Source organism: Carcharhinus amblyrhynchos, chromosome 4, assembly GCF_965287045.1.
Source record: "Carcharhinus amblyrhynchos chromosome 4, sCarAmb.v2.hapA, whole genome shotgun sequence".
In the NCBI taxonomy this organism is placed as follows: Eukaryota; Metazoa; Chordata; class Chondrichthyes; order Carcharhiniformes; family Carcharhinidae; genus Carcharhinus; species Carcharhinus amblyrhynchos.
Window position 1 is genome coordinate 86,737,143 of NC_137327.1, and position 58,113 is coordinate 86,795,255.

Genomic DNA, 58,113 nt, shown 5'->3' on the forward strand with positions numbered 1-58,113 from the left:
AGACAAGAAGGGCCAAAAGGCCTGTTTCTGAGCTGTAAATTTTCTATGGTTTCTGTGGTTTCTAAGGTGAGAAATGTTCATGCAGGTTACATGATCCCAGCAAGGGATGAACCAAAACAAGATCACAGGTTCATGCCAGCATGTGAAACTGTTCAGTTTTCAGTGTCCAAAGTACCAATTTCTGAGAGAGAAATAGGACCTTCTTTAAAACCTAACCCTACAGCAAAACCCATGAAACAATCAGGAAGACATTGTAAGCTAGTTTCTAAATTTGATTTGTTGATTTCATTCAAGAAGAAAAAAATACCAAAAATACTTCTCCAAAAAGGGAAAACAATTGTAATATGTTTCTAGATTATGCTGATGATATAAGGATGTAATGACGTAATAAACACTCCCTTACACTGACCATCCTTAGTGCCCATCTTCTCTCCTAGTGCCATATACCTTACAGTAAAAATTCTGGTGAGGCTGATAAATGGCCAGGAAGGGAATCATACAGAGGCAGATGGCTGTGGTACTAAGTGAATACTTGTGCATCTGTTAGAAGTTGGAATAGATAAAAATAGACAGAACATGTACTTAAATAGTTAGCAGCACTCATCACCTAATCCTGGTAGGATACATCTGAGACAGCTGAAGGAAGAGAGAGTGAAGGCATTAGCCACAATATTTCAGGTCTCCTTAGATTTGAGGGTGAAAACAGGTGTGCTGGGCTATACAAAATCATGAAGGGTGTTGATAAGGAGTAAATTGTTTTGAACAGCAGGGATCAATAACCCTCAAAGGACACAGTGGCAAAATAATGAGAGGCAAGATGAGGAACATGTTTTAAAGCGGTGGGTTTGTTATGAGTGGAAATGCACTGCCTGAAAGGGCGTGGAAGCAGATTCAATAATAACTTCCAAAAGCAATTTGGATAAATATTGAAGAGAAAGGATTTACAGGACCATGGGGAAAGGGTGGATTTTTCAAAGAGCTGGCACAGACGTGATGTGCTGAATAGTGTCCTTTTCATGCTTCTAACAGGAAAATGTGTAGGAGAAGGCCATTCAGCCCATACAGCCTGCACTGACAACAATTCCACCCAGGCCCTATCCCTGTAACCCCACACATTACCTTACTAATATCCCTAACACTAAGGAGCAATTTAACATGCTCAATCAACCTATCCCGCACATTTTTGGATGGTGGGAGGAAATCAGAACACCAGGAGAAAATTCACGCAGACACGGGGTGAATGAGCAAACTCCACACATTCACCAAGCCGGGATTCGAACCCAGATCCCTGGCACCGTGAGGCGCAGTGTTAACCATTGTGCCACCCTAAAATGTTAATTCATTCCTGGACCTTTATGTCCTGGTTACTTTATATGCTGGATTAAGTTTTTATTCATAGAAAGTATATACTTGCTCATGGAGGCTAATTATATCTAAAAAGCTGTGGAGAGTGTCCGACTTGTAACAATTGTTATACACATACTACACCTTAAAACACCTGTTGTAATTTCCTTGGGGACTGCTTGTAGGACCAACCCTCATTTAACTGAAATAACTCTAGAGTGCACAGCTGAGTCAGAGGTGAAGAAGGGAGTGGTCGGGCACTAATTATTTTCTTCTATGTTCGTTTTAAGTGAGTCATATTTGGTTTCCTGATTTAAAAAAATGGTTCCAGGTGCCACTTGTCACAGTTTCAATTAAACCTGGGTAAGGCTTCGCTTTGTAATAATCAAGATGTGAGTCACTCAGATACTGGTTGGGCGGAATCTATTGTTAAACCTCTACAAAGAACCAAGTCCCTCGGATTTTTAAAAATTCTTCCAACAGATTGTACAAGTCTTCTTTGGTTTTGAAGGGAGCAAGTTCCTTGCCACTAGATTTGAAGTTAATATTTAATATCCATTTATCCCCATTATATTCTCCTACAGGAGTTAATTCCTGTCCCACTCGCATGCATACCAATTGCCTCCATTTCCTCACCAATTTGACCATTCTTCATTTTAAAGTGTGTCAGCAAATGTTGCCTGTCTATTTAACTGTAAGTGGAATTACAAGTCAGCCCGTTCTCAACTGACATCTACCTGTGTGCACGTTACTGCATTCACCTTCGTATCTGTAAGCGTCTATGTGTATTTAGCAGCTTTTTTGAAATACTGTCTAAAATTACCACCAATTGTCAGTGTGAAATATGAATCATAGAATCATAGAATCGCTACAGTGCCGAAGGAGGCCATTCAGCCCATTGAGTCTGCACTGACCACAATCCCACTCAGGCCCTATTCCTGTAACCCCACTTATTTACCTTGCTAATCACCCTGACACTAGGGTCAATTTACCATGGCCAATCAACCTAACCCGCACATCTTTGGAGTGTGGGAGGAAACTGGAGCACCCGGAGGAAACCCACAAAGACACGGGGAGAATGTGCAAATTCCACACAGACAGTGGCTCGAGGCCTGAATTGAACCCGGGTCCCTGGCACTGTGAGGCAGCAGTACTACCCACTGTGCCACCGTGCCGCCCAAAGATGATTGCATGTCATCCCTGGGTGGGATCGAAGCACCATCCGAATGTGCTAGCCAATCGCGCCACAAAGACAACATATGGCTCCATTTAATGTAGTTTTTATATTCATTGGGAACAACTGAATACAATCAACTAATTCTGACAGGACCCCAAAGATATTTGAAGCTTTGGATTGATTGATTGAAATGGGAATGGGAACCATGCTGTTTTCTATAAATGTGGCCTCTCCATAGTATCAGGTGTTTAACCTGCATGACAGGTTAATAAACTAGCTCTTGTCTTGTGCCAACATCTTTTGGTAATTGTCATTTCCCCTTGCTGCAACAAGCAGATATACTGTATCTTATTGTATGTATGATGTGTTCTTCAGAAATAAAGGAAAAAAAAGTTAAAAGCTTTTAATAATGTGGTGAGTGTCCCTTTAAGGATCCATCAGCACAGTAAGGGTCACATGATCTGGGGAGCCAATTGGGGAGCAGGGTGGGGGATCATTTTGGTGGGCTCCGGTCTCCATCCGGACCCTTCTCGGGAACTGACTGGCAGCTGTGAGGCTGCAAGCCTCTGCATTATGGTTTCACATAAATAAACACTAAAGTTATTTAACTAACTGGTGAACTGAGATTATTACAAATAAGAATTGTGATATCTCCTTTATAAAATGTTATTTCTGACTGTTCTGTGATTTTTTTGTACAATTCCTACACAACTCTTCAAACTAATACCTTCTGCTGTCTATGATTCTGAATCCTTCTGGGAACTCACTGGTGAATTTTCTTCACGAAAGAGCTCAAATCCTAAAGTGTTCACAAACTGTTCAACATGGAACATAGCTAAACCTGATCTACTTGCCTTAATCAGGTGTCCAGACAAATGCAGCATCTGGCAAGATTCAGTGGCGAGCAAGGAGGGGTGAAATTCGGAAGTGAATTGTATAGTAGGGCAGACACTACGACAACAGGTGAATGGACTCCGCTCACCAATCACCAGGCAGGAGTGTTCCCTTCCTGTTGGGGAACATTTCAGCGGTCACGGGCATTCAGCCTCTGATCTTCGGGTAAGCGTTCTCCAAGGCAGCCTTCATGACATAAGATAATGCAGAATCATTGAGCAGAAACTGATAACCAAGTTCCGCACACATGAGGACGGCCTCAACCAGGATCTTGAGTTCATGTTGCTCTATCTGTAACTCTCACGACTTGCCTGGGTTTGTAAAAGCTCACTAACTGCCCTGGCTGGAGACAATACACACCTCTTTAACCTTTGCTTAACCCTCTCTCCACTCACATTGTCTGTACCTGTAAAGACTTGATTACCTGTTAAGACTTGCATTCCAACCATTATCTTGTTGTTGAGTTTGTGTCTATATAGGCCCTGTTTGTGAGCAAAACTCTTCACTCGCCTGAAGAAGGAGCAGTGCTCTGAAAGCTCCTGCTACTAAATAAACCTGCTGGACTTTAACCTAGTGTTGAGGGACTACTTCCTGTGCTTACCCCAGTTCAATGCCAGCATCTCCACATCAGGGCATGTTAGCATAATGGTTTTCTTACAGAACTAAAGATCTGAAGTTGAAATTACACCATGCAAGTTGAGGAACTTAAATTCAAATAATTAAATTGGTCTAGAATAAAAGACTTGCACCAGTAATGGTGACGGCAAAGTTGCTGCTTTTTTGTGAAAAGCCATCAAATTCACCCGATTCCTTTAGGGAAGGTAATCTTCTCACCAAAATGTGGCTTCAAATGGACAGTAATGTGGTTGACTCTTAACTGGACTTTCAAATGTCCAAACAAACCATTATGAGAAAATCTAATAAGACAAAAAACAGATAGACTACATAACATTGACCTAAGCATTTGATGTAACAAAGGCACAATGCTCCCAACCCTGTGGACCCTGCAGAGTCCTCTCCTTAATAGTCAGCAGGGGTGAAACAATGATCAGGCAGGAGACAAGGCAAGCCCATTGCACTTGGGGAGTGCTGACACCTGCAATGGTAGTTTGTCCATGCTTGGATAGAGTAAAGGATCAGATTAGTCAATAAGATTAAACCAAGGCATTTCCTGATGCAATTTTTCAAAGCCATCTTGGCCTTTTGGCTAAGATGAAGCATTAGATGAAGCCTGGGAGGGAGTACAATGCCTCATCCTGTCACCTTGGATCTTGATTGATCAAGCCCAAGATGGGATGCAATGTCTTGTTTTATCAGCTTAGCTCTTGTTTGCCTCTCATGTGGGGACCATGGTTAGGCTTAATTTGAATTGGCTTTTTTGATTAGAATTAAAGTTTCCAAATTAAAAATGAACTGCGGACTTATGCCAAAATTCAGAGAGTTATTCCAAAGACTAGCCAAGCAACAAGATGCAGTCATCTTCACCAAAGCACTGGAGGAGACTATATGTTTTCACTTTGAAGTCTATCTGTAGTTAGCTTTACCCTCTTTGGTTAGGGTGAGTCAAAGGCTGGTAATGCTTCAGAACTGGCCTTACTTACTCAGTGGAGATTCTATTTACACAAAATAAACAGGTATCCTGCTGCACTTGTGGTGAGGTAATGATGTTTGTGTGGGAGCAACTGTAAGGAACGTCCATATCAATGACTCACAACCTTCCTCATTTGGGGAGTGGTCTTTGGAAGGAATTGATGTAATGGGCTGAATGGTCTTTTCTTATTTCATGTTTTGAGCTCTTCGAGTGGTCTTGCGCCACCCCGATCGGCATAATTCTTCAGCCTAAAAAAAGTTGCTAATCTGTTCCGTAGTGAGTAGATGTATGAAAATGTATGGTAATGAACCATTTGAATAGGAAGGTCCTAGTTTTGATTTCTAATGTACGCTGAGTTCATTAATTTTGGTTGGGGTAGGATTTGCAATGTCATTATTGGACTAAGTCAGGGTTAAGTCTAGGTCAGGGTTTCCAGTCCTGATTGTTATCTGGTTGTTGTTCCCAGAAAGAGTAGATTTTGAGTAAGAACAAGATTGGGCATGACAGTAACACCTTTCTGGGTTAACTAAATATGCCAACTAAATATCTAAGCTCACAGGTGTGAAGGAGAGGGAGGAAGAGTTTAAAAAAGGCTACCTTATCCAGAGATTTTGTGGCGCAATGGATTGTGACCCTGTCTCTGAGCCAGAAGCTCCAGATTTGAATTGCACCCAGGACTTGATGGCTAAGGAAGGTGCATTCATAACATGGCCAAAAGGTTAAGTATCAACCTGCAAAATCCTTCTGACACTACCAATGGCAGGCAGTAAGAGCCAGGAAAGACTCCTGGTCAGCTATTCTTACTTTGGAATGCTGCCCCTCAAGCTGTCAGCCCCTGGCTTCAGGCTTGTGACCTGTTCCATGAAAACCCTCGCTATGGGAACAGATGAAAACTTGCCTTGTGTACCACTTAGTGCGGGAAGAGAAACAACCCTCACCCAAAACGACACTATAGAAACACAGAAACACTGATGAAGTAGGCCATTTGGCCCCTCGAGCCTGCTCCACCATTCATTTTGATCACAGCTGATCATCAAATTCATCAATACCCTGATCCTGCCTTTCCCCCATATCCCTTAATCCCTTTAGCACCAAGAACTATATCTGATTTCCTCTTGAAATCACACAACATTTTGGCCTCAACTACTTTCTGTGGTAGTGAATTCCACAGACTCACCACTCTCTGGGTGAAGAAATTTCTCCTCACCTCAGCCCTAAAGAATTTACCGCTTATGCTCAAACTATGACCGCTACTTCTGGACTCACCCACTATCGAGAACATTCTTTCTGAATCTACCCTGTCTAATCCTGTTAGAATTGTTTAAGTTTCTATGAGATCCCCTCTCACTCTTCTAAACTCCAATGAATACAATCCTAACCGACAAAATCTCTTCTCTTATGACAGACCAGCTGTCCATTATTAATTGAGCTAATTATCATTAGCTCAGTGTTATATAAATGAACTAGATTTGAGTCTATTGTTGGAGAGATGTATACAGATTTGTTGGACAACAGCCAGCCAATAACTTCAGTCAGTGTGAAGTTTAATACTAATGGAAATAAAATCTGGAAACACAGCAAGTGTTCAACCAACACAAACATGACCGGATGTCTACAATTGGGAAAATAAAACACATACACACCCCGGAAAATGAGACGTATGTTTGTCATGCAGATCAAGAATGATAAATGATTGAAACCAACATTTCCAGTGCAAACCGACTGTAGTGCTGATCGAGAAGGACAAGCAACCAGATCGTTCTGCTCCTTGCTATTTTGTGGTTCCAATTAACACAAAAATGTTGAAAGTCAGCTTGCAATTGTTAATGACTTTAATTGGATTTACAGGTAAGTGGAGAAAATAGTTTTATTGTGTGTCTTGATTTGAATAATGGACGGTATGAAATCTGCGCATTTGTGGGCTATGTGTTTGGCTATTTTTCTCATAAGTTACAAAAGATGCTGCTTTCTGCCAAGTAAGTTCGCCATCATGTAAAACATTTCAATGAATTCAAAAGCATCACTCTTCTGAGTTACGCGATTTTCATGATTTCTGATCCTTCATGGTCGCTGATTTTGTACAATTGCTCTGAGACCTTAATTTGATTAGTAAAAATAAAAAATTGAAGGAGCAGCTTGTAATTAAAAATTATAGACAATAAATGTTTATTTATTGTCCTTTAAAATAGAAATGTGCTGTATCTAATTTTTCTTGTTAAATCTCAAGCTGCATGAATATGATCTTAAGGGGACAAAGAGGTGACAACGGTGGCTCATTTTAACAAGAAAGTGCTCGCTCTGCTTTTTGTTCAGAGTGTCTTTTTGTTTTCCCCATGTAATAGGCATTGTGCTCCCTCACTCTACCTAGGACACCTTGAAGGCAATGTTTCTATTTTGATTCAAGCCAAGCTATTTGAAATCAGGCTGTGTTCTGAGTCAATGCTGGATGTTAAACAAAAATGATCGAGATGACCAACTAACACTAAGGCAAATATTACTGCCATGATTATCGTTCAACATTGGTGTTTTCCTGTACCATAAGCCTTGACATTTAAGAGCCTTAATAAAAAGAACAAAAAAATAGGATTTATCAGATAGAGACTGATGCTAGAATAGCTCAGCAGCTAATAAGATCTAAGATTTTTTTTGAGGTGCAGAAGATAGGAGGCAAGGTTAAGGGTTCCCAATCATTTGTTCTAAGAACATAAGAACATAAGAAATAGGAGCAGAAGTAGGCCATCCAGCCCTTCGAGCCTGCCCCGCCATTCAATAAGATCATGGCTGATCTGTCGTGGCTCAGTTCCACATTCCCGCCCTCTCCCCATAACCCTTAATCCCCTCGCTTATCAAAAACCCATCAACCCGCGTCTTAAAAATATTTAGCGAGGCAGCCTCCACCACCTCAATGGGCAGAGAATTCCAGAGATTCACCACCCTTTGAGTGAAGAAGTTCCTCCTCAACTCCATTCTAAACTGCCCCCCCCCGCTTTATCTTGAGGCTGTGCCCCCTAGTCCTACTATCCTTTCTGAGCGGGAAGAGTCTCTCCAACTCTATCCTATCCATCCCATTCATCATCTTATACGTCTCATATGTTCTATATGGGCTTTATAAGGAAGTATCCCTAATCTTTACAAATGTTCCATTGTTTCAATTCTGTCAGTTCAAAAGACTTTTATTTATAAGTTGCTGTTGTAATGATTAAATTTATGAGGAAAAAGATAAGAAATAAGAACATAAGAACATAAGAAATAGGAGCAGGAGTAGGCCATCTAGCCCTTCGAGCCTGCCCCGCCATTCAATAAGATCATGGCTGATCTGTCGTGACTCAGTTCCACATTCCCGCCCTCTCCCCATAACCCTTAATCCCCTCACTTATCAAAAACCCATCAACCCGGGTCTTAAAAATATTTAGCGAGGCAGCCTCCACCACTTCAATGGGCAGAAAATTCCAGAGATTCACCACCCTTTGAGTGAAGAAGTTCCTCCTCAACTCTGTTCTAAACTGCCCCCCCTTTATCTTGAGGCTGTGCCCTCTAGTCCTACTGTCTTTTTTGAGCGGGAAGAGTCTCTCCACCTCTATCCTATCCATCCCATTCATCATCTTATACGTCTCAATGAGATCTCCCCTCATTCTTCTAAACTCTAACGAGTACAAGCCTAGTTTATTCAGCCTCCCCTCATAGCTCAACCCCCTCAACTCTGGTATCAGCCTAGTAAACCTCCTCTGCACTCCCTCCAAGGCCAAAATATCCTTGCGTAAGATAAGACAAATCAATGGCTACTATTAACCTGATTCATGTTGGAGAAGAAACATTCTCTACATTTTAAATTTCTTTTCTTTCTTTATTGTCTTCATGCCCTGGCTGGGAGGGTGCGAGGGAAGTCAATATATATGCACAACTACACTAATGCCGTTAGTGCATTAATGCACTTAGCCATTGCGGGTCAGATCAAGAACAATAACTTACTATTCCTGAACTTCTATCCTTTCATTTGTGGAATACTTCACTTGCCCATCTTTTTCTCTCTATAACATGGTCATACAGAACAATTTGTCATGTGGGAAAATTGCAAGAAACAATTGTTTATGCAAATGTGTGAAGAAGTTTTCATCCGTATATCAGTTTCTTTGATTATTATTATATTTTGTTTTAATTTTATATATTGTTCTAAAGTTGAGGATACACAGGCAGATGGTAAGGAAGATCAGTGCTATGTAATAATACAGAGGGAAATGTTGTATGGTTTGGTAATGTCAGGAGATACATCTGGATTCTGCATGAAGTCTGAGAAGCAGAGAATTTTGGAATTAAAGAGGGGTAAGAGTGGTGCTTTGTGATTCTGAATGGTGTAAGAGTGGGATGCTACGATATGAATGGACAACCTCATGGGTCACATTGACCTCAGTCATAGTATTTTATTAACCTGTACCTAGTTCTGACCCCTTATCACCCTGTGTTCAGTGATCTACACTGGCTTTCTGTTAAGCAATGCCTCCATTTTTAAATTCTCATCCTGGCTTTCAGCTCCATCCATGGACTCATCCTTTCTCTGTCCCTGTAATCTCCTCCAGACCTTCCATTCTGGCTTGTAGAACACCCTCATTTTAATCACTCTATCAATGCTGTATCTTCAGCTGACAAGACTCTAAACTCCAGAATACCCTCCTCAAACCTTTCTGCCTCTTGTCCTCTTTATTTTTCCTTTAGGATGTTTGTGAAAACCTATCACTTTGACAAAGTTTTGTGTCATTTCATACAGTGTCAAAGTTTGTTTGGTAATGTACTTGTGAAACATGTGGGGCATTTTGTTATAAATAAATGCAGGTTGTTACTGAAGAAGGTTTTTCCTAATTTGGGAGATTTGGATGTTGCCATATATTTAAATGCATGACTCACTTTGCATAATTAATGGCAATCATTGCCTAAATGTAGAAAATTGCTCATGTCACTATTTCTGCACTATGAAAAAACCAGACTGCGATATCTGGCGTGATCTGAGGACAGGATTTATATTTGTATTGCTAAACATTAGAAACATGGCATAGTTTTAAGTGGATTTAATGTAATTTTTCTGTGCCTGTAGTTTTACATGCTGCACAAATTTGGTTGTTTGTATGGGGTTGGTTCAGTTCCACCTGTGTTTCTATTGTGCTTAGAGAAGGTTATGGCATGAAGAGTAAATAGACTAGCAGAAGTAACAATGGTTGCTGTGCAACTCGGGGCCTTTTAAGGTAGAAAGTTTTTTTGGATTTTTTGTAGCTGGATATAGATGAAGGACACCAGAGAATGAACAGCTCTTAATTCTGCCAGGAGAAGCTGGATAGGACAAGGGAGCTGCAGAGAGACATTCTTCCTAAGTAACCAGATACAGTTCAGAAAACCACGTAATTGGGATAGAAAGCATGTCTTAAAAAGACTGCAGTTAAGAGAACAGTGACCAAGGTATTGTTCAGAGGAGAATTCAAATGGGAGACAGCTGTAGTCACCAGAGCTAAAGTGGAAAAGCAGACTTCAAAGGTAAATCCAAAAATTGAGGCCATTTTAATAGAGTCTGTGAATCGAGAATTGAAGCAATTATGAACAGTTTGTATAGCAGTTTGAACAAAGAAATTCTAAAGGGAGTTGAAATCCCTAGATACTGGATTCATTTTTGAAAGTGGAGCGAAAACTTTGTTTGTATATAATCATTTGGAAAAGCTGGAATGGATTTCAGAATGCAAACTGCTGATATGTTGTGAAAGACAATTTTAAAGTGTTTTTTTCTGGGAGTGGAATTTGGAAACTCTCATGTGACAATCACCTGGGGCAATTCTGAAGAGAAATCCACAGATATTATTGGAGTGTGCATTTTCACATGAACAGTCTGTGTGATTAAAGGGACTTTGTGCTACTGAGACCATTGTGGTTTAAGATTTGCTTTGCAATCCATATTAACCTTAAAATCTGTGTATATTTGTGAAGCCAAGGTGTGGGTGGTGGGGAGGGGTGGCGGGGGGGGAGTGTGGGGTTTACAGGAGCATTGTATCATAATCCAACCTTTCATGTTTAATTTATTTTCTCTCATTAAAGCTAAGTAATGGTATTATGACTCTGTTCCTCCACATTTTCTAAAAAAAATAAAAGTTATGGTCTTTTGATCCAATTTGAAAAGCACCCATTAATTCCTACTTTTTGTTTCCTCTCTGCCAACCAGTTTTCTATTCATTTCAATACACGTTTCCCAATCCCATGTGCTTTAATCTTGTACGATAATCTCTTATGCAGGACTTTCCAAACGTTTTCTGAAAGTCCAACTATACCACATCGACTGGCTCCTCCTTGTCAGCTCTGCTAGTTACATCTTCAAAGAATTCCAACAGATTTGTCAAGCACCTTCATAAATCCATGCTGACTCTGTCTAATCCTGCCACTGCTTTCTAAATGCTCTGCTATAAAATTCTTGATAATGGATTCTAGAATTTTCCCCACTACCGATGTTAAGCTTGCTGGTCTATAATTCCATGTTTTCTCTCTATCTCCTTGCTAATATTTTGAACATTAGCAAATGTAAGGTATTGCATTTTGGAAGGTCTAATACAAATAGGAAATTTACAGACAGAACCCTTAAGAGTATGAATAAGCAAAGGGATCTGGGTGTACAGGTACACAGGTCCCTGAAAGTGACAATGCAGGTGGAGAAGGTCATCAAGAAGGCGTACGGCATACTTGCCTTCATCGGCCGGGGTACTGAGTTTAAAAATTGGCACGTCATGTTGCAGCTTTATAAAAACTTAGTTAGGTCGCACTTGGAATATAGTGTTCAGTTCTGGTTGCCACACTATCAGAAGGATGTGGAGGCTTTGGAGAGGGTACAGAAAAAATTTACCAGGATGTTGCCTATATTGGAGGGCATTAGATATGAGAAGAGGTTGGAGAAACTTGGTTTATTCTCACTGAAGCAACAGAGGTTGAGGGGAGACCTGATAGAAGTCTACAAGATTATGAGAAGCATGGACAGAGTGGATAGTCAGAAGCTTTTTCCCAGAGTGGAAGAATCAATTACTAGGGGCCACAGGTTTAAGGTGCAAAGGGCAGGATTTAGAGGAGATGTACAGAGCAAATTTTTTACACAGGGAGTAGTGGGTGCCAGGAACTTGTTGCTGGAGGAGGTAGTGCAAGTGGATAGTGACTTTTAAGGGACGTCTTGACGTACATGAATAGGATGGGAATAGAGGGATATGGTCTCTGGAAGGGTAGGGGGTTTTAGTTAAGTTGGGCAGCTTGGTCGGTGTAGGCTTGGAAGGCCGAAGGGCCTGTTCCTGTGCTGTAATTTTCTTTGTTCTTTGTTCTTTACCGTCCAATCTGTTGGGACTGTTCCCAAGTCTTTAGCACCCTGGAAGATGACCACCAATGCATCCACTATTTCTAAAGCCACTTCCTTAAGTACTCTGGGATGCAGATTATCAGGCCCTGGGGATTTATCCACCTTCAATCCCATCAATTTTCCCAGCATCATTTCTCTTCTAATATTGATCTCCTTCCCTCTCACTAAATCTTGCATTCTCCAACATTTCTGGCATCTGATTTGTGTCCTCTTTTGTGAAGTATGTATTCAGTTGCTCAGTCATTTCTTTGTCTACCATTATACATTACCCCATTTCAGTCTGTAGGGGACATACATTTGTCTTCATCAACCTCTTTCTCTTTATGTATCGAAATAAACTCTTTGCAGCACTCATTATATTCCCTGCAAGCTTACTTTCATACTGTATTTTCCCTTTCTCAATCAATCCCTTGGTCCTTTTTTGCTGAATTTGAAACTCCTCCTAATCCTCAGACTTATTAATTTTGTTGGCCAATCTGTATGCTTCTTCCTTGGATTGGATACTCTCTCTAATTTCCTTTGTAAGCCATGGATTGGCCCTCTTATCCATTTTGCTTTTGTGCCAGACAGGAATTAACAGTTGCTGCAATTCCTCCATGTATTCCTTGAAGGTTTGCCACTGCCTATCCACTGTCATCTCTTTAAGTAACTCTGCCCAATCTATTAAGGCCAACTCATAGTTTCCTATATTAAGAATCAGCATCCTTTTTATGAATCAAATACTTCACTCTTCACCTTGATAAAAAATTTTATCATGTTATGGTCATTCATCCCCATGGGGTCTCGTACAACTAGATTGGCAACGATTTCCTTCTCATTACACAGTGCCCAGTCTAAAATGGCCTGCTCTCTAGTTGGTTCCTCCACACATTGGTCAAGAAAACATCCCGTATACACTCCAGGAATTCCTCATCTATGGCATTGTGGCTAACTTGATTGGCCAATCCATGTGCAGATTAAAATCACCCATGATCATCGAAATTCCCTTGTCACATGCATCTCTAATTTCGTGTTTAATGCCATTCCCAACAACACCACAGCAACTTGGGGGTCTATATATGATACCCACTAATGTTTTTTGCCCCTTGGTATTTCTCAACTCTACCCAAAAGGACTCCTGACTGTCGGAGATAATATAGTTTCTCACTATTGTGTTGTCTGGGATTGTAACAAAGTATTGACTTCTTGGACATACAGGAGCAGGAAAAGGAAGCGTGGGAAGAAGTGGCAGCAACAGATATGGAGTAGGATGGAGACATCAGCTTGAAGGGAGGAGGCAGGTTGCAAACTGCCAGAGGGTTGAGAGTGGAGAGGGTATCAGGTAGTAGCTGACACATGGCATGGAGAGAGACAGCAAAGTCTCTTTGGATAAGTTGGATAAGTAGCTGGTCCTTACAGGAATCAGGTAGAGAACGCAGTTTAAACCAGAATTCCAGGGACTGAAGGTACAAATCCTGGAATGAGTTACGTGGAAAGAACAAGCCAAGCAGAAAAGTAATAGTCTGAAACAGCGAATTTTAGCATTACAAACAAATTGGTGTGATGGAAATAATGTGACTGAGATGGTATAATAGGAAATAGCATTACAGAAATAACATGCTGGAAATAGCTTGACGGAGAAAATGTGGCAGTGAAGTGTTTCAGGAAGTCAATGTTACATTTTCAGGGCATATGCAGCTGAAGTTCTACTGAACAAAACTCCAAATGTACTTATACATAACTGAATGCATTTAGAAATAACTAGAGCAGTGATTTTAAGTCAGCAACTGCAACAACATTTGGATCTTGCTGTATCTCTATCCAGAGAACCTACTACTTTTTTTTGTCTGTCTACCTTTCTGGGGGAGGTGAAAGACACAATGTCCTGGAGTGAAACCTCCTCTGGTTGTTACTTGCATTATATTGTGTGGGAAGGTTCACAGGGAGTGGCTTCATATCTGAAATTTGCTAAGGTTACATACATGGTGCACCTTGGTAAAAAAATACTAGTGATTGAGGTTTGCATTGCAAAAGCTGCATATCTGAGGCCAGGCCCACAAGTGCAAATAAGAAGCTCACTCCCAAACACATGAACAAAGATCCAATTACTGAATGCTAAAATGATTCACGTTGCGTAAAAGATGTTTTCAATCTATGGATTAATTACTAAGAAACAGTAGCCACAGCTTCCAAGTGTAGACATTGCGGCACATTATGATGTCAAACATGGAAAGGAAAACTGCTTTTATTACAAGCTGCTCTTCTTCACTCTGCTTTCTGCCGGTGAACACTAGGATCACTTGGTTTGTGTGAAGTAATATCAGTTTCAGAATTTGCATTCCGTCCTGCTGTGTGAAATTTCCAGGAAGAGAGCAGGGGATTTTTTAGACTTGTACTTTAATGCCCTTGAGCAGCTGAGTCAAACATCATGCTATTTTGCAGCAGACCAATCAGACCAATTTTGTGTAAATTACACATGTGTCCAAGATAAAGACAAAAGCAGCATTTCATTACTCTGTCTCTTAAAGGTACGTAGGAATTAGGAGCAGAAGTAGACAAGTTCAGCCTTTTGAGCCTTGCTCTGCTCTTCAATCAGATAATAGCTGATCTCTCCCTGGTCTCAAATCCACTTCCCCACCTGTTCCCCAAATCCTCTTATCCCTTTTATTAATTATAAATATACCTATCTCCTTGAAATCATGTAATGATTCAGACTGAACCGCACCATGGAGCACTGAGTTTCATCTCTGTGAGAAGTAGTTCCTCCTCATCTCAGTTTTAAATCTGCCACCTCTCAACCTATACCTGTGACCTCTTGTTCTAGTTTGCCCCACAACAGGAAAAAAATTGGTCAACATTTACTTTATCAATCTTTTTTAAAATTTTATATACCTCGACCAGATCCGCTCTCATTTTTCTAAACTCCAGCCAGTATAAGCCCAAACGGTTTAAGCTCTCCTCATGTGTCATTCATCTCTGAAATCAATTTGCTGAACCTCCCTTGAGTTGCGTCCAATGCCAACACGTCCTTCCTCAAAGATGGAGACCAAAACTGGGTGCAATACTTCAGATGTAGTCTCACCAGTATCCTATACAATTGCGACAACACTTCTCTGCTTTTATACTCCGGTCCCTTTGCAATAAATGCCAACATCTTATTTGACTTTTTTCTTACATGCTGCACCTGCACACTGACTTTGCTTTTACAGTAACAGACTGTTAAAATGAGAGATTCTGTGTAAGAACTCTCTCCCCTCCTCCAGTTGGTAGAAGTTAAAACATTGAATGACTGAGCTAATGGGAATCAGCTTTTCTTCAGATTTTGGTTGGGTATCTAAGAAGTGTAGAATGTTTAACTCTCCTGATTGGGAAACCTAGAGCTGTAGAAATTTTGCTGTACACTATAGTGTACACAGTATCTCACGTGGTACATTCCCTTTACCTGTATACAGAGACTTTAATTTTAAGATTGACAGAGCCAAGGCTAAATAATTCCTAAATATGCACAGCTTATAATTAAGTCTTGTAACCTTCCCATTTCTTGTTCAACTGGAACAATCTCCTTTAGGGCTATAGGTCCTAGGGTTATTCGTGACCAAATAGAAACAATTCAAATCTTTTATGCTGGGTCTGCCCCTGTAAGTTCTATTAGTGAACCCACTTGTCTGGTCAATCATCAATATTGTTCTTATATTTCAGTTCAGCTATCAGATTATCATTGAGGGGTAACTTCATTCCCAACTTCCATTGAATTGCATAATAGCCAGAATGATTTCAACCTCAAGGAGGTTAGTCACAACTCAGTTGTTAAAAGAAACTGAATTCTGACAACGTAGACAGCAGATTCCAAGAGCTTGTCTTGAGTGACTTGCTTATGAAAGATTTTGTGAAAGGGAAATGGTGTTTGGAATGGTCTAATTTATTAGGGTTCTTTGAGGAAGTTACTGTCAAGGTGGATAAAGGGGAACCTATGGATGTACTTAGATTTCCAGAAGGTATTTGACAAGATGCCACATCAAAGGTTGCTACACAAAGTAAGAGCTTATGGTGTGAGGGATAACATATTAGCATGGACAGAGAATTGTTTAATTAACAAGATACAAAGAGTAGGCATTGAACTAGTAAACCACAGGGCTAGGTGAAAGTTCGGGGGCATGGATTCACATTTCATCATGGTAGCTCGTGGAATTTAAATTGAAACCTAGTCTCAGTGATCACGACCATGAAACTAGCATCGATTGTTGGAAAACCCATTAGTTCATTAATGTCCTTTAGGAAAGGAAATCTGCTATCCTTACCCACTCTAACCTTTCTGTGACTCCAGATTCACAGTGTTTGTCTCTTAATTTTCATCTGAGCTGAGTGACTTGCTGAGCCATTTCATAGGCTACTAGGGATGGGCAACAAATGCTGGCCTTTCCCGAGATGCCCGCATCCCACTTGCATCACATGACAGAATAAGAAAAAGTTGTGTGGGCAATATGTAACCAGTGGAGTGCCGCAGCAATCAGTGCCACTTACAATGAATATCAATGATTTGGATGAAGGGATTAATTGCTAAATTTGCCAATGACATGAAGATAGGTAGAAAAGTAAATTGTGAAGAAGACATCTGAGTCTGAACCATGTTGTAAATAGGTTAAGTGAGTGGGAAAAATTGGCAAATGGACTATAATGTTGAAGATATAAACTTGTCCACTTTGGCAGGAAGAATAGAAAAACAGTACATTATAAATGGTGAGAAATTGCAGCACAGGGATGGCATGGTTAGCACAATGGTTAGCATTGTCACTTCATAGCACCAGGGACCCAGGTTTGATTCTTGGCTTGGGTCAGTGTGGAGTTTGCACGTTCTCCCCGTGTCTATGTGGGCTTCCTCAGGGTACACCAGTTTCCTCCCACATTCTGAAAGATGTGCTGGTTGGGTGCATTGACCCGAACAGGCACCAGACTGTGGCGACTAGGGGAATTTCACAGTAACTTCATTGCATTACACTTCATTAGTGTAAGTCTTGCTTGTGATTAATAAGTAAATTTTACTTTCAACTCAAATGCAGAGGGATCTGAGTGTGTTTATACATGAATCACAAAAAGTCAGTGTGTGGTTACAACAAGTGATTGGGAAGGCAAATGGAATGTTATTAGTTGTGGTATGGGGAATGGAATCTGAAAATAGAGAGATCTTACTACAGTTATCTGGGCCATTGGTGAGCCCACATCTGGAACACAGTGTACATCTCCTTATTTAAGAAAGGACATAACTACATTAGAAGCAGTTCAGAGTAGGTTCACTTGGCTGTTCCCTGGGATTAGAGAGTTAGGTAAGTTGAGTCTGTATCCATTGGAATTTAAAAGAATGAGAGGTGATCTCATTGAAACATTTAGGCCAAAAATTGACACACCCCTGCTGGCGAATTTGGTGCTCATCAAATCTCCGTTCACTGCAGAAGGACCGGAGCAAGGTTGGAGAATTCCGGCCACAAGTTTCTGAGAGGGCTTGACAGAATGGATGCTGTAAGATTGATTCTTCTTGTGGGAGAAACCAAAACTAAGGGGTACAGATTAAAAATCAGGAGTCTCCCATTTAAGAAGGGGATGAAGAGACCACCATTAGTTCAGCCATGATCTTATTGAATGATGGACCAGGCTTGAGGGGCCGAATGGCCTGTTCATCCTCATTTGTACATTTGTATAGTCTGAAGTTGAGTGACAAATCTCAGAATAAAATGTAAAATTGCACTGTCACTATTTTGCTGTTCAAGCACAGACATGCACCATACTCTACTGAATAATAGTCTGACAAAAACTGTTTCTGTGTGAGATTTATTTCAGTACTGTTTCTTTTATTCCTGCTTTGTTGAAGACTAACCATATGCAGCAACACAATTAACTCTTCCACCCTAACTAGTACTCATATAAAATGAACCGCTCAAGATCTTTCACTTCTCCAATGTCACAGCAGCTGATCAATTCACTGTGTTAAGTTTCTTCTTCAGTTCCTGAACATTTGATCAATCTACTGCATAAAATGCTGACCAACTGATCAGTTATCCTTATGAGTTAATTTGTCACTCCTCAGTCTAGCCAATCCAGTATAAATTATACTGTATCATTGTATACATTATACCCCAGCTATCAGTCCCCTGCAATTGGATTGGTGTGTTGTATAAGCTATTCCTCAATTTCCTAGCCCCTGAACAGTTGATCAATATTGCTGTAAATTTGCCTATCTGTCCTAGAACTCTGAACAACTGCAGTTAGCATCTTTGCAAGACTGAAAGCATAAATCAGAGTTGTGTAACACTTGGCATAAAGAGCCTCTCTGAGCCAGCAACTCTGTGTAGCCACAGCTGCTGGGAAATTATTGGATCTTTTCCCTTTTCTTTTCCTCCATTTAAAGTGTTACATTTTTTCTCACCGAAGAACCTGATGACTCTGGCTGATTTCACAGCCAGTTCAGTACTGAGCCACAGACGCCAGGGATGGGATTTTTCGGCCACACTCACCCCAGAGCTGGAAAGTCCCACCTGAGGTCAAGAGACTGTTACATGGTCCATATCCTGCCCACTGTGGTGGGCGGGGCGAGAAAATATAGACCCAGAAGTCCAGGTTTGGTCACTGCCACCAGTACAATAGAGGTATTCAAGTTGACCTCCCAACTCCGTCTTCTAAATAATGTTACCTACATTTTCTGGTCCGTACTGACCAATTGTTGCCATATTTTGTGGTTTCTGACTGTGCAGGATGTCATTACCGTAACAGACACATTGATCTTTATTTTCTGAGTATTAAATTCACAGGGCAGTGGAATATAATGATGTAAGCCAATATTCAGGCAGGTATCTGAATCAGCACACTGCTGTCAATGAAAGCTTTTGCTGTTTCAATGATGGTTCATGTTGATTTTGATTGAAATGATTTATTTGAGCTAAACAAGTGTAGTGCCATGATACACTCATCAAAATCTATGCCCACCTTATCTTGTCTCGAATAATGAACTGCTATGATATCAGTAGGATAAGTTTTTTATAAAGCTCTTTTTAAAAAAAAGCCATTCAATGACAACTTTCCAGTTTCTTAAAAAATGCTGCTTTTTGTCAGAAGCCAATTAAAGTGTCAATCATCCAGATCCTTTGAAGTATTGACAGCATAAACTGCAAGCACTTGAAATCTTTTTATCCTGTGTAAATAAACATTGTGAAATTGACAGCACAGATCAGGAGCTGTCAATCAAATAGTGTTTTCCCTGGGGCCTAGACGTTTGAACAGGTTAATTAGTTACTCTTGTCTGAGAGCTCAGGCGTCCATCAGAGTACTAAAACTATGGGGTTAGTCAAACTAATGCCTATAGGGTTCATTGCTTCAATACAGTGCATATTTGGTGAATGGGCATCTTCTACAGGAATATTTATAATATTTTATGGTTCTATGTGTGAACAATGCATTACAGATTCCCCATCTGTTTTATGTATTATCATACAATCTACATGACATAAATGTGTTAATTTGATTTAGCAGCAAAGATCTCCTGATCATCTCTGAATCTGCTTGTTTCTCAGGACATGTGTTTGCTGTTGAGGTGACGGTGAAGGACAGCCATTTGAATGCATTGGAAGGAGAGAGTGTCACTTTGCAATGTACATACACAACTACGCAGACGAGCTTGTCTAACCTGAACATCCAGTGGACTTTCCTTGGAAGCACCACCAAGAATCGGGTGCAGGTATTCCATTTCATAACATTGTGGTAGAACATTCACAGCCCTGCTATCATCAGTGTAGCCAGATTGGGAGCAATGTAATCTGTGCTCCTAACTCCACTGGATAATCCAGGATCGCAGTAGCGCGGTATTATTTGGAAGCCAGTGTGTCACTTAAATGTCCATGAAAGGAGAAGGAGGAGGACTTTCGGCTAGATGGTCCCAAATATTGAGTCACATAGGAAAGTGGGACCAGGTGTAGATCATTCAGCCCCTCGAGTCTATTCTGATATTCAGTAAGATAATGATTGAGATCTAGATTCACTACAATTTTCTGCCTTTGATCTATATTCCTTGAAGCCCTCATTTAATAATAACGTGCCTAATAACCTGTCTTGAACATTTAGATTGACCCAACACCCACAGATTTCAGGGGGCGACAATTTCAGATTTTCATCCTTATAATTCCTGATTTCACTCCTGAATCGCTCTCTCATTTTAAGATCGTCCCCCATTGTACTCACTCAGCTAAAGGAAATAGACACGCTCGGTGGGATTTTATGGCCTCGCCTATCCTGAAACTGTAAAATCCCACCCAAAGTCAATGGACTTTTCCATTGTTTGCCCCTTGCCCGCTCTGATTCCCATGGCGGTAAAATTCTAGCTTCTGTATCAACTTCAACAATTTTTTTCTATAATTACAATCACATCATTTATAAACTTTCTAAATTCAAAAGCATATTCCATTTTCAATTTTATAATCAGAGGCATGATTCCCAAATCAAGAAAGCTTTGAAAGATTATGACGTGCAATTTCCAGCCTGTTTTTTTCAATAATGAGGGTGGAAGCTATCAGAGCCTGGACATTTGTGTCTTAAGTCCCAAGTTATTGAGCAAGTGAGATCAAGACTAGTACATAGCCATGACCAGTTTGAACCTTTAGCAGTCTCAATCAATTGATCTAAATCCACATAAAGTGGGATCTTTACTAGTATAGCCTGACAAAATGTAAGCTTTTACTTAGTCAGCTATCCAACCAGCACATTTCTACCAAATCCAGCAGACCTCCTGTCCGACTGGTTACAATGTGGATGAGAGCAGCGTGATGCATTGCCCCAGGACGATACACATACTTGATAGACGAGGATTGTGTAGCTGGCATTTCAAGGTAAGTTCTGTCTCTGTGTGATGCACAGACCACAATACGGAACGATGTACATAAACAGCTCTCCATTTTGAATGTCAAGTCCACAAGATGTGCAATTTATGTGTAAAATATGCACAGTTATGATGTTTTCTAAGTCAGCTGACTTACATGCCCATGAGGAGATAAGAACAAAAATATCTTGAAACAATAACCGCAAACAGGTTTCCAATACCGTGGAAAGATGATACTAACTCGAGCTTCACTTTAACTGTGTCACCTGTAAAAATAAACTTCATTTCACAGTCACTGACTTCAGGTTAGGTGTCTACTTTTGCCAAATAAGAACTGGACAGGGAACAGGGAAATGGAAGATGGACAGACTCGTAAGAGACTGAAGGGCAGAGAAAAAAGTTTTATATTTTAAAGGCTGCACTTTTGGGGTCCAGGTTACATTTCAGACATTTCCTATCACTTTGCAAATTAAACATATTACCAATCTAAAAGTTGTAATTCTACAGTTGAGTGCAGAAATCAAATGGCACCAGCCACTATAAATCTGGGTGGAATTTAGTCGCACATTCATCTAAGTCAGTCATGCACAATCCTGCTGTATAACAGAGAGATACCATAAACAAAACAATCTGACTATATGTTCCTCACATCAGAAAAATGTCCTCTTGGCGTAGGTATGCTGAGTGCTTAGAGTAAGAGGGATAGTGGACCTTTCTGAGTGTTTCATAAAAAAGAAACAGGCATTTCTGCTGGTAGCACTGTTAAAGAAAGAAAGAATTGTATTTGTATAGCAACTTCACAACCTCAGGGCATCTCAAAGCACTTCTGTAGTGAAGCATTTTTGAAGTGAAGTCAACTGTCGTAATTGAGGAAATGTGACAGTTAACTTGTGCACATCAAGTTTACACAAACTACAATGTGATAATGACCAGATGATCTATTTTGTGTTGTTGGTGGAGGGATATGTATTGCACAGGAGACTGGGAGCAATTTTCCTGATCTTTACTGGTATATTTAGTATTACAGTTAAGTTTAATGTGTATGGAGGATTTTCTTTTATTTTTCATGTTGATTGTGTTTTGCCAATTTAAATGTGTTGTGTTATAGTTTTAGGAAGAAAATATACTCCTTTTCCAAATGGAATACAGTGCCACTAGGGACAACACCTACTCAATAAAAGTAAAGTTTACAATAAGGAATACCATTGTGACATTTTAAAAAGAAAAACAAAACTACATGTAACACCATATGATCATAAAACACAGGGACAGAAGTATGATGTTCAGCCAGCTATTAAGACTGCTCTGCCACTCAGTGAGATCAACACTGATCTAATAATCCTCAACTCCACTTTCCTGCATTATCGCTGCAACCTTTGATTCCCTTACTGATTAAAAATCTGTCCATTTCAGCCTTGAATACCTTAATGATCCAGCCTACAATGGCTCTCACCAACTTTTACAGATGCACCATAGAAAGCATTCTTTCTGGCTGTATCACTGCTTGTCCACGACTGCAAGAAACTGCAAAGGGTCATGAATAAAGCCCAATCCATCACGCAAACCAGCCTCCCATCTATTGACTCTGTCTATACTTCTTGCCGCCTCAGCAAAGCAGCCAGCATAATTAAGGACCCCAGACACACCGCACATTCTCTTTTCCATGTTCTTCGTCAGGAAAAAGATACAAAAGTCTGAGGCCATGTGCCAACTGACTCAAGAACAGCTTCTTCCCTGCTGCCATTAAATTTTTGAATGGATTTACCTCATATTCAGTTAATCTTTCTCTACACCCTAGCTATGACTGTAACCTTACATTCTATTCTGCACTCTCTCCTTTCCTTCTCTGTGTACAATATGCTTTGTCTGTTTGGTGCTCAAGAAACAATACTTTTCATGTATACTAACAAAAACAACAGTAATAAATCAAATCAAATCAAATCAGCCTTTACAGCCCTCTGCAGTATAGAATTCCACAGATTCACTATCCTCAGAGAGAATAAATGTCTCCTTATCTCTGTCTTAAATGGGCAACCCCTTACTCTAAAAGTATGCTCTCTTGTCCTAGACTCACCCACAATCTTTTAGCATCTGTCCTGTCAAATCCCCTGAAAATCCTGTATGTGTCAATAAAGTTGTCACTCATTCTTATAAACTCCAGTGAGTACAGACCCAACCCAATCAATCTCTCCTCAAAAGGAAACCCCTCCATTCTTGGGCTCAACCTAATGAACCGTCTCTGACTGCCCCTAATGTCAGTATATATTTCCTTAGATAAGGTGAACAAAACTGTTCACAGTATTCCAGGTGTGCCTTGTATAGTTTTAGCAAGACTTCCATATGTTTATATTCCATTCCCTTTGAAATAAAGGCCAACAGTGCATTTCCTTTCCTATTACCTGCTGAACTTGCAAGCTAGCCTTTTGTGATTTATACACAAGAACCCCCAAATCCCTCTGAGCTGCAGTTTTCTGCAATCTTTCTCCATTTAAATAATATTCTGCTCCTTTTTTCTTCCTGTTAAAGTGCATAAATTCACATTTTCCTATATTATATTCCACTTGTTAAGCTTTTGTCCACTCACCACTCAAATCTATATCCTTCTGTAGATTCTTTGTGTGATCCTCACCACTTGTCTTCCTATCTATATTCGTGCCATCCACAAACTTGGCAACTGTACATTCACTTCCCTCATCCAAACCATCAATACATAATTGTAAATAATGGAGACCTCAGCGCTGATTTCTCTGCACCTCACAAGTTATAGGTTGCCATTCTGAAAATGCTCTTCTTATATCAGCTCTCTGTTTTCTATTAATTAACCAATTTTCTATCCATGCTAATATACTACCCTCAACATCTGGGCTCATACCTTACTAAGTAACTTTCTGCGTGGTACCTTGGTGAATGCTTTTTGGAAATCCAAGTATCTTACATCAACTTGTTCCTCTTTATTTATATTGTTGTTACCACTTCAAAGAATTCTAATAAATTGTCAAGCATGATTTCCCCTTCATGAAGCCATGCTGACTCTGCTTGATTATGTTATGTATTTCTAGATGTTCTGCTATTACATCCTTTATAATGGCCTCTGACATGTTCCATACAGATGTCATTCAGCAAAAAGAGAAGAAAAACAGAGAGGGGAAGGTGGAGTGTATGAAATGAAAAAGGGAAAACCTACTTTCAGGGTTCCATGACTCTGAGTAGGACTGTATGTTTGTACTAAGGGGATAAGTGTCACAACCCAAAAAATGGCGACCCCCACATCCTCTCCCCTCGCTGTGATTGACTGCTGTGTCAAACAGAGTTTCATTAACACGCAACAATGTAAATTTACCCACAGTTGCCAAACCTAAATGACCATCATTCCCAAACTTACTCTCATTGAAGTATCAATGAACAGACCTCAATCCTATTAAGTATTGTGTAAATTGGAGCCACCAGCACATACTCTGAACATCATTCAGCAATAATTAATATGTTGAGACATTTGACATCCTTACTTCATCATATTTTAATAAGAATTATATTGCAATCTTGTTGAGGTAGAAATGTTTGCAATTCTATATAATTTTTGACATGTCTGCAATACCTTAAAAAATTACTATGTCACAGTCTTCCCAAATTTCTCCCTGTCCTTTCTGAACTCATTCAATCATGTGAATATATATGAGTCTGTGGCCTGCAAAATATATTTAAATGTGGAGCGAGAATGCCGTAAGGTAGACTACCCAATGTCTATAGACATCTGGAGCAAGACATGATCAGATTTATTCTCTGTCTAGCCTGAACATTCTGAGGTCAAAAACAGAATGCCACTGTCAACGTTCATTTCTTCAACATTACTTTTGTATGAATTGTGAAGTTAAATATAGTGATCTCTTTCACAATGTTGGTATGCAGAGTATTGTGGGAATAGAGGTGCAATACATTAATAATCACAATTGGCCCCTGAAATTAAGGCCATCTCAAATCCTGAGTTGAGTTAAATTGAATACATCTGTCAGCCACAACTGAATTAGAGAAAATTCCATTCTCCATAAACCTGTGGCAACTGGGATTAGATTGAGAGAACCTTGTTTCTCAAGGTGACAGTCAAATTCTAACCAGCTCTATATTGTTGGAAAAGCCAGAGAATAGATTAAATTGTGCCTCCCTGATAGATATAAAATGGGCTTGGTCGATAGTTCAACCCTTAGCTTTCCAGGTTCCTTCAAAAGAGTAAATTATTGTGGTTACTCTTTGATCACTCATGGCAACAAGCAAGCTGTTATGGACTTACTTATTTTGAATGCTCTCTTTATCTCCTTAGGAAGGAGGAGTCACACAAAGTGCCTAGTACAACCAGAATATGCAAATAATAATATCTTTACCCAGAAGAAAGCAAACAGTACTCTTAATAATTCAGATTTAAACAAAGAAATTCACTATCTCACTGCTCTACCTAACAGCCCTTTTATCAAACATTCCACATCACATTTACAAATGGTGAATGCTCGAGGGTGTGTCATGTGCAGTTAACTATAAGACATTTCCCCAGCGACTCAAATTTTACCTTGCGCCTCCCAGTCTGCAGTTCAACTGACTTGTCTTTTCCTCAGTCTGTGACACTTTCCTTACTGTGCCTTTCCACTGAAGTTAACAAAACCATGTGTTGGGATGGAAAGCCTTGACTGATCTCTAATCTCATAAACTCGATATTTTTGGAGTTAATATTAAGACCACCTAAAACACTGACATTAGTTGCAGAGCTGATAAAGCACTTTGATGTAATTCCTGAATGAATGGTTTGAAGGGCCATGTAAAAATGGTTGAAAAATGTTTCGTTTTGGAGAAAGAAATGTATTATTTTCTTCAAAACCATGCTGTAATTGAGTGATATGACATTGTGATAAAATCATGCATGTCCATTGCATCATACATTTGTAAACATAATAAATAAGAGGCAAAATATGCAGATTGGCTATTTTTGTCTGGAGTCCTGCAGAAAGCAAAAAAAGTAAAGTAATTTTATTTATTAGTCACATGTAGTAAGGCTTACATTAACATTGCAATGAAGTTGCTGTGAAATTCCCCTAGTTACCAGACTCCAGCACCTGTTAGGGTCAATGTTCCCAACCAGCACATTTTTCAGACTGTGGGAGGAAACCAGAGCACCCAGAGGAAACTCACACAGACACAGGGAGAAGGTGCAGACTTCTCAGATAGTGACCCAAGCTAGGAATTGAACCCAGGTACCAGGTGCCCTGAGATAGCAGTATTATGCCACTGTGCTGCTTCTTTTCTCTGGGTACATCTTTGTTTCTCCCAATCTCATGAACTGCATGGACATTTCTAACTTGTACATTCTCTCTGAATAAGATTGTATCAAATACATATCCAGCTCACTCCTGATTTCTGTTATTGGCCTCACGTTTCCAACAAATTAAGTCTAAAGGAAACATTCTTTTATTAGCTCTATTTAGGATCATCTGTGCAGGATCTGGATTAAGAGCTTTCTGAATTTCAAAGTGACATTACTGATCACTTGGAGACAAAGGAATTTCCTGTGCTTGCTGATTTTAGTGAGCTCTGTTAAAATGGCCATTGTGTTCGGCTTAGAATTTTGTCCTTAACAATGTCTGTTTGGAATGACTGCCTGTAGCATTCTCTTGCTCAGCTTTAATATTTAGAGTAGCGCAATTGATAAATCCTGTCTTTTGCTTGCCTTTAGCTGCATTTAAAATTTTGCAACTCTCCCAGAGTATTTTTTTAGAGTGAATTTGGACACATGTTAAGGGAGCAACTTGGGGATCAGGTTTTAGGCGGTGGCTTTTTCCAATCTGCACTTCTGACTCTGAAATTTTTAAAGATTTCTCAGGACTTGTAGCCTGGAATTTTAAAAGATTTAGCTCACTCTTGTGAGGTCTGCTGACCCAATACTCTGGGATTTGGAGCTCCTAAGAAAATGCAATGGAATCTTCTGTTGCAAATTTTACATGAATTTTTTTGGGAGAATCCGCCCCATAGAGCTTTCCAGCTCTTCACCACTAGTTCATGGATCTGAGCCAAGACCAAGATAAAGGGTGGAAAATAACTTCTTAACTGTGATGAGTTTATACAATTTTTACCCCTGTAATTGTGGATCCATAGCACAAAACTACCTGCCATTTATTAATTGGTGCAAAATTAACAATTTGATCTAGAGAGCCCACAAGTGGCTGCTTTGAGGATGAAAAGCATCATATGGATTTAGTGGCAATGCCTCAGTTAGAAAGAGGTCATCTTGGTAGACTAGAGAAGAATGAGATGCACTCTTCATTGGTTATGCACCAGGTTTGGAGTGGTTAGTTTACTGTACTCGTAATGGAGAGGCTTAGGCTAATCCTCAATGAATATGAGTCTAAATCCCACCTTGAGAGCAGGAAAATTCCATTTAAAGAAATGCCTCGTGCTCTGTTCTCATCCAGTGATATTTCCATATGTAAACTATCAAATTCACTGCAAGTATCTCTCACTGAGCTGGTGATTACCAGCCATGTAATGTAATGAGTGACACAATAGTGGAATTTCTTAAGGCGCTGCCCCATTTTCAGGATACAACATAACTCATTCCCTCTGCCTTTCCTGCAATGTTTAACTTTTGTTTCTTGTGTGAAGATAAAATGAATCATGTTAAATTTGTTTTTTTTTACTTTTTGGCTTTCCAAATTATTATTAGACCAATATATTTGGTCCGCAAGAAGTTGGTTTTGTTGTAATATGTGCCTGCATACCATTTCATGTCAAGATGTTCAGCAGAGTAAGGGTTAAGGATCAGAAAATTGCACTGTCCACTGTATGACGTATGCAATCACATGGCAAGAGACTGAGAGAACAGTTGAGAAACAGAATTCTGCAAGTAAGCAAACAGCCTGCATGGTGGAGCAGCACTAAGCGTGGCCATTCCATGGAACTGTAAATAGTTAAAGCCTACCAAAAAATGATCCATGTTTAAACATACAAGTCTCAAGATCTCATCAATGAGACATCACAGCAGGGGGACACCATTTTAAGGAACCCACAATATTATGACAGGTTCATTTGCAACATTTTCACTTGCCATGAATGAACCTATTGTGGCTGAAGAGCCTCCAATGTTTCTCTCGATGCTGCTTTAAAGGAGTTCATGATCTGTGTCTTTATTGCTTCTTCCACATGATGGGTTAAAACACAAATGCCTGCTGGTCCACACACTGTTGTCTGATATTCCCACTCATTTTGAGCAATCATTTCCTGCATAAAGAGAGACTTAATTGGTGTTGAACGCATTTGTTGCCTTTCTTTACAATGTTGGTCATCTTTTACTTCTTGGCATAGCAGATTAGCAGTTACACGAGAATTTTGACTTCCTGATGATGTAAAAGAAGATGTGTGGGTGCATAAAATGGAACATGATTTAGATGGATTTAGATAATAGAACAAAATCAGCTCTTAATACCTCGCTTATTGTTACACCTCATGGGGTAGGTCTGGAATGCCGGTGGCTATGTGCACTATTCCCTGTGGTTTTAAGTTGTAGTGTTCTTGCCAAGTGGTTCAATATACCTTGCTATGTTAAAGACACTGTTTAAATGCCTTAGTTTTTGTAAATAGGTGGGGAGGAGGGGGTAATACAATATTGCAACAGCATAGATGTAGAGAGAAAAGTAAAGCCAAAGTGTTTGTGTGTATATCCATGTGAATTGTATCAATTAATTTTAACTAGTTATTGAAAGCAATGAGTAGCTTAATTCCTATACTGAATTAGTATGATTTCAGCCAGAGACATTCTAGGAAATTATTATTGGTCTCAGTACCATTGATGGAAGCTTGAACAAAGAACAGGCCCTTCAGTCCACCAAGCCTTGCTGACACATGCACCTTTCTAAACTAAAGATCGTTTGCTTCACACGGTCCATGTCCCTCTTTTCCCTGCCTATTTATGTATTTGTCAAGATGCTTCTTAAATGTTGCTATTGTATCTGCTTCTACCACCTTCCCTGGCAGCGCATCCCAGGCACTTACCACCCTCCGTGCAAAAAAACTTGCATCTCTTCTCCCCCTTTTATCTTAAACATATGACCCTAGCAATTGACATTTCTACCCTGGGAAAAAGACTCCGACTATCCATTCTATCCATGCCTCTCATAATTTTGTAAACTCCTACCAGGTCACTTCTCAGTCTTTGATGTTCAAGTGAAAACAAACAAAGTTTGTCCAATTTCTCCTCATAGCTAATATCCTCTAAACCAGGCGACATCCTGGTAAATTTTTTCTGTAAGCTGTCCAAAGTTTCCACATCATTTTGGTAGTGTGGCCACTAGAACTGTACACAAAATTCCAGGATTTCAGTTCTTGATTGCTATCTAATTACTGCTTGCATGTGTGTATATGTGGATGTGAAAATTTGTGATCTGTTAAATCAATGTTGTCAGTGCTGAAATGGGGAACATTTTGTGCTGGAAAGAGATGCTCATGGTTTGTAATTGGTATCAAGTCCAAAGTCATTCTGTGCATTATGACTCTGTCTGTTTTCATTTACAGATATATTACTATGAGGTCAAAGAGACGTACACAAACCAAGAGTTCCGAGGCAGATTACTGGCAGCACATAACCCCGGAAATGCATCCATTACCATTGAAAAGCTGCGTCCATCTGACACTGGCAATTATCTGTGTGAAGTTGAGAATCCACCGGATTTCACAGGAACTAACATCAGATCTGTAGTGCTCACAGTGTTAGGTAATGCATAGTCACCTGTATCAACTTTCCAATCATTTTCTTTCTTTCGATTTTCAAGTCTGTGCTCATCAAATGGAAATATTAATGCTGGAGATTGGAATATGTTCCATGTCTTTCATCCAGTGTCAGGTATAGTGTGTGTGTAAATGTTTAGCAAAGCTCATTTACTCTGCCTTAATAAGCCACAATGAACCAATGCAACATCTTTCCCAATTCACTCACCAGTCATCATCTGTTCTGTCTGCACAAGGCTACAGATTAATGCCACATTATGGAATATTTGAGAGATATTGACACTCTCAAAACTCATTTCACATTGGACCTTTAGAATCTGCTGATAGAGACAACTTTTATCATATCTGCCTAGGATGGACTCTGAGTGGCAAAAACAATGTTGTATGCGCTGCACTACCCATTGCAAATGTTATTAGAATTTTAGTGTATCTCCTAAAGCTAAACCTGCAGCTGATGTTGAGGCTAGGCTATGTAAGGGACAGTCAGGAGGAGGGAAGATGGATCTGATTGCAGCTGCAGGCTTAGGGTAGCACATACCTTGGATTGAGGAGGGGGAGATCAATTAGTATCAGAAAATATTGTTTGATGGAGTAATAATTAATCCTCACTTTTCACCTGAGAGCTGCTGCAGACAACTGTAGCACCTCAATGGTCCCCTCAACTAAGATTAGCTTATTCAGCCGAGATTAAAGCTGGCATCTTATGATTTTAAGAACTGAACTCTCAGAGAGGTCTTTTAAGCCAATCTGCCATTTTAATGGTGAGTTATGCTGATTCAAAGACTCACCTAAATGGCTCCATTTGAAGGGAAACACTTACCTCATGGGCCTGTGCAAATTCAGATCCCAAAGGTGAACAGATATATTCATCCATTACTTTTGCCAGGGTGGACTTTTCACGTTCTCCCCGTGTCTGCATGGGTTTCCTCTGGGTGCTGCGATTTCCTCCCACAGTCCGAGAGGCTTGCTGGTTAGGTGCATTGACCATGCTAAATTCTCCCTCAGTGTACCCGAACAGGTGCCAGAGTGTGGCAACTAGAGAATTTTGGCAGTGTTAATGTTATCCTACTTACGACAGTAATACATAGATTAGAAAGAAACACCAACCAATAACTCTAGGGAACTCTTAATTATTGTGTGGTATATTTGTAGGAAAACTTATACTTATTTGCCATTATGAGTTGGTCTCAGTCTAACACAGCTTACAGTTGGCAAAACATGTTTAACATGAGGAACATCTTATCCAAAGAGCTGTTTGTCAATAGAAGAGTCATTGTATTACCATGAAAAAAACATTATTTGCTGCATATTTATGCAGAATATCAAAAAGATCATAACTGGACTATCAAATTAAAATTTTCACAGCCTCCACCCTGCTTGCTAGCTGATGCAGTTGAATGGTGAAATAGGGGAGTCAGGGAGTTAGAAATATGAATTTCCAAAATTCTTTTGCCAACTGTAACATTATGTAATTGTGTAATACTGTTGGGATACCAGATCAGAAATCCAAAGATACATTATGAAGCCAGAATAGACTTCAAGAATGTTTTATTTTGGATTTGTGTGAGGAGTTTAGAAGGATGAGGGGGGATCTTATAGAGACGTATAAGATAATGAAGGGGGTGGATAGGGTAGAGGTAGAGAGATTCTTCCCAGAAAGGACAGCAGGACTAGAGGGCACAGCCTCAAGATAAGGGGGGAGCAGTTTAGAATGGAGTTGAGGGGGAACTTCTTCACTCAAAGGGTGGTGAATCTCTGGAATTCTCTGCCCATTGAAGTGGTGGAGGCTACCTCACTAAATATATTTAAGACACAGGTAGATAGGTTTTTGGTAGGCAATTAAGGGTTATGGGGAGAAAGCGGGAAAGTGGAACTGAGCCACTTCAGATCAGCCATGATCTTTTTGAATGGTGGGGCAGGCTCGAAGGGCTAGATGGCCTACTCCTGCTCCTATTTCTTATGTTCTTATGTTATAAGATGGTTCACTCAGGCTCAATTCTATTGACAAACTTGGAAGTTTTCTCAAAAGAAACTTTATTTAAAAACACAGTTTAATTATAACAAATGAATTAGCTTAACTTTTAACAATTGAACAATACTTAAACATGGCAAGATACAATTCTTAACTGATATCCTATTTCTATGAGTTTCAGTCCAGGAAAATTTCCCTTATAGACTTAAATCTCTCTTTAAAATTAATTGGTAAAACACAGGCATACTTACTTTCTTAGGTTAAGAGTCCTGGAGTTTTCAGAATACCTCCAAAGAAAGGAAGAGAGAGAGAGAGACTGTTTTCTTCTGGCAGCCAAGGCAGCAACTGTCTGTATTTTAAAATGAAACTGGAACTCTTTCTTTCTTAGCTCCTCACATTAATCATGTGACTCTGTCTCAGTCAATCAATCTAATCAAAGCTCCACTCTGAAACCTCAGGGGGAACCTAAGTAAACACAAATGCATTGGTGCTGCTTAAACAAACACTCCACTTCTAAAGTGAGTACATATCTTGTCGTTCCAGCTAATAATATAAAGGTTTTAATAGGCAAACTGGCATCCTACAAAACAGAGCTAAATTTTAAACATATCCCTTACAAGAAACATGATATAAACATCTTTCTTAAAGGCACAGTATTATTGCAAAGTTTGACCGCATTATTTCCATATAGTCAACTGTTGATCCAATATTACATAAAAAGCAATAATCCTCTAGGCTGAAGATTAGCATGCAGTATAATAAAATTTATTGCCACTGTAAAAGAACAAAACCTTACACCTCCCCCATAAAAACTCATATAAAAAGCTTTATAGTTAAAATTGTACAAAAAAGGAAACCTAAAATATTTTTCATCATCTCATTTCAGAATGCAAAAACACACACAAACCATTTAAGTTTTGATTTTGCAAAAGGAAAGCCATCTGAACTGTGTGATCAAATTGCTACTTTGCAAACATTTTCCCGTGTCCAATACTTTCCACTTAGTATGAACAGTCACACAAACAAACTATCAAGCTTTCTGTCAACCAAAACTTGTTGGTTTTGTATGTGTATGTAGGCTGATTGTTAAAGATGCTGTATGGGTTACTAGCCAATGCATGTATCTCATGTGATCATAGTCCATTCCAAACCTATGTTAACTCCTTGTGAACATTACCCCTCTGTACTGAAATTCAAGTATATAAAGACAAAAGGAAGGCCTTAGCTTTCATCCTGCACAACTCCTGATCTCACCATGCTGCATGCTGTATGTCAACTCAGCAGCTTTGTAGCTCAGCGGAGATTCCAAAAAATGAGGTTGGAGTGGGGTGGGCGGGGGGGGATGGAATGTGGAAAAGCTCTAAAGTTGACAAATATTTCCACCAAATGGACTAGACTTGGAAATATTCTACTGTACTAGTAGTCCAGTGGCCCCATGGTAGGAACACAAGTGTGCATTAGAACTTATGGTTAGAGTTTTAATTCCTCTTTCATTGAGTAGTAGATTTGATTTGATTTGATTTGATTTATTATTGTCACATACTGGGACACAGTGAATAGTATTGTTTCTTATGCGCTATATAGACAAAACATATTGTACATAAGGAAGAAGGAAAAGACAGGGTGCAGAATGTTGCGTTGATATAGATCTCTGCTCTGTTGTATGCAAACGTAATGATCTTTTCTCACAGGATAGGGGCATGTAAAGTGTCACAGCCAGGCTGATTCTGAGCAACTCCCAAAAGCAGAATTCAGGGCAACATTAACAGAGATCTGAAAGCACATCACTTCACTGCCCTTCTTTTCAGGTGGGATATGGACAATTGGCATCCTTATCTTGAAGGGTACTAAAGTATTTTGAAGTTTATTAGTGTCACAAGTAGGCTTATATTAAAACTGCAATGAAGTTACTGTGAAAATCCTCTAGTCACTACACTCTGGCACCCGTTCAGGTACATTGAGGAAGAATGTATTATGGCCAATGCACGTAACCAGCACGTGTTTCAGACTTGTGGGAGGAAATCAGAGCACCTGGAGTAAACCCATGTAGACATGGGGAGGATGTGCAAACTCCACACAGACAGAGACCCGATCTGGGAATCAAACCTGGGTCTCTGGTGAGGCAGCAGTGCTAACCACTGTATCACTGTGTTGCCCTGTATGATGATACAGCTGATTTACACTGATGAATGAGTTGATTTTATGATAATCAAATAGCTTTGTGATTACCTTTGTTGATGCCATCGATTTATTTCCAGCTATTTATTTCCAGATTCATTAAAATTGAACTCAAATTCTCAAACTGACATTGTGGGGATTTAACTTTGCACTTACTCTGTATTAATAGTCCAGTCACAGAACCATTAAGCTGCTCTGTGTAATTTGATATCAGAAAGTAAAAGACAGTTAAAAGCATTTGGACTATAATGAAAAGAATTTCATCGATTGATAGCAAAATCCATGTTCCTAACAAGGATTACCTGTTGGGTGGTTGGGGAGGAGTTCAATGTTAGGCTTTAATTTGGCTTTAAACAGTTTGAAGCTTGGACATTCAGCAAGTGAGCATCAACTTGCCAAATTGAGATAATTTCATGATTCCTTTCTTTTATGCCCATCCTTATCAGCCCTGCAAACTGTTGTCATAGAAATAGATTGTTATATAGACAGTCACCAGCAATCTTCTGGATGAACATTAACATACAGCTGATTTAGACTGTTATAAATAGCGTTTTACTCATTCTGTGTTAACATTGTCTGAGTTCCCGCTTGTTGATAATTCCTGGCTCTCAGACCCTGACAACCTAACCTTTGAAGGCCAGGTTTGTATTTCTTATTTAGCAATTTTGAATTATATGGGTGTGGAGTTATGGAAAGAACTGTTTTAGTGCCGTCATCTCACTGGAAGATAAATCCTGTGCCGAAACCTCTAGCAGCTTTAGATCTATATAAATTAGTGGGAACATTAATGCTAAATTTAATAAAGTAGTTTTATTTATTAGTCACGAGTATCTTACTGTGAAAATTCCCTAGTTGCCACGTTCCAGCGCCTGTTCAGGTACACCGAGGGAGAATTTAGCATGGCCAATGCACCTAACCAGCACATCTTTGGACTGTGGGAGGAAAGTGGAACACCTGCAGGAACCCCACGCAAACACGGGAGAACATGCAACTCCATACAGACAGTGACCCAAGCCAGGAATCAAACCCGGGTCTCTGGCACTGTGAGGCAGCAGTGCTAACAACTGTGCCACTGTGCCATCCTGGCCCTTGTAATTTCATGGTTGGCATTCAAGCAGCTTGGAACTTGAAAATACCTGGCTCAGACTGTATTATTTTCCTCCACTCACTGTTCTTTAGATTCTCTCCTTCCCAATTCTATCTTCCTTCTTCCAGTTCCAAACAGACCAACTTGAAAAAAGGCCACCCGATAGCAATAACACACTGGGGGCAGTCTAAGAAAGCTTGCAGTGGGATCTCTGCGCCTCAGTGGGAGAAAGTCCAACCTTCTAGAACTGCTAGCAAATCAGAATATCTGGCAGATCCAGCAGTCCCAGTAGCGCACGAAATCAGTAGAAGATAGCAGATCATGGGAAAAGGATCAATGGCATCTGGACCTGTAAATTCTGCGCTTTTAGGGTGCAAAGGGATGGGGCACCTTGAGGTTGTGGGCGTGTATCTGGGAGTCCAGGCGGAGAGGAACAAAGAGAGGGTGCTACCTCTTGGAGGCTGCTGGGTGGATACCTTCATGTGCACAGGGCATCCCCTGAATGATGTGCCTCCTTTCCTTCCCACATTTTTGGAAAGGTTGCTTATAAAAATGACCTTCTGACTCCCATCCTTACCACTGCTCAGCGTTTTTTGGCAGTGGAGATGGGCAATAATTGGCCACCTAAGGGCCTCACTAGGCCCAAGGGCAGGTGGTTTACCCATAGGGACCAGCCAGCCACCCAGCATGTTTTATATTCTCCTCCCCACCAGCACCCCAGCTATAAACACAACCGGTGGAAGAACCATAATGTCCAGCTGTCTTAAATGCGGCTTTCAATTGCACTGCCCTCAAATACAGCAAATAGTCAAGTAGAGATAAAGTTTATGTCAGGTATTCCAATGGCTGTGACCCAGTTCTCTCTCCATATCTGGAAAGGGCAATGGTCTGAGTGGATACTTATGCGTAGAACAATTCAGAGAAATCATGTCCTCTTCTATTTTTAAAGTTTTCAACTACGCCTTGTTCTTGCAAGTATCATCGGGGAGCAAAAATAATTTTTTAAAAATCCTGAAAAATATTGTTCATTGATAATTATATGTAATTTATGTATACAAATTACCAAGGAGTGATCATTCTTTCATCTTAATCTCTCACAAGTTTATGAATCAGATTCTGTGGTACAATTTCACACTGCACAAGAGATTTGGATAATATGAAATGTTTGTTCATTTTGCTTCAATAATTTTGTTTTAAATGAATTTCAGTTGAAGTCATTTCATTTTTGTTGCAGTTCCACCCTCAAAGCCAAAGTGTGGTATTGTACCACATCCTGTGAAGCCAAATTCGGCAATCTTAACTTGTCATTCTGAGCAGGGCGAACCTGTTCCAACTTATCACTGGGTGGAAATTGTAAACCATGTCTATGAAAATATCTCTGGCCATGCTGGTAAGAATGAAAACCTAATTTTTTAAATATTCAATAACAACTAGGCAAGTCAAATTTCATCTCTTCCAGCTTTTCTCATCTATTTGTCCCACTAATGTATCTCCCTATTCATTTCCTCACCAGTTCCATAGAACATAGAGCAATATACACAGGATACTTTCAATTTTCCTGAAATTCATCTCAATGCTGTACCTAACATGATGCCAAATTAAACTAATCCTTTCTGCCTGTCCTTGGTCCATATCCCTCTATTCCTTGCATATTCAGGTGCTGATTTAAAAAGCCCCTTAAACACCTCTATTGTATTTGCCTTCGTCGCCACTCCTGGCAGTGCATTCCAGACACCTACCACTCTGTGTAAAAAAACTTGCCTCTCACATCTCCTTTGAACTTTCCCACTTCATCTTAAGTGCATGCCCCCTAGTATTAGACATTTCAAATCTGGGAAAAAGAATTTGACTGTCAACACTATCTGTGCCTCTCATAATTTTATAAATTTCCATCAGGTCTTCCCTCTGCCTTCGCTCCAGAAAAAACAACCCTAGTTTGTCTAGCCTCTCCTTATAGCTCCTGCCCTCTAGTCCAGGCAGCTTCCTGGTAAACCTCTTCTGCACCCTCTCCAAAGCCTCCACAATCTTCCTGTAACGTGGCGACCAGAATTGAACGCAGTACTCCAAGTGCAGCCAAACCAAAGTGTTATAAAGCTGCAACATAACATCTTAACTCTTGCACTCAATGCCCCGACCAATAAAGGCAAGTGTGCCATATGCCTTCTTTATCATCCTATCCACTTGTGTGGCTACTTTCAAGGAGTTATAGATTTGAATGCCAAGATTCCTCTGTGTATCAATACTGTGTTCTCAGATAATTTATTTTGTTTAACCTTTCAGATCCAAGGACTGGGCTGTTGACTATTTCAAACATTTCAGAACATGAAAGTGGTTTTTACCAATGCATGGCATCCAATCATTTGGGAAACCAAACATGCACAATCGATCTGTCAACAGTCTGTAAGTTTCCTGTAGCAATTTTGTTAAGCTTGGGCCTTTAAAGAAAATGGGGATGTCAATTATGATGATCTTTGTTAACAGGATTGGAAACAGTTTTCAGTGAATGGAGATGGAGATTAGTAAAAGCAAGACATCTGAAAGTAAACTTATGACAGTAATTTGCTGTCAACCTTTTAATCAGGATTTGAGAATAACATGCAAACCAGAGTCATAACCCATAGGTGAAAAAGTTGCAGAACTGATTTTCCAAACTTTATGCAAACAGCGGCTATTTTGCAGCTGCTGGAGAAAAGAAGGAGGAAGCTTGAACTGGGGAGTAAAGGAAGAGGGATGCTCGATTGAATTGAGGAGATGGGAGGAAAAGGAGAATGAACCAGGAGAGAGGAATACATTCCTGAACAGACTGGAGGAGGAACATTATCTTCAGCAGAGATGAGAGGGAGGGGAGTGGGGAAAAGGAGGAGAATGTCAGGAGAGAAGATGTTCCATTTAACTGGGACCAGCTATAGTGAATATGCAAACTGCTGATTAAGGTATTGGGATAGGAGAATGATTGTTGAAGTAGCTTTCGGGAAGGTGACGGATGGTGTGTTGAACATCTAACTGTCACATTGCTTAAACATCTAGTAATTGTGAAGTATAAAGGTGCGTAATAATAAACAAATACACCATTTTAATATACAAATATAATCCTTTCTGGGACAGCATATCCTTGTACCTCTAATTTCATGCCATGAACTTCTGGATTTTTCTCTTCAAGCTTTCATGTATTTCCTTTTCTTTCCTCCAATACAATTGCAAGGATGTTATGTATCCCGACAGTTTAATTCACAAAGCTTGTCACTACTACTTTTCACTATCGTAAAATTGCAATTTTGAGTTGTCACTTTTTATGAGGCTGTTTTTAAACCTTTCAGCAGTGTTGGCTAGTTTCTAGGTTATGTATGGGTATTATATTTAGCAAATACTATGTGATTACACCTTGTTAAAACTTCAGGCCATAATCATAGCCCCAATATTTATCAAATTCATTCCAGAAATCCAATCCTTCAAAACTAGACATGGCGACATGAATGGAAATTATTCAGTTGTTTACTTACTATATACTTCTACTATGTTTTGGATGAAGAAGTTCTACTGACAATGGTGTTAATGAGAAGTATTGCATTTACAACTGCAATTAATTTGACCTGAACTTACACAATATGGACACGTTAGATTTTTTTAAAAACTTCCTGTGTGCATCTTAGTTTCTTATTTATGCTTCCTAAATTATATGCACAATTTTACAGCAATATACCAGTGAGTATCACTAAAGGGTGATTGGTTATTTAGCATGGTTGCATCAGCACTCTGTCACTGGACTAAATGATTGGATGGTTCAAATGAATTACTGAATGTTCTTTCCCCACATTTTCTCCTTTTTGCTCTAGTTGCTGAGAGTGATCATATCATAGGAGCCATTATTGGGGCAGTTCTGGCAGCGTTGGTCATTGGAATTATTGTCTGGGTAATTGCAAAGAAGGCGAAGAAAAATGCTAAGAAAAATGTGGAAGAAGACACTGAATTTCAGTGAGTGCTACCTTCAATTCTGTATCAGTCTTAATTTTTTGGACTTCATCTGTTAGTTTTTACAGTGCCTGCTGGCATATTTAAGAGTGGGGTGATGCTTGTGAAACAAAATGGGTGGCCATCTGGCCATGTTTCCGTCCACCCCTGGCTAGTCTCCCATATTATTGCGATGGGTGGGGAAGGGTGAGATGCCTGACCCTTGATTTTTCTATTAATTGTCAGTCAAGGGCCTCATTATGCCTCCACCAGGATTTTATATGTGGCAGGAAAAAGTGGAAGCAAGATGGGCAGCCTGGCAGTATTCAATTGCATAGGCTGCTTTTGGGCAGCAAAGTGGGTGCATTTGGGGGAAATGCCTTTTGCCCTTATGAGGCACCCCTCCCAAGATTTCCCCTTTAATGTTTTCCCTCTGCCTCTAAAACCCCTCGCCCCGTTTACTACCACCCACCACCCTCCCCAGCTGGGTTCTCTGAACCAGGCTTGTCTAAAGTGCTGGATTCATCTTTGAGTCCAGGCTCCATGACTCTGCATCCTTGAGGGTTTGATGTAGCCTCAGCAGTGGCTACCGGTCAATCCTGGCACCACTGGGAGTACAATAAGATTGAACAGCAGCTTTCTAGGATGTTGATCTTTCCCAGGCAACTGTCAATTGTTGCAACCTTCGTGAGTTCCATTAAATATGAGGTGTTCATGGATTTCTTTGTCACTATGTTTAGCTGCCTGTGCCATTCTCTCCCTTTCACTAACCCACCCAGCCAAATTTTCTCTAAGCTTCCCCTGGCTTGGCACTGAATTTACATCTTTCTCTTATTTCTCTCCTCATGCCCTTTCTGAGTTCATCTTCTCCTGTTCCCTGAATACGGACCTCATGAAACTGCTCACCGCCCAAATTCCTTTTCTGACCCCCACGTTAGCTGATACTATCGATGGTTACTGTTCCTCTCTTTTTTAAATATGCCATCATCGCCTCTCTCCTCAAATACTCAGCCCTTGAGTCCTCTCCCTCTGCAAACTATCATGCCATATCCAACATTATGTTCCTCTCCAGTCCTTGAACGTGCTGTCACTTCCCAATTCCATGCTATGTTCTCTAGAACTCCATGGGCAGGATTTTCCAGTCACATCTACCCTGAGACTGGAAAAGACCTCCTACTAAACCTTTAAATGGACCATCAAATTTTCTGTCCTGCCTGCAATGGTTCCTGCAGCAGGTGGGTGGGGCTGGAACATTTATCTCCTTGTTTAAATACCTTCAGTCAGGTTTCTGCTCCATTGCAGTAGCAAAATGATTCTTAACAAATTTTATATTCGTGTGACTGTGGCAAACTATCCCTCCTTGTACTTCTTGACATATGTGTAGAATGACCACACCATCCTCCTCCAGCTGCATCAGATTGTATTCTTCTAGTTTCATCCTTATCTATCTAGATGTCTATAAACCAAAGCATCACCTGCAATGGCTTCTCTTCCCTCTCCTGCACCATTACTCTTTGGAGTTCACCACAAGGTTAAACCCTTGGACTTTTCCTAATTATTAGTTAACTGCTGCCTCTCAGCAACATTATCTAAAACCACAATGTCAGGTTTCACAAGCACCTTGCCAATACCCATTTCATGACCACCTTTCTCAACCTCTCCACTCACTGTCTGTAAATTGTCAGACAGCTTGTCTGACATTTAGTACTGAGTGAGCAATGATTTCCTCCAACTAAATATAGGAAAGACTGAAGCTATTGTCTTCAGTGCTCACAACAAAATTTGCTCCCTAACCATTGACTCGTCCCCTTATCCAGCGACAGTTTGGGGCTGAAATAGACCGTTCGTGACTTTCATGTCACATTTTTTCCCAAGTTGACTCCGTATTCAGGGAACAGCACCTGAGGAGACAGAACGACCAAGTTTCCCTCCAAGCTACTCACCATCCTGATTTGAAAGTATATTACTGTTCCTTCACTGTTGCTGGGTCAAAATCCTGGAACTCCTTCCCTAACAACAATGTGTACTTCCATCATGTGGACCACAGCAATTCAACAAGACAGCTCATTACACCTTCTCAAGATCAGTTAGGAATGGGCAATAAATGCTAGCCTATACAGGGAGCCAACGACCTAGAGGTATTATTGCTAGACTATTAATCCAGAAACTCAACTAATATCCTGGGGACCTGGGTTCTACAGCAGATGGTGGAATTTGAATTCAATAATAAAAAAAATCTGGAATTAAGAACCTATCGATGACCAGTGTCGATTGTCAGGAAAAACCCATCTGGTTCACTAATGTCCTTTAGAGAAAAAAAAATCTGCCATTCTTATTTGGTCTGGCCTATATATTACCCCAGAGCCACAGCAATGTGGCTGACTCTCAGCTGCACTTGGGCAACTAGGGATGGCCAACAAATGCTGGCCAGCCAGTGACACGCCTGTCCCACAAATTAAAAAAATATACGGTGACAGCTATATTCTGTAAATATACTTAAAAATCAGTGCTACTTCCATCTCTGTAACATTGCCCAATGCCACCTTACTCCTGCTGCACGCCAACATTCTCTATGTATGTTCATAACTGAACATCACAAACTACTAAAGAACCAGCAGATCACTGTCTCCAATGGCACTGTGCTGTACAAGCAATCAATACCATTAGCTGGGATTTAAATTCAGAAAATCAGAGGGAGAGGAAAAAGGTGATTGTTAATTTGTATTTCTCAATCACATAGAAAGCACGTTATGGCTATAAAGAATGTAATAACTGCTCATTATTTCTCCAAGGGTCAGACAAGAAGACAGGAAGCCATCTACGACATATCTGGCTGTCCCCACAGATGATGCCGCAGCAGCTTCAACAGATGCGAATGATGCTAAGTTGCCAGAGGTAGGCCCGAGCAGCACAGAGGCAACTGAGGCGCATGTACCGCCAACTGAAATTCCACTGTTGAGCAAAAATGCTGTCCCCTCTGGCACTGAAAAAACAGCAAAAGAAGAAAGTGAGGGAGGTGGTTCACAGGACACTTAATTTGCCCTTCTACCAAAACAAGGTGCCATTTGAGCAGTGTCAAAACCTGAAGTGAAACAAATAATCCATGATGTTTTTTAACACACCAACATGTTCTATTACAATACAAGCCTATTATTGGCAATGATTATGTGATAACAAACTAATTTTCCTTTATTGCTGCAACTGCAAGTATTATGTCCAGGCCCAATATCTAAATTCACCATTAAAGTTAGCATTGTGTAAAGCTGCCCCAGGTATAGTTTGTTGTGTGTAACGTCTTAAACAGCTTTTATTTTTTCTACTACTATAACCCTTCCCAAATTAGTAAAATGGTGGCACAGTGATTAGCACTGCTGCTTCTCAGTGCCAGGAATCCGAGTTCAATTCCAGCTTTGTTTTACTGTCTGCATGGGTTTGCTCCAGGTGCTCCAGTTTCCTTCCACAGTCCTAAAATATGCAGGTTAGGTTGATTGGCTATGCTAAAATAAATAATGAGGTCCGTATTCAGGGAACAGGAGAAGATGAACTCAGAAAGGGCATGAGGAGAGAAATAAGAGAAAGATGCAAATTGTGTTTCAGAGAGTTAGGGAGATTAGCAAGGTAAATACGTAGGATTACAGGGAAAGGGTTTGGCTGGGATGCTCTGTTGGTGCAGACTCGATGGGCTGAATAGCTTTCTTCTGTGCTCAGAATTCATGAACCCGTAGCGTTGGCGGGGTGGGGGGGGGGGGGGGGGGGTGCAACAATTAGCCACAGCGTTTTCCAACCAAGAAAGGGAAAATTTAATCCTAATTCCTGCTCCTAATCATTTTCCACACACCCAAATTTGTATGTAAAGAAGAGAATTAGATTTGGCTAAAGTTCCTTGGAGTCAAATCAAGGCAGCAGTTGATCACAGAACAATACCCAGCAAATGTCTTTAGGAGAGAAGGAGAGGAAATTAACAGCCATGGCTTTTGTTGAAACTGTCCAAGTTCAGTTCATATAGGGCACTGACATCCAGCATGGACAGATAACTTTTACCCTGTCAATATGGTCTAGATTCGAATTGCGTCCCAACATGAATTCATACTAACTTGTATTTGTGAATGTTCCTGTTTGACTAAGTACTCTAATCGATAGGGTGCTTCTTAAATAGTTTGTACTGTATTGTGTTATGTATATATAAAGTAAACACCAATGAGGAATGGATTGTTGAAGAACCAGTTTCCGATGCAGTTACAAAGCCTACAATTCCTGGTGCAAGACAAAAGCATATCCTCAGCCAGCTTCCAAATTTATGTCAATCGTTGCTAATGGGAAACTATGAGCTGGGTTTTTAAGGTATGCTCCTAGGGTAAATACAAGTGGTAATTCTGCCCAATAGTTCCTTTAATTGAAAGCTTTTTGACTAACAGCTGAAGTTGATTCCTGAATGTGGAATTTGGCAGCAAATCATTTAAAAGAGAATTAAACTCTTAAAGTAAAGGATTAAGGAATGCAATTAAGGAAGGAACATTAACATTGGATTTGGATAGCTGCAGACTTGACCTAGCACTGCCACAGGTATGATGGCTGGATTGCTTTCCTCCCTCTGTTGAAATCTTTAAGGTTGTGTGTTTTTTTTAATGAAAATTCTTCACTAGTCAAGTTGCTCATCAAATTAATTTTTACATAACTTGCTGCATTTCATACTCATCATTGCTTTAAAAACATTTTCATTTGACTAACTCTCCAAATAGCTACACTCAAACTAAAAAGCTTGACAATCCTATAGACATACTGGCACAGTGATTAGCACTGTCGCCTCACAGCGCCAGGGACCCGGGTTTGATTTTTGATTCAGGTCACTGTCTGTGTGGAGTCTGCACGTTCTCCCCGTGTTTGTGTGGGTTTCCTCTGGGTGCTCCGGTTTCCTCCCACAGTCCGAAAGATGTGCTGGTTAGGTGCGTTGGCCACACTAAATTCTCCTGCAATGTATCCGAACAGGCGCTGGACTGTGGTGACTAGGGGATTTTCACTAACTTCATTGCAGTGTTAATGTAAGCCTACTTGTGACAATAATTTTAAAAGAACTATTATTCCAACTCGTTTCAAAGCCAAATTAATCAAATTTGAAGAAAAGATGCTTATTAACTGGTAATACTGGCTATTTGGTTTAATATCCAGTAATGGTTTTCTTTCATTTCTTAGTATCCTCAGAAAAATTTGAACTTGTAATATTGTAACCAATATAATTTTTCCGAAGTAAGTGAAAGAGAACCTTTCCTCTCTGGATGCCGTACTGAGACGGTTGAGTACTCTTATGTGTCATAACGCTTTCTGGAGAGAGGAATTTTTTTTTTTTGTAGAGAGCGGCAGACCATGGTTACATAGAAATATGAATTTATGATGAATAAATATACTGGAATTTTCCCTGACAACTTTTGGGAATCTATGGTTCTATAGTAATGATGGTGAAACTGAATGTTCGCTGTCATTACTCCACTAACACTGACAGCAACTGCTGGAGTCCACACTTATGTGCAGTAAAGTGAAATCCCAGAAGTCGCTGTCAATGTTTCTACGCCTCCCTGCTGCTGAGACACTATTCTCACTACGTTTTGTACATATTTTTTTTCCATGGTTTAAGGAATCTAGAATGTATACAAAATCATGTGATAATACAAGCCTACTTCTAGGTGATGTGTTCTTGTGATGCAGACTGAAATGTTGTGAAGAAAGTATTTTCCGTTTTCAAAATTTATAATAAGCATCCTATTAAATTAGATGTGTGCCTATATCTTTGCATAATCTTATAAACTCTCTTAAATGATGCACTGATTTCTTGGGGAAAGATCTGAGTATGTCGGCCGCTTTAAGCTGATGATGTTCATTCCCTGGGGGCAGATAGTGCCCCAAGCTATGCAGCCAGTGCAATGCTCAGCAAACCATCAGTGGGCCTAAACAGCAGTATCCCACAATGTTGACTGTCCCTGGGGAATCTTTTGCAAAGCACTGCTTCACGAATGAATTTCTCCCATATGAAGTGATGTTAACATGACGTGATGCAGAGAAGCTGGCTAAAGACATTTAAGAGACAGAGATTGTGTGAGTTAGGTTGATTGGCCATGCTACATTGACCCTAATGTCAGGGGGATTTGCAGGGTAAATATGTGGGCTTATGGGAATAGGGCCTGGTGGGACTGTGGTCAGTGCAGACTTGATGGGTTGAATGGCCTCCTTTTGCACTGTAGGGATTCAATGATTCTATTCTATGATTCTATGAAGGAGTTTATGTGCTGGTGATGGGTTGGTGCGTGATACAACAGGAATGAAATGGAAATAGGAAAAACTGGTATTGTGGAACATAACTAGGTTAATGGCTACATACATAAACAAATAACTGTGGTTCTTTCTGGAAGGATAGAACTGAAAACTGAAGTTACGTTTAACTTATGTTACCCAGTGGTTAGACTAGGAGAACTGTGAAGAATTCTGGTGTCTCTTTAATAAAAAGGTTATGGAGACACTGGACAAGGTATGAAATGATTTACTAGAATGGTTGGTACTAGAGGTGACAGGATACACCTATTATGAAAGGCTAAACACTTTGGGTTTTTTCTATGGAATTGAGTAAAATGATGGCAATGGACAAACACCAAATAGTCTTTCGGATTGTGGAAGTGATTGATAAGATCAACGTAGAGAAGCTGTTTCTACTTGTGGGCAAGACCTGAATGAGATGGCAGAAACATATGATAGTTATCAATAAATCCAGGCAGTCTTGTGTTTCAGAGAGTTGCACCTCTGTCTCAAAGTTCCAGATTCAAGTCTCACTTTAGTTGTTGGCCACAGAAGGATTGTTCATGACACAACCAAACAGGTTAATAATCAACCTTCTATTCTTCCAAAAAACATCCATGGTAGGCTGTAAAAATGGAAGAGATTCCTGGTCAGCATACAAATTTAACATCATAGAAAAACTACAGCACAAACAGGCCCTCTGGCCCACAAGTTGCGCTGATCTTATCTCTACCTACTAGGCTTACCTATAACCCTCAATCCTATTAAATCCCATGTACTCATCCAGAAGTCTCTTGAAAGACCCTAACAAATTTGCCTCCACCACTACCGATGGCAGCCGAATCCACTCACCCACCACCCTCTGAGTGAAAATCGTACCCCTGACATCTCCTCTGTATCTACTCCCCAGCACCCTAAACCTGTGTCCTCTTGTGGCAGCCATTTCAGCCCTGGGGAAAAGCCTCTGAGAATCCACCCGACATACCTCTTAACATCTTATATATCTCTAGCAGGTCCCCTCTCATCCTTCGTCTCTAAGGAGAAAAGACTGCTGAGCTCTCTCAACCCACCCTCATAAGGCATGCTCCCCAATCCAGGCAACATCCTTGTAAATCTCTTCTGCACCCTTTTGATGGCTTCCACAACCTTCCTGTAATGAGGTGACCAGAACTGAGCACAGTACTCCAAGTGGGGTCTGGCCAGGGTCTTATACAGCTGCAGCATTATCTCCTGACTCCTAAGTTGTCTGTCTCCCTGAAACAGCAAGGGATGCCTACAATCCCTTGCAGAGACAGGGCAAAAGGCCAACAGGAATTCAGGAGAAACATTTTTACCCAGCGAGTGGTTAGAATGTGGAACTTGCCACCCCCTGGAGTAGTTGAGGCAAATAGCATAGATGCATTTAAGGGAGAAACTATCAAAACACATGAGGGAAAATAAATAGAAGAATATATTGATGAGATTAGATGAACGTGTAGCATAAACATCGACATGGACCTGTTTGGCCAAATGTTCTGTTTCCATGCTGTAAATATGGTGCAATACTATATCCGAATCCAATAACTTGAAGAAGGGGAATATAATCTGTTACCAAGGGTGCCTTCTAATCTGCCAGCATAGTTTTTCAATATAAGGTTCCTACCTCAAGTACCACTATATCTTCCACCTACCTCACAGAAATTTTGACCATCCCAATGCTGGCGATGGGGCATATGTGTGTTAGCATTCCTGAGGCAATGTGAGAGATAACTGACTGCTTGGGATGGGAACCTACTATGCTGACAGGTCAGCCTGCACCCTTATATTTCTTTTCCCCTCAGGCTGTTGTATTGAGTTTCACTTTGCCAGCTATTGCTGCTTTGTTTCGCATTTACCACATACTTGCACTACTTCAGGCATTCACAAGTTCGCAAGGTCTTTCAAATGTAATTTTTTTTAACGCTTTGGCGTATCATTAATGTTAGCTTCATTGCAACTACTTAAAGGTCCCCTATTTTCCTTTCAAACAGGCTATGCTCTCTCATTTTTATATGCGTATATGTTGAGGTTTTGCTTTTCTCAATATTGTTCAATGGTAATAGAAATGTTCAATTGTAATTTCTCTCTGAAGACTGACCTGCTGATCCAGCATTTTCCATTTCTTATTTCCAGCATTTAGTTTCCTACTTTTTCTTTTTAGTTAGCAAACTTTTGTTATTGATTCATCACGTATTATAGAATTGTTTACTATTCAGGTATGGGACAGAAGTAGTTTTGACAAAATAAGATAATGAATTGTCTTTAAGACACATGTAATTGATTGATTGCTTGTATAACCATTAAGATTGAAAAGATTAACTTTGTACTTAATAATTCTCTAAGGAGCAGCCTAAAGTTGGCATTTTAATAAAACAAGAGTGGATTAATTTATGTACTTTTTAAATAAAACTTCTGATTTTAATTTCAACAATGTGTAATTTCATCTCCTTATATCAGCACAGTCACCACAGGAATCATGCCTATCAATAACTAAGACCACTTTCTTATCTGGATGTTATACTGAGGCGATTGATTACTCTATGGGACAAGATGTGCGGGTTAGGTGGATTGGCCATGCTAAGTTGCCTCTTAGTGTCAGGAGGGCTAGCTAAGGTAAATGCATGGGGTTATGGAGATAGGGCCTGGGTGGGATTGGGATCAGTGCAAACTTAATGGGCCAAATGCCTTCCTTCTGCACTGCAGGATTCTATGAGTCTGTAACAGTTGCTGGGGAGGAAAATGTTTTCTATAGAGAATGGCAGACCACGATAACACAGAAATATGAATTTTCTGATGGATAAATGTGCTGGAATTTTCCCTGACAACAAATGGAGATCTAGTGGTTCAAACTTTGCTGTAGTAGTGATAGTGAAACTGAGCATTCACTGTCATTATTCCACTAACACTGACAGCAATTTCTGGAGTCCACACTTGTTTACAGTAAAGCGAAATTCCAGAAATTGTTGTCAGTGTTTCCACACTTCTGCACAGGTTATGCTACTGAGGGACTATCCCCGCACACATACAGTGATCATTAGAATTATCAAGAATTTTGACTCATATGCTGCTTATCTTGCTATAAAAACTCTGATTTTCTGATTCTTTACATGTTATTAGAGAATTGTCTATTGTCCAGGTATTAGTCTGAGATTTGGCTGACAAAGTGTAAAAAAGTCTTGTTTTTAAGGCAACAGATTTGCAGGCAAACTGTGCTCATAAAAATCCCCAGCTGGCCTTCCTGTTGTTCATGGGTAAGAGAACAATCTACAATTTTACTGGGGCGGAAAGTGAAGCCTTGGTTGGCCTGCCCACCCTGCCTCTAATTGAGACTCTTAAGTGGCGTATTTATTGGCAACCGAAGGGCTGTTTCCTGCCTGACTTCAATTTTGAGGCTGGCAATGAGGGGATGGTGGGGCACAATCCCAGGAGATGCTCAGGCCTCAGGAAAGGGGGAGGGAGCACTTCCCTCATGGGTTCCCTTGCAACATAAGGTGACACTTTCTCCCCTCAGGTGTTCCCTTCTCCTCCCCTGTGCTCCTCCATCCAGACCCCACCCCTTTTGTCACCAAACCCTGACCCCATTCCCCCCCACCCCACCTTCACACCCGACTATGAGATTTCCCTCTACTTATCTGATCCTGGAGTCCAGACTTAAAATCTGAGGACAGCTTGTGCTTCAAGTTCTGACTACTGCTGCCACTGGCGCTGCTGGGGCTACAGAGCTGCCAGCCTTGCAGATGGGCTGGCAGCTCTCTGAGGGCGGGACTTATGTCCAAAGGAGGGTATTTTATGGCTGTTTCCCTATCAACTTTTTGGGTGATGGGGTAAAAAACCCAGAAAAATCCTACTCTTGTGAAAAGTTACACTTTGAATTGTCAAATTTCTCTAAAATGTTAAAATGCAAATTAAAAGTGGGCAATTTTAATGGTTTTGATCTTCCTAGTGTTAGGAAAACAAAAGTTATTTTAAGGGGTTTATCTTTGTATTGGTAAACATTAGAAATGAGGTATAATTTTATATGGGTTTAATGTAATGTTTCTGTGTAAGAAAGAATAAAGCTTATAGTTACATTCATGCTGAGTAAAGGTGTCTGTATGCGTGGGGGTTGATTCAATTCAAATTGAGGGGAATGGCATGAAGAGTAAATAAAATAGCAGAAGTAGGTCGGTATTGCTTAGCAACTTGAGGCCTTTTTAAGGCAGAAGGGCTTTTGAGTTTAGGTTTTAGCTGAATTCGTTGGCAGTTGAAGTTAAGACATTGGGAAATAAACATCTCTCAGCTCTGGCAGGAGAAGAAAGACTGGACAGGACTAAGGAGCTGCAAAGAGGTAGACTTCCCAAAGAACCAGATACAGTCCAGATGATTAGGGAATTGGGACAGAAAGAACATCTTAAGAAGACTGAAATTAAAAGAACAGAGACCAAGGTATTGTCCAGGAGAAGTCAAGAGAAAAACAGACAAGGGGCCTGATTTTTACCATTGTGTCGCGTTTGTTTCTGGGCGCGAAAACTTGTAAAGTCAAGCGTGAGGCTATTAGCGCGATCTGCGCCCACTTCTGCACAGATGCCCACTTTACCAAGCACGAAAATAGCTGTGATCCAAACCGCACCCAAAACAGGTGCAACGGCAATTGAAATGCATTTGCATTTGGGTAAAGCCCAACTTTACCAGCACACACCCCTTTTTACGATGGCGTTCGTCCGTCCAGATTCGGTGCGAAACAGATACGCTTGGCAAAGGTCTGTTTCGGGTGCTCCAGCTTCTGAAGAAGTAAGTTCAGAGCTGCCAACAGCTCTCTGACCTCAGATCTGTGTCGGGGGGGGGAGGGAAGCAGGCCAGATCATTCTCTGGTGAGGGGGTGGGGGGAGAAGGAAGGCCGGATGGTTCTCTAGCGGCAGGGGAGAGGGAGGGAGGGCCAGATAGTTTTCTGGTGGGGGAGGAGGAGGGCCAGATTGCTCTCTGATGGGTGGAGGAGGGAGGCCCGATCATTCCCTGGTGGGAAGGGGGAGCGGCCCGATCATTCTCTGGTCGAGACGGGGGTGGGTGGAGGGAGGTCTGATCATTCTCTGGTGGTGGGAGAGGAGAGGAGGGAGGGCCCAATCATTCCCCCCCACCAGAAAATGATTGGGCCCTCCCTCCTCTCCTCTCCCCCCCACCAGAAAGAGGGAAAAGGGAGACCCGATCATTCTCTGGCAGGTTTGGTTGAGGGGGATGTGTTGCGGGGGAGGGAGGCAGGTCAGATGTATCTCTTGTGGGGGGCGAGGAGGGAGGCCTGATCATTCTCTGGTGGGAAGGAGGGAGGCCAGTTGGATCTCTGATGTAGAGTGGAGGTACGGGGGGGGGGGGAGAACCACTGACACTCTGCGGGTGATTGGTGGGTGGGGAGAGGGTCAGAGGGTTGTGATTGGTCTGGGTAACGGGAGGGATAGGTGAATAAGGGGAACTGTTATGTTATGGGGATGGGGCAATGTCTGTGGGGGCCGTCGCTTCCTGTTTTTCGCTTCAGGGCTGCTTTTTGGGGCCTGAGATGTGACAGGGGCGTGTTTTTCAATTTTTTTTTCACTGCACATGTGCAGTTCAGGGCTCCGATTGTTTCAGGCATGCTAAGCCCTGCCTATAGAGCGATTCAAACTCGCGACTTTATTTTCAGGCTGAGTGCTAATGGGGGCGTCTGAAAGCAGATTTCCAAATCAGATCTGAATTGCGCCCAGATTCAGCATTTAGAATGAAAATGGTAAAATCAGGCCCAAAGTGTTCTGGATGAAAGAATCAGCTGTAGTAACCAGAATTAAAGTGCAGGTCAGACTTCAGAGGTAAATCAAAAGTTTGATGCAATCTCAGTAGATTCTGGAATTTGATAGCAAAGCAATTGTGAATAGTTTACCACGAGCCAAGACAAAGAAATCCTGACGGGAAAGTGGTAAAACCTGAGTGCTGGATTCTTTGTTGAAAAACATGGAGCAGAAGCATTGTTTAAAAGAGGCATTTGGAAAATTGGGACTGGATTTTGGAATGCAAACTGCTGATGGAATGCAATGCTGTGAAAGAAGATTTTAAAGCTTTTTTTTGGGAATGGAATTTGGAAACTCTCACATGACAATTAACTAGCACGATTTGGAGGAGCCATTTACTTGGATTCAGAACAGGCAGTGTATTTGACCACAGCCAACTTGTGTTACTAAAGCCATTTTTGAAGAAGATATTTTGTAATCCACATTAACCTTAAAATCTATGTGTATCTGTTAAGCTGAGAAGAGGAGGGAGTAACAGAGTATCATAGCATAACCCAACCTTTCATATGTTTTTCTTGATGCTAAAACTAATTAGTGATCCCATGACTCTATTTTTCCTCATTTTTGAAAAAAGTTATGAACTTCTGAGCCAGGATTCCATCCTCAGATCTTCCCCTCGAGTTATAATATCAGCTGGGATTGTATCACTAGCTTGCTCTGTATGAATACTTCATTGTGATTGTCTGCCTACCTGTTTGATGGCATCACTTCTGCTGCATGCGAAGATAACCCTTTGATTTTGCACCAGTTCTAAACTGTTATCTAGAAAGGAAAAATCACTCCACAGAGATTACTAGATATTTTTAGGAAGTTTTATTTGAGATTTTCAATTCTTCAACAACCTATTTAGGGTTGAGTAATTTTTTGTTTAAAGTAGAATTAGTTTGAAATCCCAGGTGTTTATTACTGGAATAAAACCGCATGATTCCATGGTTTTAAAAGAATAAAATGAACTTTACCGTACAAAGTAGTGAAGCAAAACAATCTAGACTATTTACCTTAAGCTCTAACATTTAGAATCAACAGGTAAATATCAATTAACAGGCAAACTGTGGTCAAATCTGACCAAGACAGAACCCACAGATTTCTCAGCACTCACCCAGACATCAGTGTCCACTGTAAAACATTGCTGCTCTCATGTGAGATTTCAACTCTTCGCTTTCAAAGATTTAGCCTCTGAAATCCCTCAAACACTATTCCAATTTAGACTGCCTCAACAACTGCTCGCCACCAATGGTTCAAATTCTTCCCCTGAGATTGTGTTCCATTGGATTCACAAAGTTGCACTCCCACCTCTAATTGCAGGCACATTTCCAACTCTTTTGCAGACTGCGAGCTTCACTAAGCTGTTGTTGCCCCAGGTGCCTTCAAACTCTAGTGTCCCAGCTGCACCAAGATACATGTGGCTCCCAGGGCTTCTCTGAGCACAAACTGCCTGGTATGGAACCAATGATCTTCTGCCACCTTACCTCCTCAGGGCTTCTGTGAGCTGCAAACCACATGAGACCCAAACTGCAACCAACACCTCCCGCAGAAAACACACAGATAAATCAAAATCAGAGAACCTTCATAAGCTCCAACCATCTCCATGATGATGTAGCCTTTCAGACTTTACTGAATTATTTTAAACTAATTTCATTCTAACTTCCCAAACAAAAAATCTCTTTCGACTTCCTTTCTTTACAAGAACTGTAAACATCGTCCCTCCAATTCTGCAACTAAGTAAGCCCACCTGCTCTTTTATGGCTCCATATCTTCTATTCTGACACTATTAAACAAACATGAGAAATGTTCTGGAGGTCATCTCCCTCTGCTCCTGCAAATGGAAAGGCTGGGCCTCCTGTGGCTGCAATTCTTTCTCCTGCTCCTCCTCCTCAGCTCCAGCAGCATCCAAAAGAACAGCAAGATCAATCGGTTCCATCACAAAAACCATCTCGTCGCTCTGAAGTGGGAGGGGGGGATGGAGAGGAACACATGTAGAGGTTAAGGAACACTGCTTGCCCCTAGCACATCAACAGTCACTGTCCACACTGCCCATTCTCCCAGCCACATGCTCCCCACAATCACAGCCCCCCAATTCCCCCAGCCACATGCTCCCCACAATCACAGCCCCCCAATTCCCCCAGCCACATGCTCCCCACAATCACAGCCCCCCAATTCCCCCAGCCACATGCTCCCCCCAATTCCCCCAGCCACATGCTCCCCACAATCACAGCCCCCCCAATTCCCCCAGCCACATTCTCCCCAATATCACAGCCCCCTCAATACCCCCAGTCATGTGCTCCCCATAAACACAGCTCCTTGCAAAGTTGAGAGGCTGCAGCAGTGCAATTTTCAAGAGCTTTGTGCACATCCTTTAGCTGCAAGTGAGCTGGGTGCACTAGGACCCAGCAGCACCGTAAGGCCTGAGGTCAGAACATAAGAACATAAGAAATAGGAGCAGGAGTAGGCCATCCAGCCCTTCGAGCCTGCCCCGCCATTCAATAAGATCATGGCTGATCTGTCGTGGCTCAGTTCCACTTTCCCGCCCTCTCCCCATAACCCTTAATCCCCTCTCTTATCAAAAACCCATCAACCCGCGTCTTAAAAATATTTAGCGAGGCAGCCTCCACCACTTCAACGGGCAGAGAATTCCAGAGATTCACCACCCTTTGAGTGAAGAAGTTCCTCCTCAACTCCGTTCTAAACCGCCCCCCCTTTATCTTGAGGCTGTGCCCCCTAGTCCTACTGTCCTTTCTGAGCGGGAAGAGCCTCTCCACCTCTATCCTATCCATCCCATTCATCATCTTATACGTCTCAATGAGATCTCCCCTCATTCTTCTAAACTCTAACGAGTACAAGCCTAGTTTATTCAGCCTCTCCTCATAGCTCAACCCCCTCAACTCCGGTATCAGCCTAGTAAACCTCCTCTGCACTCCCTCCAAGGCCAAAATATCCTTGCGTAAGTGCGGCGACCAAAACTGCACACAGTACTCCAGCTGTGGCCTCACCAATGCCCTATACAGCCGCAGCAAGACCTCCCTACTTTTATATTCAATCCCCCTCGCTATGAAGAAGTGCTGAGACCCTGCTCTGTGCTGCAAGTTAGATATCGGAGAGCCTGCTGAGCAACAGCCCCCCCACCCCCCACACACTCACAGAGCCGCCACCAACTCGAGAAAGATAATGGCTGCAACAAACAGATACTCGTGAGCAGCAGAAAGCCATCGGACACTAAGCACTTACCTCCTCACTTACCCTCACTGATGGAGTGCCTGAATCAGACTTTTATGGAGCATGTCTGTTTTGTGCTGATTCTGGATGGGCGAACGCAGTGGTAAAGAGGGAAGTGCTGGTGAAGTTGGGCATGCAGCCCATTAATTCAATTTAAATGGCTGTTGCACCTGTTTCGGATGCGCTTCCGATCGCATCCGTTTTTGGGCCTTCGTAAAGGAGGAAACAGCACAGATAGCCACGAATCACGTTACTTGTCTCATGCCCAACTTTACTAAGTTTTCATGCCTGAAAACGGGTGCAACGCAATGGTAAAATCGGGCCCTATGTGTGCCATAGGTTAGAAGAACTTTGTTAAGATTGCTGTTGCACCTTTATGGCCTGGGAAAATTTACTATTTTGGAGAAGCCACCGGTATTCCCAGGAAGGATTATGGGAATCCTTTTCTGATTGTTGAATTGTCACAACACTGCTCAATGCTTGGAAAAATTAGACTAATATGCAAATGCACGATCTGCTCATTGTGCTTTGAGAACTGCAAAGACCCGCAGCAGATGTAGACCTCCAGTTTGCATTCCTAAACAACCTCCAGCCTTTTGAAGTGCCATTTAAAGGCCAGCCTGAAATTGATTTGAACAAAGAAAATTACAGCACAAGGACAAGCTCTTAGGCCCTCCAAACCTGCACTGACCATGCTGCCCGACTGAACTAAAACCCCTTACCCTTCCAGAAACCATAACTCGCTATTCCCATCTTATTCATGTATTTGTCGAAATACCCCTTAAAAGTCACTATCATATCTGTTCCCACTACCTCTCCAGGCAGTGAGTTCCAGGCATCCACCACCATTTGTGTAAAAACAAAACTTGCCTTGTATATCTCCTTTAAATCTTGCACCTTGCACCTTAAACACGTGCCCCCTAATATTTGACTCTTCCACCCAGGGAAAAAGCTTCTGATTATCCACTCTGTCCATGCCCCTCAATCTTGTAGACTTCTCAGGTCGTTCCTCAATCACCGTTGTTCCAGTGAGAACAAACCAAATTTCTCCAACCTCTCCTCATAGCTAATGCCCTCCAAATCAAGCAATATCCTGGTAAACCTCTTCTGTGCCTTCTCTCTTCTGTGCCCTTGAGGCAGACAAATTGGTTCCAACAGACTTATAACTGTTGTTCACCATTTTTCATGCAACAAACAGGCAGCTGGCAGGTTTTAATAGTATCCACCCCCCCCCCCCCCCCCCCCACAACCATCCCACCCTCACCCCCACCCCCACCAAATCCTTGTCATATAATTGGTGTCTTTGTGTTGAATAACATAGAATATAAAAAGACCAACCTAGCCACTGTAGTGCTATTATGGAATCTAATTACTTTATAATTTGCCTTCCTTTTTCTACTTTTTTCCTTTCTTTACATTGCACACCTCTGGTGAGAGGATGGGCCTGAGTTTATTCTTAGACATCAGGCAATGAGAATCCAAGAGGTGGATCAAACAGCCTCTGGATGTACAACTGATTTTTTTGCTCTCATTACAATGTCATATACAGTCACTATCATCCATTGCGATGTCATTCAAATGTCAACGCATGCATTATGTTGTCATGAGCAATCCCTCCCATTCACAGCAATGTCATGTATAATGAACCCCATCCATCATTGTGTTATTGTAGTTTTCTTTCACAATTAGTAGTCATGTGAGCAATCCTGCATGGAACAATATGCAAATTTTCATTAAATTACTTCTAAGATCTAAGATATACTCAAATGAAATTTGTAACACAAGAAGACACCAATGTTTGCAATACTTGAAGTCACTGAGGAATTTTCAGAATGATGGACTTTACACTGTTTATTTGGGTGAAACTCATATTTCTGAAAATCTGCTAACGGGTGACATCTTCTACCGTGTAGCCGAATCCAAATCCCCATTAGAAGGATTGACACTGATGCATGCTGGGGGACTCAGAGGATGGGTTCCATGGCAATACAGGGTCTTCTACCAGTCACAAGAACTGTGGACATCTCCAGACACTATAGGAATTAAAGAAGACATTTTCAAACAATTATGTCAAGTGCTCAAGACATCCTACGGGAAATGCACAGTGGTGATCAAACCAAAAGATTGGGTTGCTTCTTCAGGATTGGAGCACCATAATTCTACTGATGAACCATCAGAGATTCCAACACAGAAACCCAAGGTCATCCAGAAGGCTCTTTTACAATCTTCATCAACCATCCATATGACTAATGTTTCTTGCTGTCCTAAAATTGCTAGATATTATGGCCATGAGTTTTTGTACTTTCCTCCCAGTTACCCTCACCTCAGTCCTTTAGAATCAGCATGGTCTTCACTCAAATGGGCTATAATCAATAATAGGAAAGATTTTACTGTCACATCATTTCCAAAAATGCATGACTACCAGTGCATCTACTTAAAGGCTCTGATTGAAAATGGCCTTGAAGGAGTGACTCCACACAAATGGAAAACATCTTTTAGCCGAGTCAAGAAGTGGGAAAATCGTTATCTTCATAGCCAACCTTAGTTAAATGTCTATCATTTGAGAGCAGCAAATAAAATGTAAGTGGAACATTTGGAGCTATTATTTTTTAATCATTTTGGAAAGACTTTATAAAAAGCACTTTCGTCATTTTATAGTTGAGAAATATTATTGCATCTCACGATCTACAGAATTCAAACCAGCACTAATTACTGGGGACATGTCAGGGCTACTTAACAAAGAAATTCATTTTTTGTGAGACAGGATCTCACAAAATGCAGCCCACTGCATTCTTGCACTCAGAAGTTGATCCTTTCAACCGCATTCTTTTGTTTTAAATCAACAAGATCTGATTAAGCTCAGCTTAATGGAATGCCTAACTCTCCATCACTCAAAGCCTCCACTCTGGTGAAGAGCTCTCGCTTGTGTCTCCAAATTGTCTTCACTGACCCTTCCTGCTTTTACCCTGTACCTTAACTTAGAAATGGAATATACCAGCTTGAGCCAATGTTTAATGGATTTAAGGCCCCCAACAGAAAATGCAGTTTATCATCTGAACTGATGTTCCAATATGATATTGTCAGAGAGGTTTCTTTTCCTTCACATTACATCTGACTGATACTTCCAGGTGATTAGTAGTGACTTGATAGCATTATTTGAAGGTCAGTGAGGAATATTTCTATCACCACCATTACATGTGACTGACATCAATACTTGCCTTTGGGTCTGCAGATAGTGGATTTGGAACTGTAGTATTAGGGTGTTAAGAAATGTGGGACTGGAGAAATAGTATCGCTCACATGATGGTGTGAGAAAGAATCACATGACTAAGACTCTAAAAAGAGAAAGCCCATAGATTAAATTGAGTAACACTTGTATATCTGTAAATAGTTACTGTTCAGACATACCTATGTCTCAGCAACCATTACAACCACCATATATCATCGTGGCAGCGGTGAAGGATCCCAAAATCTCTGCAAATCGACTATAAAACATAAAAAAAGAGAAATATTCACAGGTTCCGACCATGAGAGAGAAACATTGGATTGTGAGAGGTACAACAGCAAGGAGCAGAAGAAGAGGATCAAGTCTAGATCTAGATTAAGAACATAAGAACATAAGAAATAGGAGCAGGAGTAGGCCATCCAGCCCTTC

At 40.8% G+C, this 58,113-nt stretch overlaps 2 protein-coding genes across 2 annotated transcripts; both read left to right on the forward strand.

Moving 5' to 3' along the window:
* The first annotated feature begins 6,740 nt into the window (after positions 1-6,740).
* LOC145342452 (V-set and immunoglobulin domain-containing protein 1-like) lies at positions 6,741-42,555 on the forward strand. Its single transcript, XM_080188016.1, has 8 exons — positions 6,741-6,854; positions 19,911-20,074; positions 21,075-21,218; positions 29,756-29,954; positions 36,440-36,595; positions 37,486-37,605; positions 39,039-39,177; positions 41,946-42,555. Exons 1-8 carry the CDS (start codon positions 6,806-6,808, stop codon positions 42,187-42,189), a joined length of 1,215 nt encoding a protein of 404 aa, XP_080044142.1. The 5' UTR covers positions 6,741-6,805; the 3' UTR covers positions 42,190-42,555.
* Positions 42,556-56,178: 13,623 nt separating this feature from the next.
* LOC145342453 (uncharacterized protein C21orf140 homolog) lies at positions 56,179-57,003 on the forward strand. Its single transcript, XM_080188017.1, has one exon. It carries the CDS (start codon positions 56,179-56,181, stop codon positions 57,001-57,003), a length of 825 nt encoding a protein of 274 aa, XP_080044143.1.
* The last annotated feature ends 1,110 nt before the right edge of the window (positions 57,004-58,113 follow it).

What these genes read in the sequence shown, in the direction of transcription:
- LOC145342452 (XM_080188016.1), top strand. Translation starts at nt 6,806, where the DNA reads ATGTTGAAAGTCAGCTTGCAATTGTTAATGACTTTAATTGGATTTACA. An exon ending in TGTGTAGCTGGCATTTCAAG is followed by an intron (nt 21,219 to 29,755) that starts GTAAGTTCTGTC and finishes TTTCATTTACAG; the next exon opens with ATATATTACTATGAGGTCAA. An exon ending in AATCGATCTGTCAACAGTCT is followed by an intron (nt 37,606 to 39,038) that starts GTAAGTTTCCTG and finishes TTTTTGCTCTAG; the next exon opens with TTGCTGAGAGTGATCATATC.
- LOC145342453 (XM_080188017.1), top strand. Translation starts at nt 56,179, where the DNA reads ATGCAAATTTTCATTAAATTACTTCTAAGATCTAAGATATACTCAAAT.